This window comes from Tenrec ecaudatus, chromosome 2 (genome assembly GCF_050624435.1).
Source record: "Tenrec ecaudatus isolate mTenEca1 chromosome 2, mTenEca1.hap1, whole genome shotgun sequence".
Taxonomy (NCBI): domain Eukaryota; kingdom Metazoa; phylum Chordata; class Mammalia; order Afrosoricida; family Tenrecidae; genus Tenrec; species Tenrec ecaudatus.
The window spans coordinates 24,457,658-24,529,746 of NC_134531.1; the positions used below are offsets into that span (position 1 = coordinate 24,457,658).

At 37.0% G+C, this 72,089-nt stretch overlaps 2 pseudogenes; both read left to right on the forward strand.

Moving 5' to 3' along the window:
- The first annotated feature begins 12,492 nt into the window (after positions 1–12,492).
- Positions 12,493–12,647, forward strand: LOC142441809 (U1 spliceosomal RNA; annotated as a pseudogene).
- A 15,987-nt stretch (positions 12,648–28,634) lies between these two features.
- LOC142439921 (ribosomal protein S6 kinase delta-1 pseudogene) lies at positions 28,635–33,837 on the forward strand (annotated as a pseudogene).
- The last annotated feature ends 38,252 nt before the right edge of the window (positions 33,838–72,089 follow it).

The following is a 72,089-nucleotide window of genomic DNA, read 5'->3' on the forward strand; positions in this document are numbered from 1 at the left end:
CCACAGGTTAGGTGTCCCACAGATAGTGTAGCTTGCAAATTAAGACAGAGAACAAGCTAAAGCAACCTCACACAAGTAGGATCATCAAAGACCAAGAGACGAAAAAGACGAGGCTCACAGAGCCATTTATCCCTGCATCCTTCTGTTAATCCCACATGTGTTCATTGGTCAGATTGGCACAATAAACGTTAACTATCTCAAATATCCAATGTGATTTTTCTTTTTATTCTCTCTCATGACACCTAGACATCTTGAGCTCTTATTTATTATGTCATGCATACATTAGTGTAAAATTCTGAACTTGTATTACTAGAATACTATTTGTCACATATTAATCTGATATAAACTCTCATAGTGTTTTTGAGTTCTTCCCAAAGAACCATTTTTGAAGGACTTCTTAAGAATCTTATGACAAATTTCATCCCTGCTTCTCCCTATATATTTTTAATCTACATTCTTATTTCTTTGGCCAAGTGAAATTCTATTGGTATATTAAATATATTTTTGTTTTGTTTTCATTTCATTGTTTCAACTCTGTCTCTGTATACCATTGGAATATATTATGAGGGCAGAAAACAAAGTTAATCTTTTTCCCTTTTTTTTTTTTGGCTATTTGTGTGGGTTTTTTTCTGCACCATTTCCAAAAAGTGTGTGTGTGTGTGTGTGTGTGTGTGTGTGTGTGTATTTGATATATATATTTGGAAATAAGTGGTGCTCAAAATTTTAAAGAAAATAATAAATCTTAAGATATAATCATGCTAGATCTGGTTCCCAAGTATTCAGCATCTTCCCTATGGATTTCTCTGTGTTTAAAAATTCACATTTATAAATAAATGTACACCAAACAGATATAAATGCATTAATTCATGAAATAGAGGCAATGGCTTACGTACATATATTCATATGGCAATACGCTGAATTAGTGAATGGAATTTAGACCTCTGCTCATGCCCTCCCACAATGCAAGGATACTTTGTTCTAACAACCTGGCATTCTGTGGTTCTCACCCTCCCTGCACAATCACTGAAGACAACCTGGGTGCATAAACCAATGTGGTGAAGACAGCAGATAGTGCCTGACTGTCAAAGATATAGTCTGGGGTCTTGATGGCTTGAAATTACACAAGAGGCTATCTAACAGAGGAGCAGCAACCCACAAGGAAGAAGCACACCAGCCTGTGTGATCATGAGGCATTGACGGGATCAAGTAACAGACTTCAGAGGACCCCAAACAAACAAACAAAAAACATATTGTTAGGAATGAGGTGGGTCAGAGGAGAGACTCCAAACCTATCTGTAGACAATGGAACATTCCCTCACAGAAGGGTCCCAAGGAAGGGATGAGTCAATCAGGGTGCAGTAAAGCACCAATGAAACACACGCTATTCCTCTGGTTCCTCGAGGCTTCCTCAGCCCTAACTATAACCCTAGTCCTGCCTTTTACTGCAAGTATGTGCACAGGTACAGCTAAGAGATAGGAGCTCACAACACATGGAATACAGGAACCGCAATGGGGGTAGAAATACCAGGAGGGTAGGCGGGAGGTAGGGAACAGAGGGAAGGAAGATGGAACTGATTGCAATGACTGACACATAACCACACACCCCCACCAGGGGAAAGGAAAGCATACATCATGGGAGAAGGGAGACAGTAGTCTGGTGTAAGAAAATAACAATAATAATAATAATATAATGTAATATAATGATAACTCATATAATTATATTACATAATTTATCGTTTGTCAAGGCATCACGAGGGTTCGGGGAGAGGGAGGGAAAAAAGGGGAGCTGATACTAAGGGCTCAATAGAAAGTAAATGTTCATCATTTCCATTGTACAAATCTTTCAACACCATGGTTAAATTTTCCCCTAGCTATTATTTTCATGCTATTTTTAAATGGAGATTTTTACCATTTACTCTTTATAATTTTATATTTATTTTAGTGTATCATAAATCTATTTTTCCAATTACATTATAATCTATACAGTAAATAAACCACACAAAAAAGAAAATATGTTTTAAGAAAATAGTGATTGCAACATATGTACAAATATGATTGATAAAATTGATGTATAGATTGTTATAAGAGGTATAACTGTCTCTAATAAAATGAAGGGTGTATACAGTGAGAAAGAATAGAATAGCTAATTAGTCCACATAGCAGTACAGAAGGCTCAGTCCAATTCACTTTCGTGGAACAGTTAATATGCTGGGAGTCCTTCAACTCACAAGTAGGCTGCTGGGTCCAAGGTCAAGGAAGCAGATAGCAGAGTCCTCCCTTGGGCAAGGCAGGCAAAGTCTGTTTAAAGGCAGCAAACAGCAGGGTGGGTCAGCCACCATCAGTACCTCAGGAGCTCAGTGAACAGGCTCCGATGGGATATTGAACTCAAGTAATGCAAGGAGATAGGATCGACCAACCTCAAGCTCAAGCAATGTGTGCACCAGCAAGTTGGTGAATCAGGTCCCGAAGAAGCCTCAAGCTCCAGTGACAGGGACAGGACCCACAGGTGACCAGGACCACAGGTGGTATAGCATACAAGTTGAGGCAGAGAACTAGCTAAAGCAGCAGCATGCTGGTCTGATCCCCTGAGAGCAAGAGAGACAGGATTGGGCCTTGAAGAACCATTTATCTCTGTCCTAAAATCAAACTGCGACCTGATTAATCCCACATGTTCTGAGAGGCTAAGTTGGCCCAATAAACCTCATAGCATCCCACCTTTGTGAAGGCTGTGCTACCTCTGAAGGATCTTGGAGAGAATTGTTTCTTGCTTTTTCAGTTTCCAGCGTGTCTAGGCATGTCTATGGATTATTGACTATGTATTTCAGACAGATGCTTACTTGTATTTTATTGACTGTGCAAAAGTACTTGATTGTGTGGATCATAACAAACCAGGCAGTCCTTCAATGAGAACAAAAGTGTTCCTGAAATGCAAGGAAGGTAGAGAGAATACTGTCTCTGGCCAAGAACATCATGCTTGGTTAAAACGATGGACAGCAAAAGAGTGGGAGCCGCTCAGCGGGATGAAGTGACACACTGGCAGCAATGGACTGCAACATAAGAGCAGTTATGAGGATGGCAAAGGACTAGATGATGTTTCGTTCTGATGCACACAGTGTCACTATAACATGTCACTGACCAGATGGCACCCAACAGAAACAGCAAAAATGCATCCAACAATATCTCTATGCATCCCTCTTTATTAGAGCTGAATACATAACTGCTTATTGTTGACATAAGTATGTACATTAATATTTAATTTATTTTTAAAAGATGTCAATAGATAGCAGAAAGTTAAATATGGGTATTTCCACTTTATTGAGTAATCTTAACGATTATTACAAATGATTAGTTGTAATACTCATATAAAATAATGTTAAACTAAATTTTACCTGTGGCTTCTCCAAACCCTTTAATATATGTTTTCCTGAAGTTCACCTGGCTGCTATATGTCAGCCATGAGATTGATACTCCCTTGGGAGGATGATTCTAGAGGTCCTCCTGACTCTTAATATAAGAATCTGAAATCACTTAACCATTTGGATACACAATCAATAAGACTCATTTTTAGGATCTTGAGAACTAGTCTTTTGAGTCTTATGAACTTGTCTTATGAACTAGTCTTATGACTTATGAATCCTATTCCTGGAAGTTAGAGCTAAGAGCATATTTAAAATATGTTACCCAATCTGTATACCATGAGAACCTCACATTGCTCTATTTCACTTATTTGTATCAATCATTCTAGTAATTGATAAAACAGTGTTTGCAAATACAACCTTTTTATATACCAATATGCAGGTTAGTTAAGTACTAATAGTACAATGAATTATATCCAATGGAAAGATAGATTAAAACCTATTCTAATGTGATTGTTAGATACCTTCAAATTGATGTTTCTCATCTGAACCTATGTCCAACAAAGCCAAACACTGCCAGGTCCTGTACCATTCTCACAATTGCTGCCATGGTTGAGCTCATTACTGCAGCCTCCATGTCAGGTCATCTTGAAGGTCATCCTCTTTTGCATTAGCCTGTGACATTATCAAGGACGATGCCTTTCTCCATGGACTAGTCACTCTGACAACTCTTTCAAATTTTTGAAGCAGTGTCTTACTGTCCTCCCATGTAGGGAGCAGTCTTGAACGTCTAAGACTGATTTGTTCCTTCTTATGGGATGTTGTGGTATATTCCTTATTCTTCACCAATACAATGATTTCAAGGCATCCATTCATTTGTCTTCCTCCTTCATTGTCCCACTTTTGCATGCATATGAAGTGATTGAAAATACCATGGCTAGGGTCACGTGCAGCTTAACCTTCATTGTGAATTTTATTTTCTTAACACTTCAAAGATATCTTTTAAAGCAGATTTCCCAATCCAATAGCCTTTTTATTTTTGCAAATGTTTCCATGGGCATTGATTGTAGACACAAGTAAAATGAAATCTATGATAATTGCAATATTCTCTAGTAGCATTTTTAATAGGAATAGATTTCCCATAGAACATAGGAAACCTTATATGTAAAACAAGAAACTTAAAGTATTCCTTCTTTGTCATATCCAGCAAAATTGCAGAGCTCCAATAACTACTAGAGAAAAAAAAAGATTTAATGATAGCTTCAATGCTAGCTTACCAGCGAAGAGCTCATCATTTACAAAGAGGACATTTAGTGCAGTGTATGCTGTTAGTCAAAATTAGATAGTGTATATTGATTTTTAAAGTAGGTTTTGGCAATTTTTACAGAGACTGCCTAGATTTTATAACATTTTGAGATAATATCAGTATCAATAATCATGGAAATATCTAAAAGAGGCTTTTATTATTAGTTTTAGTAATAATGCCACTCAGTAATTTCACAAAATGAAAATGATATCTCTCCATCATACTTTCAACATATTCTTCTTGAACTTTCCTGCCAAGAACCATTGCTACAGCAATGCATCTTAAACATGGCCTTATCTCCCTACTGAATTCCCTTGATGGCTGCAAGCCATGCCTTTAGAGATAAGGTAGCATGCAATCTTTAAATACAAAACAAAATAATTTGTACAACATTTCTTGATGGCTTTGAACTACTGAATTGCATGATATGTAAACTATATGACAATAAAACTGTTAAACACTAAAATAGAAATAAATTAAAATAATAGTTATTTTTAAATGAATAAGCTTATGAAAAATATATAAAATCCGCTTTGAGTACCCTTTTGATTTGAATATTTTAATTTTAGCCCCTTGCTGGCTAAAGATACCCTCTTTCAGGTTCTTTATTTATTTAACTATAAAATACGAATCTCGAGGGGATGAAACTCCTCATTTGCTTTGTCATCAGTCTTCCATCCCCGATGCGCCCTGCATCATATCTGCCCTATCCTAATCTAGCCATCTATAGCATAGTAGCATCAGCCTTCGGTGTCCACTGTTAAGTAGACTAGGTGATCTCTTGTTTAGACCTATTGCATATAGGTCTACAAAGTACTGCTTGAAAGTACTTTTCTCTTAAGGGGATCCTTTTTATCCTTCAGTGTTTTACTTAAAAGCCATCATTCCAAGAAAGACATTAAAGGTACCTAATCTTAGTGGTTCATGTAAGGTTTCTCGGGTGAGAAATACCCCGGTCCTTGGCTTCACATGAGAAAGAATTCACGCCAAAGCATAGTGTGTGATCCAGGTGGGTTTTTAATGAAGGATAGAAGCTGTTTCAGGCACGACAGTACACTGAACACAGGCACTCTCGTGGCACTGCACGCCCACATGTGGTGACTGTGGCAAGAGAGAGAGAGAGAGAGAGCCTGAGACCTGGTTGCACAGGACCATAGCTGGCCAAGTGGAGCCACAGAGGCGCAGCTTGGAAAGAGGGCTGGTGAGCTCTTGATTCTGGCATTTTAACCCCCTCGTTCCCCTCCCCCTCCCCAGGGAATGCTTGATCTAAGGTACTGGTTGACCCCATTGGCTGAATTAAGCCTACCTGGCCTAGATTGGGGCCCACCCAGGTGTACTGGCTTACTGGATCAAGGGCCTCAATTTTCACATGCCCTCTAGCCTTTATCAGCTTCCAGCTTCCTGTAAGGGGGAGGGAGCCCTTGGCATGTAGAGAGACAAACCTGGCTTTTGCCTCTAGGTACCTAACATGTCCCCACTGAAGAAGTATGGACCAAAATCTTTGGGGTACTGGGCAACGACATCTCTAGTTACTTCCTGCTGGCAAAGGGGACATGAAGTGGGGCTTTGGGTCAATACCCTTCCTACTCTGTTGGAAGGGGCTGCCCACTCAGATCACTCAATAAGTGAAGCTGGTGTGATCCAGGAGCTGGTGATCCTGGGGTTGGCACACTTGGCTCAGAGACATTGGTTACCTAAGGACTTCTGGAAGAAACAGAACAGGTGAACAGCTTAGGTGAGACCGGGGTAAGGCTGTGAGATTGCAGTTTACTTTACACACAGGAATGGTTTAAAAGCATTTACTGGCTTAAAGGCTGTGCTTGATATGAAGTCGAGTTTTCTGTGGAACACTTACCTGTCCTGGGGTGGCGGTGAAACACCCTCTCACAGTTATGAGGGGTGCATGTCTGTGTACTCTGCTTCTGAGGGGTCTGGGTGCAACAGCTTCCATGGTTTCACCTATGAATGGTGCCCAGGGGCCAGGGAAGAGGCTAAGGACAGGGTATAATGGGGACAGATCCTTCACTAACCATCTAGAAAACGAAACAGAGAAATCAGGCGAGCTCAATGCTTCAAAGTCATTGACTAGTTTCAGTGCGCACCTCTAGGGTCCCGTCAAACTGGGGTCTAGAGCAGGTGGCCCTGCCCAAGGGAGGGGTCTGGGACCCTAGCCTTTGCTGGCAAACTGGACCCCGATTATTTTCTAGATAGCAAATCAAGGGTCGACGAAGGGAACTACTCACACAAGTAATTCACTGGACCTCCAAAGGCGAGGCCACTGCTTGGAGGGGACTTCTAGCAGCTTTCAAAGGCAACCACTGGCATGAGCCGTCTTCCATTCCTGTGAAGGGGAGGAGATAGCTGTCAACTGGCTCAGGGAACATTGTAGGGAACTTGGGATCCTTGGCTGGACACACACGGTCAGAGTGGAGCTGTACCAGGCACGTGCTGAAGGCAGTCTTGCTGAAAGGCCTTTGGAGATGAAAGTGAGCAGTTACTTGGGCTTGGCTTCCAAATGCCTTTGGCCGAGGCTTTGGCAAAAGAAAGCCAGCCATTTGAAAAAACAAGCCCCAACTAGCACACTGGCAGAACGCTAGAGCAACTTGCTGTAAACCCAGGAGAAAACAAAGAAAGGGAGGGGCTAGCCCCAGGGCAGGATGGCCAGCCAACTAAATACTGCCGTTCCATGTGCTGGAGGGCTGGACCCCATCTTGGCAGGATCATGTGCTCATTTTCCCCACCGCCATCTTTAAGAGGAGTGGAGAGCCTCATGGCCAGGAGAATGGCAGCCGCTGCATGTGGTCTAGTCAACCGGTGGGGGGGACAAGCCACTGAAACCAGAGTCCTGCAGAGACCAACAGGGTGTATGCGTGCCTGCTGCCCTGCATGCAAAACAGACCACTGAAAACCACAACGCTTTGAGATTGAAATTCCCCAAACCTGCAGACAGCAGTGTTTCCATCCAATCCCAGGAATCCAGTCTAGGAAGTGCATGCAAGCTCCTGGAAACAGACAGACAGACCTACAGCCCTGTATACAAAGAGAGAGCACACACAGAAAGACACAGGGTGTGGAGCTCCTGAATTACATTATGCCTGCTCCCATAGGCTGTCCCGGAAACTTCTGTAGCATGGAAAAGTCCAGACTGGTGTCTTTTCCACAAGTCCAGCTGAGCCACTGTTTCCTCAGCCTTGTATATGCGAGTAACATGGAACCAGAATGTTAGGTTCCTCGGGTGAAAAAATACCTCGGTCCTTGGCTTCACACAGAAATAATTCATGCCGAAGCCTAGTTTGTGATCCCAGTGGGTTTTTATAAAAGAGAGACGCAGCTTCAGGTGTTACAGTACACTGAACACAGGCACCTGCATGGCACTCCACGCCCACATGTGGTGACTGCAGCCAGAGAGAGAGGGAGAACAAGAGAGAGAGACTGAGGCCCAACTGAGTGGGATCACAGGCTGGCCATGTGGTACCACTGAGGAGCAGCTGGGAAAGAGGGCTGTGTGCTCCCAATTCTGCCTTATTAGGGGCCCCCAGCTGGGAGGCGTGACCTAAGGTACTGGTTGACCTCATTGGTGAATTAAGCCCACCTGGCCTAGACTGGGGCCCACCCAAGTGTACTGGCTTCCTGACTCAAGGGTCTGATTTGCACATGCCCTCTAGCCTTAATTGGCTTTCAGCTTCCTGTAATGGCTGGGGGGGCAGGGGAGCAGAGAGGCCTTGGCATGTAGAGGGACAACACCTGGTTGCTGCCTTGAGCTACCTAACCATTCCCTATGCTGTATCAGGCACTTTGACATTAATTATTTTCATCAGCATAGTCTATTTCCATAATTGTTTGTGCTATGTGTAACTATCATATACTGTGCTTTTATATTTATGAATAGAGAGAGATAATTATAAACCTAACCTGTTGCCACTGAGTCAATTCTGAGTAGCGGTGGTGCATGTCCTGCAGAGTAAACCAGCCTCATGAATGCTCCTGGCTCTAATTTTTATGAAAGTGGTCAAGTCTCCCAGGGCTTACTACTCTGGAGTCAATGTATGGGTTGGTACTGCCAACCTTTTGGTTAGCCGCTGATCATAAGACCTTGTACCTCTAGACACCTAAAGAGATGACTATTGAAATATTACCTTCATGATGACTCAGGTGATATCTATCTGTCTACTATCAAGGTGTATATGTAAAAAGAATTTTTCTAATTGCTTTATCATCTATTTTGGGATTCATTCAAATATTCAGTTTTCATAGTTATTTATCAGTGGTAAATAGATTGTTAATTTTTTTCAGTAGCTTTTTAGGGATCTAATTCAAACTATTTCCAATATATGACATTTTACATTTATTTATGTCTTAGGTACTGTTAAAAATAAGCATTTCTGAAGACAAAGTTACTAGCAAATTGTTATTCTAAAACAAACATCTATATGCAGAAATTCTCTCTGAAGGAATGTAAATATTCAAGAATATTTCATTGGTTCTACCAGTTCCTTGTGCCTATTACTCGTTACTCCCCTTCTTGTTTACTTGCAATTCCTGGAATAAAAAATTGTCTCTTCTATTGTTTGCTCAAATTCTCTTTGTTTACAATGATGTCAGTCATCATTTTTGTCCACAGATTATTTATTCTTTTCCTTTGGGTCTAGGAACTTTCTTCGATATTTTTTCATTTCAAAATTTAGAGTTGCTACATCTCAGAACTACATTCTGCTTTTTCTTTTAGTTTTCATCTCAGTTGGCAAATCTATCATTGAATTATGAAAAAATAAAAACACAAAACAAAACATTTTCCTGCCCGGACTTATGTTCAATCAAGTTCTCCTAGTTTCACTTTTAAAAAAGGTATCTATTTTCTTTATTCCATTTCTAGTTTTCAAATTCATGTTGTACTGTAACACAAAAGGTTAAGTAAAAAACTATACAAGAGCCCCTCTTGACTGATATAGGCCTCCTAATATATACCTCATATAAGTTACATTTTGCACATTTACCACAACAATGTATCAGTGTCACTAGTGGAATGAAATCCCTTAGGACCAGCAATTCCTTTCAAGGTAGACTCCAAGTTCTTATAGTTGACAAATGAAGACTCATAGACAAGTTTGTTTTGTTTTATTTTTTTTAACTCTTTTTACTTCCTCATTTCATTTTCTAACTTCCACTCTCTTGAAACTACTCTGTTAAAATTCTCTCTGTCAGCTATCTTCATGCCTTTTCCTCAGCCTGGGAACTCTTTGCCTGCCCTCTTTCTTTTATTAACTTTCTTAATTTCTGACATTTCAAGAAATATGTACTGAAAGCCTCATTTAGCACTCTCTCCTGGTCGGTGGTTCTTCATACATTCTAATAGCACCTTGATACTATACATTATATTATTATGTGTGGATATATTAGTTCTACATGAATTGCACTGCAATCCCACATTTATCATTCTGCAATTGCATGGCCAGGGGCTAGATAACTCTCGGGGCCTTGATTACCTCCTCTGAGATATGAGGATGAGAACTGTACCTAAATTAAAGGACTATTATAAAGACATAATAAATCACGAGGGAACACAGAAAACACCAAGTAAATGCTGCATGCTGAGTAGTCTGTGATGATTGTTTATGAAATAATATCTGTCTCTCTGTCTCTAGCTAGATTATCAACTCCTTGAAGGCAGAGTTTACACCTTATTTATTTTTGTCTCCACCACCTAGAAAAATGTCAGACAAATAATTGTATTCAATTGTGATATTACTCATGTATAAAAATAAGCAAATTATTTCGAACCATGTAAAATCATCTGCTGCTATGGGAAATTATTTCAAATATATATATACCTTTTAGTTTTTTAATACCTATAAAATCAATCCGTATGTGTTAGTCTGGATTGGCTGGAGAAACAAATCCAGAGGCACTAATATGTGTATGAGAGAACTTTATATAAAAAATAATTGTATATTAAGAAAACAGCCCAGCCCAATCTAGATCAAGTCCATAAGTCTGATATTAGCACATATGTCCAACACCAGTTAATACATTCCTCTTCAGACCCAGGCAACACATGCAATGATGCTGAATGCAGTAAGATCGAAGGCTGGTGGGTGGAAAGTCTTATGGATTCAGTGGTGGTGCAAGCAACTCCAAGGCATTGGCTGCCATCAGTGTGACTCCATGTGGCTTGTCAACAGGAAGGGGAAGTAGAGAGAGAGTGGGTCCAGCCTCCAGGGAGGAAGAAAATGTTCCCAGAATCCTCATGAGAATCCCATGCCCACAAAGAGTGATCAATCAGGATGTGACCTGATTGACAACCTAGACTCTGCTCCTTCAGTCTTTTACCAAGTTGGCATAAAATTGTGTAACTACTGCACCATATATGTTAAGTAAAAATCACTGGCTAATAGCAGAGAGTAAAGGCCAGAAATGAAGATACATTTACAGCAGCTTAGGCAGTGATGCTGGCTTGTTTCTATTCTCCACCAGCTCTAGTCATCTTCCTGCTTTGTGAGCACCATGATGCAAAGGAAATATACTTTAACTCTTTGAAAAGCTTAGGATAGTGCTGACGTGAAGATGAGAAGGAGTACTGAACACTAACAGATCACATGACACTGGCTAGTTACTCATGAAAATCAAGGATTTCCTCTTTGTCTATGATTTTGCTAAGATCGTAAAGTGAACAAGAAGGTCCCGCTATTGAACAAATTAGCTAATATAGAATACATTTTTAAAATCATGTGTAAAATATTCTTTTATTGTTAATAATGTTGCAATTACATAGGATTTTAAATTAACATTATGAGTATTTTCATGAATAAGGGAACTGGCAGTAACAGAAAAAAATAAAGAAGGGAAAAGGTGTAACCATGAAATAATATAATTTTATTAATTTTAAGTCATCAAAACAAAATGGCTATATAATGGAGATTAGTATGGGCTCATTATTAAGCTTCTTTAAGAAGCCTTTTATCAGAAATATTCATTACAGCTGATACCTAAAAACCTAATGTTGTCAAATGTAAATTGGAACTAATTCACATTTGTTTTATAATGCTATTAAACTCTATATTGGAGGTAAATATTTACTGAGTCACTGAAAGCTTATTTTGGTTTGTCAACTGACATCCCTCATCATACTATCAGTAATTTTAAAATTCATGCCATGCCCAAAGTATTCCACTTTATTCCAAATATTCCAAATATTGTAATCCCAAAATATTCCAATTTAGGAATATTTTATATTATATATTGCATTGCTTAAGTTTCCTGCACAATATCTCTTTAAAGTGTTGAAAAGCAGGGGTGTTACTTTGAGAACTAAGATGCAACTTACCCAAGCCATGGTATTTTAAATCACTCCATATGCATGTGAAAGTTGGACAATGAATAAAAAAATACTGAAAATATTTGATTTATTTGAACTATGGTGCTGGTGAAGGATATTAAAAGTACCATGACTTACAAAAATAATAAATAAATCTATCTTGGAAGAACATCCAGAATGTTCCTTAGACACAAGGATAACCAAAGTTTTTCTCATATTTGTTGAATAAGTTATCAAGAGACCAATCCTTGGAGAAGGACATCATGCTTGCTACAGTGGAGGGGCACCAAAAAGAGGAAGGCTTTTTACAAGAAGAATTGATACCATGACTGCAATAATGAGCTCAACATAGGAACAAATATGAGGATGACCCAGGACCTGCCTGAATTTAGTTCTCTGTACATAGGGCTTCTGGATGTTGGGATCATTTAATAGACTCTAATAACAACTTGTTGTAAAGCATCAAGTAAATTGACAGTATAGTGAAGCTGAATACATCCTTATTATTAAAGTCTTTCAAAGTTTCATTTCAATGAAATAAATCAAATGGTTTTCCCAGGGCGAGGCTTATCCATTGCACTCCAGATGTGCTGACCCCTGCGATTTACCCAAATGTGGGAAATTCGACTGCATAATGTGTGGTAGTGGGGGACTGCATTAGCGTGCTCCTCTGTAAAATAAAAAGAAGAAAGAAATCAAATGGGTTCAAAATTAATGGGTTCAAATTAATTTTAATTAATTAATTTTAGTCATATGTTCTGTTTACTAATCCTAAATTGATTGATCACCACTAGTCTGTCAATTTGTCATTCTCTGGTAGTTACAATAATGTTGTCAATTTGAGACTTAAGAGTGAAGGGGTGGGGTTTAGCCTGTCCATCAGGTCGCAGCTTGATGACCTCATTTGGAGAGCCACAGAGATAAATAGCTCACTGGAGGCAGGACACACACTCACTCCCTCTGAAACATTAATGATAGAGCTACATTGATGCAGCCAGAGCTCTGGAATGAGAAGGAGCCTCATGGAGATCCCGGACAGCGCTGAGATGTTTACACAGCCACCAAATCCACAAGACTTTCTACCCACTGCCCTATGATCTTCCTGCATCTGACATCATTACATGTGTTTCATGAGTCTGAAGAGGAATTTATAGATTGGTATCAGAAATATAGGCTAATATCAGACTTAAGGAATTGATCTGGACTGGGCTGGGCTGTTTTCTTAATATACAATTACTCTTTTATATAAAGCTCTTCTACACATATGAGTCTCCCTGGATTTGTTTATCTAGTTTACCCAAACTAACATATTATGGTACCTTGGGAGTTTGGCACTAGAGAAACAAATCATAAAGATGGAATGTGGATGTTTGTTTGACCTCTGACTCATGGTAGTCTGTTTCTTTGGCAAGCCAGATGTTAGATAAGGCCATGTAGTTTATTGGGTTGTTTTCTGGAAAGAACATGGGAAGTTAAAGTTTTGATTATTTTGTTTGTTTGTTGTCTTTGGCTATTCCTGTTTGAAATGATGAAAATGAATGTGATTTATGTATATTTTGATCTCTGGGTTAGAAGTTGACCCTTGAGTTTTTCAGAAACCATGCTGCTTATGGAAAATAGCTGACAGAAGGCCGAAATGGCCAACAGAAAGGCTGGTTCTGGCTTGATGCAGTCAAAGGCCTACCACCATATTTTGTATCAATAGAATAGTTCATATAAGGCTTAAGATAAATTAGATAAGAATTGAACTTTACTGTTTTAAGAATTGACATTAGTATCTGATTCAACTTTGTCTTACTGTTTTCTTCTGTTTATTGTTATTGATATAATACTTGATAGAAATGATTATTGGGAAGTATGAAAATAAGATCTTGTAAGCCTACTTGTCTTCAGCCATTAATATGGGACCATTAAATGGGTCACGGCACATATGCATAGTAGCTCTGAAAAGACCAGCCCTTACCAGTGATTTGGAGTACTCAGGACATTGCTGCTGACAGATTGAAGCAAAAGGTATTCTTTGGCTTTTTAATCTCTAACTAGTGGTTTTTGTCAGAAGCTGAAAAAAATCTGGAACCCTGAAGAAACTGTCCATTCTAGGACTGGACTATTAAAGGGACCCTGCGGGCAGACTGAAATGCTTACTAGGTGACCACCTGGATCCACTTGTTGAGTGGAAGTGGGAGAAGTGCAGCAATAAAGAGATGGGTTGAGTATGGGCAATGGCACCCATGGACATGGTTCACAGTGACTAGGGGAGAAAATGAGAGTAGGTTGACTTATCTGAATTCACGACTTAGCCCAAGGAGCCTAGAGTTGTTAAGAATTTGTGATGTGGCCCATGGTCGCAAGGCAGTCAATGGGCACCCTGGTGAGGCAGCCCAAATTGAGTTGGCCAGAAACTGATCAGATGAAGAGAAGCTCTCTGAAGTGTGAACTGCTGCATACTGCTGCAGACTTTATGCATGGCCTGTCCTGATTTTACTTTGCTTATGAATGTGGACTTCATAAGGTTCCAAATGGAATAAAGATTCTTCACATCAGAGAACATGATTTATCTCCTCATAACATTGGATTGATGTAAGTGAGCAGTATAGAAATTGGATACCCTATATTGGGAGCATAAATGCATGAAGTGGTTGGCTTACAAACTTTCATAGGTGGGGGAATATATTCATACAATTATAGAATTAAGGTGTAGGTGTTACTTAACTGCAATGATTAGGCATACGATACTTTTGTACACTTATAGAATGCTATGTTTAAATGAGGGTGGCACATATTGAATTGTATGCATTTTAAATTTGTCCCATTGCGTACAGAGATTTTATAATTGTTTGCTTGAAAATTATGTATGGCTAAAGAGTTGTGTGAAAGTGTCAAATTGACAAGGGGTGGTCCATGGCAGTTACATAATCTGAAGTCAACCTGAGACTTAAGGGTGAAGGGGTGGATCTGTCAATAAGGTCGGATCTTCACGACCTCATTTTGAGGTGGTAAGGAGATAATAAGCTTGCTGGAGGCAGGGCACATGCTCACTTCCTGCAAGACATTACTGACGATGAGCCTAATCGAGTTATCCTGATGCAGTCAGAGCTCTGGACCTGGAGAACCACGTAGAGGCCCCTGTCAATTCTGAGATGCTTACACCACCAATGGATCCACAAGACTTTTCACCCACTGACCTATGATCTTCCTGTGTTTGGCATCATTGCATGTGTTTTGTGAGTCTGAAAAGGAATTTATAGGTTGGTGTCAGACATATGGGTTAATATCAGATGTATGCACTTGATCTGGACTGGGCTGGAATATTTTCTTAATATGCAATTATTTGTTTATATAAAGTTCTGTCTTGTATACATATAAATCTCCCCAGTTTTGATGATCTATTCGTACTAGACTAACACATGTTCTTTGGTGACATGTGTGTTGCTGTTATACTGGAAGCAATTTCCCTTGTATTTCAAATGCCAGCAGGATCACATAGAGTGCATATTTTTCAGAGGAGTTTCCAGACTGATAAGGAAGAAGGAAGAGGATGGATATCCATTTTATAAGAATTTGCCACAGAAAACCTTATGGACAGAATTGAAACATTGTCAGATATGGAAAACTTGTTGAAAATAAATAGAATCTTTACAGAGATAGTGTGATGTGATGAGTCCCTCAGATGAGAAGACACTCAAAATATGACTGAGAGAAGCTGTGTTCTCAGAGCGGAGTTGGCAATAATGAAGTGCATGGAGTAAGCCTGTGGAAGAAAAGGCTTTGGGACCTTCATTTGGGAATGGGACATGATCCCCAAATAAGAAGAAACAGCTGTAAACATAAAATAATGAACAGATTTGGATGGGTACGACATATGAATCTAGGAAAATAGGAAGTTTGAAAACATGAAATATGATATGTAAAATTTTCTAAGGCTTTCTGAGCTGAAATGGATTGATATTGACCAATTAGAGAACCATATGTTTTACTATGCCTGGCATGAAATAATCAAGAGAAATGTTTCATTCATTGTAAAAAAAGAACATTTCAAGATCTATCTTGAAGCACAATGCTGTCTGTGATAAGATTATGTATATAGCATTCAATCAAATCAAGTCAATTCAACAATAATTCAAATTATGAACCAATGACCAAAGCTATAGTGATAAAAAATTGAAGAACACTATCAATGTTTTCAATTGTAAATTGATCAAACCTGCGATCAAGATGCCTTGATAATTTATTAGCTATTGGAATGCAAAAGTTGGAATCAAAGAGGGAAGAAGAGTAGTCAGAAAAGATGGCCTTGGTAAGAGAGACAGAAACACAGATTTCATAATGGAACTTTGCTAAAATAATGGCTTCTTCATCACAAATACTTTTTTTTCAACAATAAAAAAGGTGACTATACACATGGACTTATTCAGATGGAATACACAGAAATCACATAGACCACATCTTTGGGAAGAGATCATGGAGAAGTTCACTATTAGCAGCTAAAACCAGGCCAGGGGCATGCTGTAAAACAGACCAGCAATTGCTCATATGTTCAGGTTGAAACTGAAGAAAATCAAAACAAGTCTAAGAGAGTAAAAAAGATTGGCATTTAGTCTACCATACTTAAATTTCTATAACAGATAAGAACCGATTTTATGCACTCAACACTAAGAGCAGAAGACTCAACGACCCATGGCATGACAACAATAACATTATTAATGAGGCAAGATAAAAGTTTTATAAAAGAAGAGAAAAAAGGAAAAGATCCAAGTGGATGTCAAATGCAATTTATTAAATTGTCTTAATTGTAGAGAAGGTAAGGCACAAGGAAGAATAATGAAGTTCAAGAATTGAAAAGAAAATTTCAATGAATTTTTCAAACAAAAGACAAAGGGAAATATTAAAATGCAATATGCAAAGACTGAGTTAGCAAATCAAAAAGGAAGAACACACTCAACAAAATAATAAATGATGCAGAAAGCATAAGAAAAAAATGGGAAGGATCCAAGGAATCCCTCTACCAAAAAGTGCTAGTTGTCCATCAACCATTGCAAGAGGGACAATATGAGTAATGAGCAGGAGTTCTACAGGAAGTTCAAGCTACACTGCAAGCATTAGCCTGAAACAAGGCCAAACAAGTTGTTGGAATTCCCAATGAAGGAGCACTGGAAGCACCCACTTGTTGATGCCAGGGAATTTGGAAGGCAGCTACTTGGCCAGCAGACTGGAAGCGATCTACATTTGCACCCATTCCAAGACAAAATCCTTGAAAACTTCTATCATTTTTTATGATGATGTACCAATTCCAAAAAAAGGTAGCCCAACAGGGTGATTAAGTTATATGAAAATATTATTAAAATCACATGCAAAAAATTTTTGATGAATGACTGCAGCAGTATATTTACAGGTGGTGGCAAGTGGTTCAGGCTAAATTCCTAAGTGGATTTGGAACAAGTGATGTCATTGTTGATGTGAGATGGATTTGGGCTGAATGCAGAGCATACCGGAAGTTTGTTACTTGTGTTTTACTGACTATGCTAGGGCATTAGATTGTGTAGACCCTAGCAAACTATGGGTAGCCTTGATAAAAATGGGAATACTAGTATACTACATTATGTTCTTGCAAAACTTGTACATGGTTCAAGAGGCAGTAGTGCAAACAGAAAAATCCATAACACATCATTTAAAATATATAACTAACACACATGTGTATCAGGTTTTGTGGAGCGTTTCCTCTCTCCATACTTATTCAATCTGTATGCTCAGCAAATAATAAGAGAAGCTGGATTATATGAAGAGAGAATGCAACAATGGGATTGGAAGACTTATTAACCCCTAGAAATATGCATATGAATAAGCTTATTTGCTGCAAATGAGGAAGACTTTGTAGAACTGGCTGATGAACATCAACGATTGCAACCGTCAGTATGGAGTATAACTCAGTGTAAAGAAAACAAAAATTCTCACAACTGGATGGACCAGTAAGTATTGTCTGGTATTCTCTGTTTCCAGCCAAGAAGATTCATCTGGTATCATCAATAATATCCCTTGTTTCATATCCTCTTCTAGGTTGGGCCTGAACTTCTAGCAGCTACCTGCCAATGTACTGTTGCAACAGACGATCTTCAGTAAAATTTTACTTTCATGAAATATTAATGACTTTGTCCTATAATTTAAGTATTTTTTGTTGGACCACCTTTCTCTGGAATTGGTACATCATGATTAATATAAAAAAAGATTGAAGTTGTTAAGGGTTTTGTCTTGTTTAGATGAAGAAATCAAGAGATTTGTGCTCATAGATGCAGCAAGCAAAAGACCAGAGAACACACTGAATTATGTAAACCTGCTACACAAGGTCTCTTTCAATGTTGAAAAGCAAGGATCTTTCCTTGAGGATTCTTATATACCTGATCCAAACCATGCTATTTTCAATAGCATAATATACGTGTGAAAGTTGGACAATGAAAACGAAGACCAAAGAAGGACTACTGCATTAGAATTACGGTGCTGGTGAAAAATATTGAAAACACCCAGCATTGTCAAAAGAGCAAACACGTCCATCTTGGAAGCAATATAGTTTATTAAAGCAACTAAAATAATAACAATAAATTGACTGGTTGTTTGGTTTAAGTAGGCTTTCATATAGAGATATTGTAGAATAGAATGATGTGTCCTGATGGCATCTAAACTCCTCTATAGATCAGAAATAAAATCCCCATTATCATCATAAGCAAATTCATGACCAATTATATTGAAGCTTAGTTTATATATGCCTCCAGCCTATAGCCATTCTAGTTATTCTGCAATCAACTGTCTCTATCACATCACTCTCTGTATTCCATAATTCATTGCAAATGCCACACAGAACTCACAACCCCTCATGATTTTGGCAATTACTTAATGTTAACCTGGCAGTAATATATTGGATTTGTCAGTGTTCAATGTATCAAACCCATTCTTGAGGTGTTCTCTGAATTCAGTATATATATATATTACTTTCTTGTATTTATTTAATGTTTTTTTAACCTTCATAATGAATTTGCCTACAAACAGTTGATGGTCTGTTTGTCAAATTGCACCTGGATTATTATGACTGAATGATATTGAGCTTTTATATTATCTCTATCCAAAGATATGGTCAATGATAATTATATATGCTCATTTTCAAACACTTTATCTGAGTTTTTCACTACAATTCCCAACACCAGCCCTCAAGATACATATTTGTTCCCAATCATTTAAAAAAAATTTTTTTTGTTCCCAATCATTTTATTGGCATATATTTTACATATCAAATAATCCAGCAGTTCAATCGTTCAATCATATCAAGGGACACTGTACAGTCACCACCATATCAATCTTTGAGTATACCCCAACCCCCATGGTTCAATCACCTTTAAAATGAGTTGTGCAATCACAATCAGTTCTAGGGCTCCCTCCCCTCTACTGCCTTCATAATTTACTCCCCAAATCCTCTTTCACTCCCTATCATACCACCCTCCACCCCTGAATTCCCTACAACCCCTTGTATCAATTATTCTCATTATGTATCCACTCCTATGCTTCACAGCTGGGGAACCCATCAGAAAACAATAAAAAACATAATTGCATTAAGGTGGTATGGCTAAAATCATGATAGTATAAAGAAAAAAATACAAATAATTTGTAAGAAGAAAAAGACCCCCATCAACATTCAAAAAGCCAGGAAGAAATTTCTGTCTTGGACAAGTAAGAGATACGTGGTCCAGAACAAATTCAGGTCATGTCTATAAGGGGATCAACTTCCCAAATCTCTAGTTTAATCCAGCATCCTCAAGAACAGAGTGGTCTCTGCCTGGTAGTAAGGCTCTTCAAGACTCTTGCCCTTAACTAGAATGAATCTGCCAGTGGCTCAGTCCGATGATATGAAGAAGGGTTTGAGCTACCAGTGGCCTCCATAGCCTTCTACATATTAGATGTTCATGACTTTAGTTCTGATACTTTTCCCTTCACCATATTATAATTTTGTAATTATCAAATTTGGATCACACAGCCTGGTGTAATTCCTCCATGTGGTCTTAGTTGACTCCTTTCTTAGATGGCTGCTTATTTGAATACAAGCCTACTGTCCCTAACGTTTTCAGTGGCTAATCCCTCAAAAGTGGGCAGTATAGTTCTTCTTTTTTGTCTGTTCTTATTCGGGATGCTCCTGTGAAGCTTGCTCACCATTGTTGACCCTGCTGGCATTTGGAATACTGGTGTCATAGCTTTTGGTATCATAGCAACCACCACAGTGCAAAAGAAATGGGTTATTGATTGGAAAGCTTATTATAAAGATAAAGGAGTGACTGATCAAAATTAATGGGACATAGGACATAGCAAACCCATGTAAGATCAGTCATACTGTAATGATTTGTACATAACCGTTACCCACCTGCTGAATTTAATCCCTTGCACAAATGTTAACGTGTCCTGGCCATCCACTTGGCTAATTGTATTTACTCAAACCCACTAGGTGCTCCATTGAAAAAAAAATGAGGCTGTATGCTTCTGTAAATATCTACAACCTTGGAAGCCATTTGCAATGGTTCTCTTCTGTCCAATAGGATTGGTACACTTGAAATCAACTCAACAGCAGTGAGTTTGGTTCAGTTTTTGCCCTACCACTCAAAATGAGAGACTGAACCATCCAAATGTGTAAAATTGTTATGTGCCTATTTTATTTCTGTACACCTTCACCATCCCAAGGAAGGAAAATGCGGTACTCTGGACATGTGAGCCTCCTTTGGAGAGAACGTTTATTTCTGATACCCAATAGGAGAATCTAAATGGCTCTATTCAGGAAACAGAACAGTACATAGAATTGGATTTTCTGACACAAAAAACACTAAATATCTGATGACAATAAGGGCCTAAATAATGTACATTATTGATACTGAAGGCATCTAACAAATGGTAGATATAATTTTAGGGGAAAATATTGAATTTAATATTTTTGAAGGAAGGAGAGCCCATGACATCTTGAAATAAGTATTGTAAAGTTTTATGAATATTTATCATGAAGGTAAGATATAAAGCAACAAAGAAGATGTTTATCCTAAAGATTAGGTTCATCGCACACTGTGGTAATCAGATCATTTGTGCCAAGTGGACATTTCTGACTGGGGGTGGCATCAGACTTGATCAGACAGGTCACAGTCGATGATGCTTCATGGTGGATGTGGCCTTCTCATAAGGAGGCCCCGAGAAAGGAGAAAGGCCCCCTTTCTAACCCTCCCCCCCTCACTCTCCTGCTTATTAGCCACCCGGAGAGTTTCCAGAGTCCAGCCATGTTTTCACCAATGTCACTCTGCACCCAATGACTGGTGACCTTCCTGAATTCTGTATCATTGCATGAGGTTGTGTGAGTCTGAAGGGGGCTTATGAACTAGTATTGGACTTATGAACTGGAGTTGGACTAGACAGGGATTTTGTACATGTATATGTATGTATGTATATATATGTATATATATAATATTAGTTCTTGATGTAAAGTCCTTTTTAAACACATATGACTGTCACTGAATTTGTTCTTCTAGCAAACCTAGCCGAGTACAAATACAGATTAGTTGTATAGTAGGTGAGTGACTTTTAATTATTGTTTATGATTTGTGTTCTGGTATTGGGAAGTCAGTTAGTTGGACATACAACTATACCTACTTTATGCAGAAGTGAGTTCTTTGAGGATCGAGCAGGTGTAAAATCTTAACTATATGCATTTATTCAGTATGATACATTAAGTCATTTAGTAATATTTTATTTTAGAATCACATATTTCTTTATTTGTTTAAATTTTGTGGGTGACATTATGTATGTGTGATGTGAAGAGTGGGTGTGCATATTTCTATTATGGAAGTAGGAGCATTACTGAAAATAATCAAAGTGGAATCTGTGCACTCTAAAATGCATTTCAGAGTCAAATCTGTTTCCATTAACGATCTTAAGATATGCAGAGTGTTGAAGAGCATTATACTTTATTCAAGAATATTTAGACAAATTGCAATCCTGTTTCCTTTCACGCTTTCACAAATAGAAGTCTTAATTGTTAAGTACACTTATTTCTTTTGATTATTCTAAATCCCCTTAGCAAATTGCATGTCATTTAACAGGTTCATTTTTCTTGCTTTTAGAAATACTGAACAATTTTATTGTCCCTGTGGAATTATAAAATGTATTTCATGATCATTTTAAATAAACATTTTTGCTCCTTCAATTTATCTGTAGTTTAATTTTGCTCAAGCTTTTATCAATTTAATATTTTTTGTCAGATCAGTCAGACAGAAAAATTAGATTGTATAAATAGACAAACATAAACATGTTTTTTTTACATCTTTGTGGGTGTGTTCATATCTATACTCCATCATTCCCCGAGATACTTACACCCATAAAGACCAATATATTTGGCTCTGCATGGATGTTAACAAAGGACAGTCTAATTGTATATGATCTGACAACCAAACTTGTGAATGTTACCGACCAGGACCAAACAAATAAAAAAACTTTGAAGACATGATCAAATGAAAGGTTTTGAGATAAGGAAATTTCCTGGGATAGGTTCAGTTGTACCCCATGTAAGCAGTCCATGTAAGTATATTTCCAAGGTTCAGTGAGGGTCCAGTCTGAGAAGAATGCCATCACATCACGGGAAAGTGGCCCACTGGCCAAAAGAGTGTACAGAATTTTAAAACTGCAAGTCCTCGTAGTCTCTCCAGGGAGCTCTGGAAGCCCTAAAGCCCTGCAAATCCACGTTAGACGTCTATACTCCAATACTTTAAAATAACCCATTTTTGTTTTAGAAACCATTAAGAGGTGGTGCTTTGTAACAGCAAGCAAGCACTAATGATATATGGATCTTTACTATCGCTAAAAAGTGCAGTCGTGATGAATGAAGAGCTCTTTGCATGCAGTTCATTTTTGTAGTTTAATATTGCTCTAGCCCTGTCGTGATAGCATGTTGCTCTCAAGAAACTTGATGCTAATATTTTTGTCTTGTGTTTCAAATAATGTTTCTGTTTTTTGATCTTTTACCTGGGGAATGGAGAATGAGATAAAGATTTTTTGCTGTTGTTTTCTTTCTGTAGGATTTACAGTCTCATCATTTCCTAAATTGATGTGTGTTCAATTTCTAATTATGCAAGAGAAATATATAGGTTTGTCTATATGATGGTAAGTTTGTCTAGTATAGTAATTATTAAATATTTGTTTTGCTCTAGTAATGTTTTTATTCTCAATTTTACCTCCAAATATTCCTCCAGAATCTTTAAATTTTTATCTCATTTTCAATTTTCTGGTTTATATAAAACTAATTTTAATGGCCTTAAAAATTTAAACTTTTTATTTAGTTTTAATTTACTCATTCTTGTGAAACATGTAATATTTAATTCATTATCATCAAGAATTTTGTTCATTTCTATGCTTAGGGTTTTATTATCTGTGTCTGGGTGTGTGCACTTTAAACAAAATAATTCGTTCCTGCTTGTAGTTTCTTAAAATTATTTAATTTAGCTTACAATATTTTGACTTATATTTTCCATTTTATTCTAACTTTAATTTTCCATATAGTGAATTTTATTTTCCTTTTTCAAAGTCATTACTTTAAAAAATGTATTCAGATCAATTTTAGCGTTACAGGTAAATTGTGCAAAAATAGAGTTTCAGTATAGCGACCGCCCACTCTCTGTACATTATTTCTAATACAATCTTGCATTCCTATGGCACTGTTCTTTACATTAATAGATCAATATTGATACATAATCATTGACTGAAGTCCAGATTTTGCATTAAATTTCACATTTTGTATCGTATAGTCCTATAGATGTTGGCATGTATTTGTTGTTGTATGTTCACAATTATTACACCTAAAAGACTAGTTTATGCCTTAAAAATGCCTGGTGCTTCATCTATTCCTTTCTCCCCACGTCCCAGACACCCTTATAACCACTGATATTTATGTCGTCTCTGTTTTGTTACCGTGTCCACAATGCTATGCAATTGAAATCATAGTGTAAGTAACTCTTTCACAGGACAAGAGTCATTTAGATTTCCGGGTTTTTTCCTTGTAATTTGATAGTTGATTTATTGTCGAATAAAATTCCAATGTATCAATGTACCAAGATATTTTAGTTTTTTGTTTGTTTTTGATCATGTGCCTATAAAAGGACATATTGGCTGTTTTCACAACTGGTAATTATTCATAATGCTGCTAAAATATCCCCGGGCATATTTTATATGGACATTTCTTATTTTAATAAATAACTAAGAGAGACAATGTAGGATCAACTGTAAACCTATGTTTAGTTTGCAAGAAAGTGCCAGAATGCTTTCCAAAGTGTAAATTCTAATTATCCAGGAACAAGAGTTTCTATCACTGCATAATCTTGTCAAAATTAGATTTTTCCAATGTTCTTTTATTTAAGCCATTCAAATGGGTGTTTAAAGGTATATTTTTTGTTCTAATTTTCAATTATTTAATGACCTGATGTTGAATATCTTTCCATGTTCTTATATTTCACCTCTATATTTTTGGGCTGGATTTTCTGTTCACATATTTTGCTTATTTTATCATTGTATTATTTTCATATTTTTAAGATTTTATATATATATCCTAGATTAAAGTCTTATCTTAGGGTAGCACCAATGCTTAAGCATTCAACTGTTACCCCCTAAAATTTGTATTTAAAACCACCAAGAAATGCTAAGAAAGACAGTTCTGGCTAACTGCTGCTGACAGGTAAAAATAGCTTTAAATGAGTCCTAGTTTGCATACATGGGTCATCATGAATTAGAATTAGCTAGATCCTTATTTAAAAAAACAAATAACAAATAAAAACAGGTACAAATCCTATATCAGACAGGTAATTTTCATATATCTTCTTTCTAGTCTAGAATGGAATTCACCTTTTGTTCTCTTAGTAATGCAGAAGAAAATATTTTGTTGTTGCTATTTGAATTTAAATAGAATACACTTTATTATTCTTTTCCTTTTATGGATCCTGCTTTTGGTGCTGTCCTAAAAAAATACAATGCCCAACCCAAGGTTATCTTGATTTTCTCTTATACTGTCTTCAAGTTTTGTGTTTCAACATTAGCTTTCTGTTCAATTTGGAGTCAATTTTAATGAAAGATAGGTCTGTATCTAGATTCATTCTGTTTGCACGTAGATATTCAGTTTTTAAAGAGTCTTGGTTGTATAGTGGGATAAATAGCAACTAACAGTAAAAATCTTCATATTGAATCCATTGACTGCTATGTTGGAGGAATCTGAGACTACTACTTCTGTAAATATTTACACCTTCAGCAATTCCCTAGGGTACTACTCTGCCCTAATAGATTCACTACAAGTGACAATTGACTCCATGCCAAGAGTAGGATTCAGTTTCTATACACCATTTGTTGTAAAACAAATCCCCTCTTCTTCTGAGATTGCCTTTGCTCTTTTGTCAAAGTCGCTTTGTATGCATATATTTCTGAAATTTCTTGCATTGATTATGCAAATGCATTTCACTCTCTGGATCATAACCAATTATGGAAGACATAGTTATGTCATGCTTCCTGAAATGCTTCATGGTGCTCATTCCTATGTACATATCTATGTACATAGAACCGTACATAGATCAAGAGACAGCCATTTGAACAGAACAAGGAATTTATTATAATTTAATCTATATAATCAACCTGAATTGACGAAGAGCAATGGGTTGTCTGTCTCACTGTGAGTTCTGGCCTCTTTTTGTCTAATCATATTGATCTTCTCACCTTCTCCCCCTACAGATGTAGCCAGTTTGACCTCTGTGCATGCCATCTGGAGAGGAACATACAGTTGATACTTATGTTACTGGAAAAGGTATTGGTGATTAAAAAGTCATTGGTCTTATAACATTCTATCATGCAATCAACAGTTTCTATTTTTCCTATTTCTTTCTGTTTTCCTAGAACAATTTCAGTGGCACTTCATCCACATAGCTCTACAATTAAAGTTAATATTACCAAAATAATCTTTATTACAATCAACCTTAGCATATTTTCTTCTTCCTTGTGCTCCTTGTTATTTGAGTACATAAGAAAATATAGTGAAGAAAGCAGATGATGTCTGGAAATCAATGGAGTCTTAAATATTTGAACAGTGGAGTCTTAAATATTTGAATTCAAGCAAGCAACTGTTTATGTGAGGCATCAGCTAATCCACATCGATGAAGCACACCAGACTTTGTGATCCATAGATGATGATAACAAAACCTAAATATGATTAAGGGAAAGTATCAGACCTTAAAATGTGAACATCCAGTTTGTAGAAGGCTGTGGAGGGCTGTGGAAGAACATAATCCCTCTTCAGATTCTCTGGTAGTCAGATTAACCCTCTGGCAGATCTCCTCTGGTCACAGGCAAGAAATATGAACAGCTTTCCTATTAAACAGAGATTATTGTAAACTTGATGATGGTGGATTGAGCCATGGTATAATATGCTACTTGGTCAGTTGACCTCCCTGTGGACCAATAAACTCAAATATTTCTCACTTGTTCCACAACAGAAATTTATTTCTGGTTTTCAAAATACTGATGGTGGTCTTTTCCTTCTTGTTTTTAATTTTGATCTTTATCTTATTATTATTTTCTTCTTTCTGTTTCATTTTGCTTATTAATACTTTGCTTAATATTCCTAATTTAAGAAACACAGGAGGGTCAGATGCATACAGACCATGTGGGGTGGAGAAGGTGAGGGACAATGGAGACCAAACAATGAATGTGCTAGAGGGGAGAGAGCACTCAAACTGATAGTGATGATGCAGATACAGTTGTCTTAAAAAGTGATATAACTCTGAAAGCTTATGCTATGTGAGTATAATATCAAGAAAACAACTTAAAACATGAAAGCCAGGAAGGAAAGAAAGAGAAAAAGAGAGAAAGAAAGAAACCAAACTTGGCCTTACGTTACCATGGGTGAAGGAAGAATTCTTTCTTAGGGGGCATTGAGTTTATGCTAACAGTGGTGGAAAAGCAGGGAAAATGATATAAATGATGGTTGTACAACATGAAAAGTAATCAAAAGCAGTGAATGATACATGTAGAAGTTATTAAATTTGGGAATGTTTTTTTGTGTGTGTGTGTGTTTTGCCACAATTAAAAAAAAACTAGTGATCTCTTCATGAAGACAAGTATTGAGCAGGGCCCTTTTATAAAAACTAACTGTTCCTGGATTTTGGCTATAATTATGTGGGACACCAGAATCCATTTGCTTCTCCGTGGGTTATGAAAGATTATAGCTTATTTTGGTGGTCATATTTTGACAAAAAAACAAAAGAAAGCAAACAAAAAGGAAAAATATTGTCATGCACCCCCCCTGGAGTATTAGGCAATTGCATTGAAAACACCAATAATTTATCCAATTGCACAGAATTTAAGGTAAACAGAGTTTATGCAAGTGTAATCTAACTTTGATTTGTAATCCATGAGTAACTGCTTTGTACAAATTGATTTCTTAACTGCTTGATCTCTGTTTCCTTTGAGCATGGAGGTTGGTGCTAGGGGGAAATTCCCTGTACCCATTCTTACAAGATCGAATTCTTGCCTAGAAGATTAGTATCTGTGATATTAATGCAATGGGAGCATTGAAGTACTAAATATGTGGCTGTTCTGGCTCCCCTATCATTGGAGACCCACTACGCCAGGGGTTCCACCCACAGTCCAATGACCAACTTTCTGCAGTCTTAGAGTAACCATGCTTTACTTCCTCTCCCATCAGGGTATCTCAATACTAAATCCAATGGGATTTGTAGTTTTGAGGGAGGGACTTGTTTGTTCATCCCGCGTCCAGGTCTAGTCCTTCTGGTGTAGCCCCTAAGGAAAGCCATGGTCTCTATAAGGCCACCATCTGAGGTCATTATAGTGCTTAGTCCATGGTGTGGCTCACTGAGCAGTGAGTAGAAATCCATCAAAATGTCTAGCCCCAAACATAGACTGGGCTTTTACTTTGCTTAGGTTACCTATAATTCCTTATAGATATGAGGCTGCCCCTCTCTCTTTACCTACCATTTCCATCAACAGAAATATCAGTGTTTCTGTGCAATATAAATGCTCCCTTCCCCCAGACTAAGCTTGATTCTCCAGTAAGGTCCTCCTCTCATTGCTGTGAGGGGCCTGTTGATTTGTCACAGTCTTGCCTCCGTGTCGTACAGCAACACGTAATGATTTGTCTTTCATCCCTTCTGGAAGGAGTGACCCCAGTCAATGTGAGATCTTGTCAAGAGTGACTTGGTCAATCATTACTTAACATTCTTTGACATTTTCGAATGCTCAGTTTATTCTCTTCAAACACATCAAACAATCTAACAATTCTAAAATTCACTCAAGTTATTAACTACGGGAGTAACACACAATTAATTCAACATCATATTCCTGTTAAGCATTGCCTTTATCAGTGTACTCACCCCGTGTAGAGTTGGAGAGAGCAGGAATTCACGTCTCCTTGGTTCCTAGCTCTCTGAAATTCCAGGCCCTCTACCTGGGTTTCTATAGGCAGTGTAGCTGGCCATTTGAAGTTAGCCAGAGTCTTATTGGGGTTCCCCAGACTCTCAGGGAAGGGCTCTAGTCTACTTGTTTACTTCATTGTGGTGATTCAGCATTTTTGTTGGCCTCTGTGAGGCTTTCATTTTCTGTCAAAATGGTCTCCTGTGTTCATCATTCTTTGTCTTGCAAGGTAGTTCTACATCTTGCAAGACAGTTCCACATCTTGCAAGGTAATCTTATGTTGCCCTTGTCAGGTCTTCCTGTCTGTAGGTGTTTCTTATGACGTGCACATAAGGTGGGCAATGTGTTTTGCTTTCCAGTTTGTGTGTTTCCCTCATTATACTGGGTAGTTTACGTATGCCCTGAAATAAACCCCTTAAGTTTGTTCCACTTCTCTCATTGATTTTGATAGCTGTGGGGTTTACAGTTAGGTCTTTAATGCATCTTGACTTCATTTTTGTTTGCATGGGGAGAGATATGGGTCTTGTTTTATTCTTCTGATCATGGAAATCCAGTTTACCCAACACCATTTATTGAACAGACTCTTTTTATCCCATTAGATATGTCTAGGTCCTTTGCCAAATATCAATTGCCTTTAGGTTGATACATTTATATATTAGTCAGGGTTGACTAGAGAAATACATTCACAGACACTCATATGTGTATAAGACAGAGCTTTACATAAAAGAGCAATTGCATTTTGAGAAAACATCCCAGACCAGTCCAGATCAAATCCTTAAGTCAGCTATTAGCCCATATGTCCAAAACCAGTCTGTAATTCCTCTTCAGACTCATGCAACACATGCAATGACACTGTGAGAGTTCAGATTTATTGTGCCATCCTGGCCAATAAACACATGTAGGATTAATTGAAGGGCAGAGAAATAAATGGCTCAGTGAGCCTCGCCTTTCTTGTTCTCTGCTCTCTTGTTCTCTGATGGTGTGCAGTTGCCTTAGCTGGTTCTTTACCTCAGCTAGCAAGGCTTACGTCCTGCAAGACATCCTTGAGGAGAAGCCACATGGACCTAACCTGTTGCAGCCCTGGGTGCTGGAGAAGCTAAATGGAGACCCCTGCCAGTGCTGAGATGTGTATATGCTCACTGATTTGGCTTTCCTCCTGCATTCAGCTTCATTGCATGTGTTTCATAAGTTTGAGGAAGACTTTGTAGATCGGTGTCAGACATATGGGCTAATGTCGGACTTATGGGCTTGGACAGCACTAGGTTGGGATGCTTTCTTCATGCATAATTACCTTTTATATAAAACTCTCTGTTATATACATATGAGTTTCTGTGGATTTGTTTCTCTAGTCTATCCAGACTAACACAGACACCAAGGTCAGCAAGATCACAGGCCAGTGGGTGGTGGTTGAAGCATCTCAGCGATGGCTTGGGTCTCCACCAGGTTCCTCCAACTCCCAAACCCTGGCTTCCATCAGCACAGCTCCATGTGCCTTGTCAACAGGAATTTGTCCCAGGGAGAAGAAGCAGCAGAGAGTATGTGTGTCCTGCCTCCAGTGAGCTGTATATCTCCTTAGTGCCTCCAAATGAAGTCATCAAACTGTGACCTGATTGACAGGCTACAGTCCACCCCTTCACAAGATGACACCAGATTATGTAACTACCACAAATAACCTTTGTCAACTTGAAACTTTTAAGCACCTCTTTAGCCATACACAAATTTTAGCAAAACAATAATAGAATCATATCTGTCCCTTAAAGGATTAAATTAGAAAACATACAATTCAGAAATGTGTCACCTTCATTTAAACATATTATATAAGTGAACAAAACAAAAAATTCTATACTTATGTGAACACCTACACCATAATTCTATGAACATATTCCCCACCCATGAAAGTTTGTAAGCCAGCCACTTCATGCTTTTATCCCCCCATTTTGGGTATGCAATTTCTATACTGCCCACTTAACATCAACAGAGTGCTCTGAGGAGACAATACTAATCTTTTTTGTGAAGAATTTTCATTCCAGTTGAAAACTTGTGAGTCTACATCCATAAGCAAAGTCAAATCAGGAGTAATATACAGGAATTTGATTTATTTGTAGATGTTAATTTTGTATCCTTCTACCTTGCAAAATACCTTGATTATTTCCAGTAGACTTTTTGTGGTGACTTGTGGTTTTTCTACATATAAGATTATAACATCTGCAAATAGCAAGAATTTCACCTCTTTTTGCTGTTTTGTATTCCCTTGATTTCTTTTTGTTGTCTGGTGACTTTAGGTAGGATTTCCAGCATGATGCTGAATAAGAGTAATCATGGGGGGTATCTTTGTCAGATCTTTGTTTTCAGTGGAAATGTTTCTAGCCTTTTCCCTTTGAGTGTGATGTTAGCTGTTGGATTATTATAGATGGCTTTCATTATGTTTAAGAATTTCCCTTCTATTCCTATTTTCTAAGTGGTTTGATTTAAAAGTGGTTGTATTTATCGAGATGTTTATGAGGTTTTTATTCTTTGTCATTACATTAATTGTTTTTTCAAATATTGAATCATCTCTGCATCCCTGGAATGAATCCCACTTGGAATATAGAATTTTGTTGTTGTTGTTCATTTGTTTTGTGTTTTTGATATGATGTTGTATTCTATTGGCCAGAATTTTGTTGAGAATTTAAGCATCTAAGTTCATGAGGGTCTATAATTTTCTAGTGTTTAAGGGGTTATTATCTAGCTTTAAGGGGTTTTACTTGATTTGGGAATCAGTGTTATGCTGGCTTTTAGAATGAACTTAGGAATTTGCTTTCTTTTTCTATGTTCTAGAACACTCTGTGTAGTATTGGTGTCAGATTTTCTTTGAATACTTTGCATAAATTCCCTGTGAAACCATCTGGCCCTGGGCTTTCCTTGGTCGGTATTTTCCTAACAACCTGTTCAATTTCATTTTTTGTTACAGGTCTCTTGAATTTTTCAATATCTGTCTACATTAATTTGAATGGGTGATGTAACTTCAAGTATCTGTCCACGTCTTCTAGATCATCGAATTTGTTCAAAGACTGTTATTCATAGTAGTATACTATTGCTCTTTTTTATTTCATTTGGGTCTTTCATAATGTCACCCTTTCTGTGTCTTAGTCTTGATAGTTACATCTTTTCTTTTGTTTCCTTTGTTAAATTCACCAGTGGTCTCTTTTATTAATCCTCTCAAAAAAACAACTTCTTGTCATGTTGATTTTTGCCATTCACCCCACCCCCTTTGATCTTTATAGTTTCTCTCCTTCTTCCACTGGAGGGTGTCTATTGTCCATTTTCCAGTACTTGAAGGGGGTGTTTTAGGGTGTTGACTTTGGTGTTCTCCTCTTTTTACACGTATGTGTTGGTTGCAATAAATTGGCTTTTGATTGCTGCTCTTGTTAGGTTCCAAAGATTTTGATATGTTGTGGTATTGTGCTCATCTGTCTAAAGGGAAGTTTTTGTTTCTTCCTTTATTTGCTTTATTACTCAGTCATTTTTTGAGTATTGTCTTGTCCAGTCCTCATGTGTTTGTCTTTATGTATCTATTTGTTTTATTATTGATGTCTAATTTCATAGCTTTCTGGTTTGAAAAGATAGGTTAAAGAATCTCAATTTTTCTTATTTTGATGTGACATACTTTGTGGCCTAGTAGGTGCTCTGTTCTTAAAAATGTTCCTTGAATTTTCTAGAATAACATATACTAGGTTTTTTTGTTCAATGGAGTGTTCTATGTCTATGAGGTCGATTTTGTTGATTGTGTTGGTGAGTTTTTTGATGTCTTTATTGAGTTCTTCTTGATGTTATATATTTCCTTGATAGTGGCATATTGAAGGCCCTGTTGCTATTGGCAAGGTGTCTATATCCCTTTTCTATTCTGTGAGAATTTGATTGATGTATTCTAAAAGTCTTTCATTGGGTGCATATGTGTTTATTATAGTTAAGTATTCTTGGGCTATTTTCCCTGATCATTATGTAGTGTGCATTCTTATCTCATTACATTGTTTGCATTGAAGTCTATTTTCTCAGAGATTGATATTGCTATTCCTGATTTCTTTTTGTTGATGTTTGCTTGATATGCATTTGTACATCCCCTGATTTTTATTTTGTTCATATCTGTGTTTCTGAGGTGTGTTTCTTGTAGGCAGCATCATGATGGATTTTGCTTTTTTATCCAGTCTATTCTCTCTCTCTTTGTGGGTGAATTTAGCCTATTAAAATGAAGCAGGATTATTGATATACATATATAAATACATATTCATATTTATATGCTACTGCCATTTTCCTTTATATTTGTGCATGGTTGTGAATATGTGTGTGTTTAGTTTCTTTGTTATTCCTAACTTAAAATAGTCCTATTGAATTCTTTAGGATAGACAGTAAGAACAGCACTAATGAACTTCTGGGATTTGAGTTTGGAGAAAAATTATATAGCCTAAAATCACAACCTTTGAACCCACTCTTTCAGAGGGAGACATCATTTCCACTGGCTTTAATGCTGGTGAGAACATTAAAGGAAAGTGAAAATCTCAGGATATCATCAGCCAGGGTGCACATAACACAGTCCCAATTATTTATTTTAAAGCACTGCTTTTTCTTGATGTCAGTGTTACTGCTGAAGGAAGGCGTGATCTTCTTGTTAATTTTCCAGGTTAACTAGAGCCAACAAAGGAAGCTGCAGCAGTGAGACTTACACGGGCTAACCTCGGCATTCTGCAGAGTAATCTGTAAGAAGCCCAAAGAAAAGCCCAAAGAGGCACTAATCTTCCTAATCCATTTTCAGGTAATCATTAATATAATAATTAAATACAAACACATGCCCTTTAAAACCATAAGTATTGTTGTTTGCAGAAAGAGCTAATGATTTGACTAAACAGGAGCCAACTTCTTTATTCCAGAGAGACTCTGAGATCAAGGGAGAGAATAGGTTAGCACTAGAAGGAGTCTAGGAAATACCCCAGATTTTTGAGGAACTGATAAAAATTTGCTCTGAATACCAGGCTTGACATCCCAGAGGACAGCATGAAAAGATGGGTGACTGAAATGGTGATCCCTTGATGCTTTTCAGAGAGAGAATTCTGTGCCCCAATTTGAACCCAACACCTGTTGAGTGATAGAGGACCCATTCAGCTAACATATTTTAACACGAGAAGCAAGGTCAAGGACTCCTGTGACAGTGATGCTAGAGAGAATGTTCTGTGTCCCAAAGGTTGGAGCAATCACAGGAGAAACTGAAGCCTGCAATTTATGGACTTTGGGCGCAATCCTCTTTGAACTTTGCACTGGCATGATTCTGGCTGTGTCACCCAACAGGAGTAAGTACTGATGCTACTGAAACTCTGCCAGACTGTGTCTCAGAACATGCTCGCTCACTCATTCACAGCTGCTGAGATTCCATGCAGCATCTTGGTGCTAGGGTGACTGATGAAGACAGCAAATCCCATCCAATATTTAATTCCAGTGGATTAGGCAGAGCTGATGAGATAAATGTAATGCAGGATTGCTTGCACATCTTTTGTTACTGGCATCTGCAGCACAGAAGCACTTCTGTTTCACAGTCATTTATAGCACACCAAGTTATTTTAAATAAAGACAGCTAAGGAAATGGGAAAATAAAGGGGTTAAAGGGCACAGTCCATTCACACATGCAGTCTGGAAAAGATAGTGGCTGATTTATAAGAGCAAGGGACTGTGACACACACTTTTTTAGCCGAGGTGTGGTCTTTATTTATGCTGCGCTTAGTGCTTCAGATGAATTATAAACCTGAGGAAAAAATGCCCTTCACACTGTTCTTAGTGCCCAATTAAGTGCTACTTGAAAGAAGCACCTTTACATGGCAGCTGCTAACCAAGATTGATTTCGATGAGCAAATTAATATTTTCTGTATAATATACTAAAAGTAATTTTACATAATGCCATTTGTGGAACTTAAGAAGCAATAATAAAGAATGTGAACATACCTGGGAAGAAACTTGTTCCACAATGCTATACAATAAATACATCTTGAATGTGGCCTTAGATTGTTTCATATTTTCAGAATTTCCAATGAGAAAACACTCTCCACCCTGTCACTTTTGCACTTTGTCGATACTACTTATTTAGAGAAGGCATTCATATAGACAGTGACTTTATATCTGTCTTCAATTTCATTTTCCATCTTTCTATTTTTCCATCCTTGCTTATTTACTCAGAGTCTTCTCCCCACATAGACATATGCAGAGGTAAAAAGGGAAAGGATCATTTATTCCCTCAAATGATATCAATAAGAAGTAAGAAACAATGAGACGAAATAAACAGGTTAAAAAAAGATTAACTCTATCCTAGCTTATCTTCTGACAATATTGTTACACTATCTTCTGTTATTTGTAAGGTTTCAATGTTTAATCCTTCAGAACTGAACCGACTACTTCACATTTCCATTCTGTACTTAATCTGGAAACTCTGCAGAAATATGATCATGAGGTGGCGCTACTAGCTTTTTAAATACCCATGTTATATCTTCCAGCCTTACAGTAGCATGCAAGTCATTAGAGTAAGATGAATTGATAGATGTATTTATCTGCTTAATATTTTAGCCTGCTCAAATTTCAGAATTATCTATTATTTTAAATATTAATTTCACATAAAAGATATTAAGAATAATAAATTATATAAAATATAAGGAAAGAAGCAGAACACTGATAGAGTTTGTGCCAGAAGATGAGCCTTTCAGGTCAGCAGGCACTCAAAATATGACTGTAGAAGGACTGAGTTCTCAAAGTAGACTTGATCATAATGCTGTGGATGCGATAAAGCCTTCTAGATTATTTGATGGGGAGGCATGACTCAAAATGAAAAGACAGAGCTTAAACATCAGTTAATAATCAGAAACTAGAGGGTACAAGGTCTGAAGCTAGAAAATTAGACGTTTAAAGTTATCAAATGGAGTTCATAATAAAGACAAATCTCAACTTTGTTGTTGTTGTTAGGTGTTGCTGAGCCTGCTCAACCTCATAGAGTCCCTACAGGCGATAGACTGATAAACCTCCCAGTCTGTGCTGTCCTCACAGTTACTCTTATGTGTGAGTCCATTGTTGCAGCCACAGTGTCAATCCATTTTGTTGAAGATCTTGTTTTTTGCCGTCCTTCTTAATTCACAAAAATGAATTGATACTGGCCACTTTGTATCAGAAAGTCACGTGTATGCTATGCGTGGATTAACACAGTCATGAGGAATAGTAATGCATGCACTGTCAAAAAGGATATTTCAAGAGATATCTTGAAGAACAATGTTTTCTGTGATGTGATAATATTTATTTATATTCAAGGAAATGCAATCAATATGTGTATAAGTCTGGGTATTTTAGAGAACCAAGTCCACAGAAACGCATGTATGAGAAAGTTTTATATAAGTAAATCCACATCAAGAAAACACCCGAAACCAGTGTTGGCCAAGCCCACACATCCAACATAAACCTATTAAACCATATGTCCAACACCAATCCACAAAGACCTCCTCCATCTCACAAAACACACACTATGATGCCGACTGCAAGAGGAAAACTGAATCAGTGAATGTATAATCATCTCAGCGCTGGCAGGGGTCTCCACACAGCTGATCTAGCAACCAAGGCTGCATCAGGGTAGGTCGATATGACTTCTCCTTGGGGATGCCTTGCAGGAAGTCAGCCTTACCAGCTGAAGCAGGGAACTGCCAAGGCAGCTGCCCCCTGGTGCGACTATCACAAAGCAAGAGACCTGAGAACTCAAAACATGAGGCTCACGGAGCCATTTATCCTTCTTCCCTCCAATTAACCCCACATGTGTTTATCGGCCAGGTTGGCACAATAAACTAATACCTCAATATGACTCTCATTCAAATTTAGGCACAAACCACCATTGCTACCAATGAAGAAGCTGAATAATTCTACAAAAGCCTTTACTCTGAAATTGATCAAATATTCAATCAAACTGCCTGGATAATTATTGACAATTAGGAAGCAAAAGTTGTAAGCAAAGAGAAAGTAAGTGTAGTTGGAAAATATGGTCTGGGTGATAGAAACAAAGCTGGAGATATCATGAAAATTTTTTTCAAGATCATTGACTTCTTCATTACAAATGCATTTTTTTCAACAACACAAAAGGTGACTATACACTTGGAATTCTCCAAATGTAATGCACAGAAATCTAATGGACTACATATGAGGAAAGAGATGATGGAGAGGCTAAGGGTTTCTGGGGGCTGACGGTGGAGCAGACTGTCAACTGGTAATTTGAAAGATCAGGTTGAAGCTGAAGAAAAATTTAAATATTTAAAAGAGCTAAAATGGCCTCAGTTTGAGAACATTTCAAGGAGAAAGTTGATAGATAAAATACGAATGGCAGAAGACCAAATGAATGCAAAAGTTCATTAAAAAGGTAAGAAAGTAAGAAAAGACTAATGTGGTTGTCAGAAGAAACAGAAACTTGCTATAATCATTGAGTAGCTAAAACAAAGAGTAAAAATGATAGGGTCAAATAATGAAATAGAAAAAATATATAGGGTAGCTCAAGAAGACAAAGTAAATTAACAAAATATACAACACATAGAGTTAGAAAACTAAAAGGAATGGCATCAGAATAGCTTAAACTATAAGAATTAAAGAAAAATGTAAAGCTTTCAGTTGCAATATTGAGTCTATGGGCAAAATACTTGTCAGTGCAGAAAACAATAAGATGGAAAGAATATAGAGAATCACTCAACCAAAATGAACTGTTTGATATCCAACCATTTAGTAAATAACATATATCCAATGCTACTGAAGAAGTTCTAGTTGCACTGAAAACATCTAAATTAAAACTAACTAAAACATCTAGCTAAAACCAAGACTCATATTTCCTTGAGGACTAAAAAATGCCTGACCTACTACATCATGGTATTTTCAATATCTTCGATATATATAAGAAAGTTGGACATTGATTAAGGAAGACATTGATTACTGAAGAATGGATGCATTTGGATTTTGGTGCTGTAGGAAAACACTGAAAGTACCATGCATGGCCAAAACAGCAAACCAATCTTTCTGGGATCGAGAGCCAGAATACTTAGAGGCAAGGATGGTGAGACTTCAACTTACATATTTTGGACATGTTGTCAGGAGAGACCAGTCTGTCTCTGGAGAAGGACATCATGCTTGGTAATGTAGTAGGAGAGCAAAAAAAAATTTTTTTAATGGGAAGCTATTCGACAAGATGGATTGACTTAGTGGCTGCATCTACAGACTGAAATATAAGAACAATGGTAATCATGGCACCAAGCAAGACAATATACTTTTCCGTCCATAGGGTTACTTAGATTTGGAACCGACATGAAATACCTAATGACAACAAGATATGTAAATGCTATCATAACCTCATACTTAATTTGTAGAAATTTTAATCATTTTTGCCATATAAATTATTTTCTGTTATTTAAATTCTTAAAAAATTGCTTACCAGGATTTATATTCTACATGAAGTTTGAGAGATTTTTCATTATTTAGATAACATTTTGTAAAAAATGAGCAACAGAAAAATACCTACAGAATAATATACCATGTTTTGTGTATCACCAAGAAATAATTGAAATGCTAATTTCATTTTTAAATACAAAATGTCTTAAGATATAAGTGTCATGGCAGTTGAAATCAGTTTAATATGAGTATTGTTTGAAAATATCTTCAGCATGGTAATGTTGAACATCAAACATAGAAGAAAACATTCATGCTTACATATACATTGTGATAATATTCGTGTCAACTTGGCTGGACCAGGATTCTTAGTGGTTTAGTATTACAGCTTAGTAAAACCCCATGATGTTAACTAGTAAACGCTATCAAACCCAATGGAATGTGTTATGAGCAGCCAATATTTATTTTGGGGGACAATTTTTTAGAATCATTTTATTGGGAACTCTTACAGATATTATTATAATCCACACATCGATTGTATCAAACACATGTGTACATATGTTACATCATCATTATCAAAACATTTTCTTTCTACTTGGGCCCTCAGTATCAAGTCTTCTTTTTTTCCCCTCCCTCCCCCCTCACCCACCCTTGTGACCCCTTGATAAATTATTAATTATTATTTTAATATCTAGCGCTGTCTGCTATCTCCCTTCACGCTCGTTTCAGTTATTGATCTGCCTTGATGTGTGTGTATGGACTGGGGGTGGGTGGGGTTATATGTTGAACATTGCTATTAGTTCCCCCTTTCTCCCTGTTATTCTCCCACCTTCCCCCAACCCTCATGGTATTGCTACTCCCATTGTTGCTCCTGAGGGTGTTATCTGTCCTGGATTCCATTCCATGTGTTGAGAGCTCTTATCTATGCCAGTGTACATACACGCTCCTGTCAGGCTGGATTTGTAAGCTGAACTGGGGTTGTGATAGTGGTGGGAAGGAAGCATTGAAGAACTACAGGAACATTGTGTGTTTTGTTGGCGCTATACTGAATCTTGGTTGGCTCATCCCTTTCTTCTGTGAGGGGATGTCCAATTGTCCACAGATGGGCTTTGAATCTCTATTCTGACCCTCCTCATTCACATCAAAATAACTGTTTGTTTGGAGTGTTCTGATGCCTGATACTTGATCCATCAACACCTTGTGATGACTCAGGTTGGTGTGTTTCTTCCATGTGGGCTTTGTTGCTTCCTTGCTATATGGCTTCTTGTTTAACTTCAAGCCTTTAAGATCCCAGATGTTATATCTTGCAATAGCTGGGCACCACCAGCTTTCATCACCACATTAGCTTATGCACCCATTTTATCTTAAGCTATCATGTCAGAAAAGTAAACATCATATAATGCAGGTGAGGTCCAATGTCCCTCTGCTACCTTGATACTTAGCCTATATATATATATGAACCTAGAACTATAGCACTATATTACATATTAATATATTTACAAATATACATGCCTATATTTATACCTCTATAAATATCTTTTTCATCCTAGTTCTTTCCTCTATTTCTTTTTAATTTCATCCTGTCCTACTATCATGTTTGACCTTTATTTAACTCTGTACTTCCTCTTGACTACATTGCACTTAATCAAATGTCACCAGGTATTCTACACCAACCTTGCCAATTATTTTAGATCTCTCATTACTCCCTTGTCCCTGAGTTGTTGGCCTCCCCCTCCTCTTCCCCTCTATTCCCCTGGAATGGTCAATACCATTGCTTTCACCTTGGGATTGTATAGCTTGTCTATCATATATATAAAGACAAGAACAAAAGAAGAAAAAATGGGGGGACAGGGCTATAAACAGTTCCAGGTATGTCTGACCCCTGTGAATGTTTTCCAATTGAGTCTGATGAGGTGCCAAGCCTGACCTAACCAATCTGAAGTCTCATTTTGGAATTCCTCAGGGATTTCTTTGCTTTGCTCCCTTTGATGCTCTGTGGCATTCCCTTCATGTTTCAACCCAGTGGGTGGCAGGGGGAGGGGAGGTGTTTGTCAGACCAGGCACAACTCTCACACTGTGTTTCTGGTGCTGTCCTCTGCAGCACTGTGGGTCAATGAGGGAATGTGCCTCACGGTGGGGTCAGACCTATGGTCCTCTCTGTGCTTTGGCTGCTCCAAACTGAAGTGTTGTCCTTGGGATTTGGTGGGCCAGGATGCAGTTCACTCTCTCTCTCTCTCTCCCTCGCTTTCCCTCTGAGTTTGCTCCCTGCACACCCCAGGCTGTATCTTTGGTGCTGTCCTCTGTAGTGCAATCATCTGGGGAGGGGTTGATACCGCTGGGATTGGGGATGGCCCCATAGACGTCTGTTTGTTTGGGAGCAGTCAAGAATTCATATGAAGAACAGGATGGTAAACAGTCCCCTTACTCAGGTGATAGCCATGATTATCGAAAGGAATTTTATTTGAATGTGTGATCTGACTTTTATATATGAGGTCTCAAAATAAAACATTACAAGCTCAATCCCATCAAGTGGATGCCAATTCATAGAGACCATATAGAACAGGGTAGAACTGCCCCTGTGGCTTTCCAAAATTTTAACTGTTTATGGTATTAGAAGGTCCTGTCTTTCCTGGCAATGCTATGCAAGCATTTGGAAAATATTGAACAATGTCAATAATATCACATATAAATAATATTGTGTTGAAAATAATTTATTTTTGAATGTCTGCTGGATCATATTTCTTTGAAACAGGAAGGGACATGACCTTTTCTTGTCATTTAGTAAAGTATTTGTCTTCAAAATTTCTTAGTGTAGCTGAGTTAGCACTTCAATCCTTGTATCCAGTTTTGAAACATCTGGATTGATATTCCATCATGTCCTTGAGATTATATTCTCCAATTTCATAAAGGTAAGTTACATTTCTCTCAGTACCATTGGTTCAGGGTCAGATAATGCATCTTGAAATATGTTGAATCTTGATCAACTATTTTTTATACAGTAAATGTGCCTCCTTTCCATCTTCCTTTGATGTTTCTATCATAGTTCAATATCCTGTTCACAAAAAACCTTCACTAGAGCAATCTATTCTCAACGCAGCATCCACATTTATATTTCTAAAATTCCTGTCTTGTTCAAATGCATTAATGACATATTACTACTCTGTAATGCATTCCATGATTTTCATCAAAACCTGCAATGTCCTTTAGGGTATGACTTCTATCTTCTCCTTCATCACCTTTGAATGGTATGGCTTCCATCTTCTTTTATATCACCTTCTAATACTCTCAAACTTGCTTACTATTTTACATCATGCAGAAGTTTCTCTATTTCTCCAAACTTATGGCAAAAGCACCTTTGGGGAATTTTCGCTATTTATTTCCCTGTGGAGGCTAATTTCATTAGTGCTTTGGCAGTATGTATGCCTGGCAAGATTGTAATCATATCCTTTCTCCTACTTGTAGATCCAGTAATATCCCACTGGGCTAAGGGAGTCTAAAGTGAGGAAAATCATGTAATAGAATCATTTTTTAAAATCAAGCTTATGCTAACATTTTTGGTTTTATTTTGTCAATATCAGTGCATAAGGGCAAATATAAATGTTGCAGTCTTTGAAAACTTGTCCATTACTCATTTCAACTACCCATTAATTGATACCAATATAATATGAATATATTATGTACAATTTATATAATCATAACTCTATCTATAACACATTGTTATGAATTGAAGCAAATCTACATGCTTCCTATTTTAATAGTCTTTTATAGGAAAGAATTCAGCTTTGTAACACCGAAAGTCAAAATTATTGATTACTATAAACATATTTTTTATAATATGGATATAACTTCTGACCTGTTTACTGTAGCCACTTGCCTTTATAAAGATAACATCTAGATTACCATTGTCCATTACCTGATATTTTTTTCTAGGTTTATAATTTTTAGGAAGTTGTTTAACCTCTGCCATGTCAACAAAAGTTCTTTCCATCATAACGTTTGTACCATAGACCTACTCTACTTCAAATGAACCTTAACAGAAAAAAAAGTTGGAAAATAAAACCCAGAAGCACTAGAGCTGTATTGCTGGTCATGAGTTTTCTATCGGTGATTAGAGCTAACTTATTTTTATTGGCCTATCTATGAAAAAAAGATAAAATAATTTTTAATCCTCAACTGTGGCAGTGTCAGCAGAGTAGGTGAAGTAACTGGAATTTATGCTGTATCAAAATGATCTATAGCTAAATTAATAATAGATTTACTCTAATGTAACATATATGGGGATCTATTGATGCATAGAAAGTAAACTTAGAAATCCATCTCTGTAATATATGTTTGAGATGCATGTTTATCCTAGATTCTCAACCACTGACTATTGACTAAATAGAACTTATTTCAAGGAAATAGGTACCTGAATAAGATTATGTATAATATTGAAAAAAATCCTATGTTTTTAGAATATAAATTGTATCATTAGCATATAAATAGTTTTCCTTTATAATATTAAAATGTAATAAACTTCTATTAAGAAAAAGTTATAAATAGCAGTACAGGAGAGTAAGTAGAACATGTTCTACTAGGTCCCAGTTCATACATGCACAGGCTTATTTCAAACAAAAGGGGTTTAAACGTGTTTGGGAAGTTTGTGGGTGACTGCACGTAAGTCTCTCTGTAAGCTTTCTCTGTAATTTAGCTGACCGAGCCTCATGGGGTGCCTTGATTGAAAATACATATGCCACCAGAAGAGTGGCTTTCAAGGCATTCTGCTAGGCCAGCGAAGCTGAAGCAAATATGGCAGCTCCAGAGGTAATGACCAAACTATTGAATAGTACAATGTCTGGATTATGTCCTAATAAAATCTTTTTGGTGAGAGAAAAGAAAAGTTCTTTTAACCTTTTAGGTTACAGCACTTGTGTGTTGCAACCCAAAGAGATAATATCGGTTAATTTTTTTTTAAGAAAAGAGGACAATTATGAGGGCTTACCAGAGGTTTTCTTTTTGAAAAATGATTACTGGATTGTGAACACAAGATCAAGAATATTGTGCGGAGGGATTGTTTCCCATCAAAACAGTGAATGTCCTTATTCTCCGAGGGTAGCGAGGGTTGCCCTACAAGAATTTGATGGGGAATTCTTATTCCATCCACTCTGCAGGCCTCACCTTACTTTTTACTTCCTTGTGTTCCTTGTAGTCAACGGGCAAGAATAGAGTCCTTTGAGAATTCCCAAACTGTCATTTTGTCAAGGTGCAAATCTAAGAGCACAGAGATGTTTGTGGAATTGCTATTGCCAGGAGCCATTGAATTGGTTCAAACGCAGCGACCCAGTGCACAAGAGAAGAAACCACCGCATGGTCTTAGGCCTTCCTTGAAATTGTTCTTATGCCTGAGCCCAGTGTTTCAGCCGCTGTGTCAGCCCACCCCATCTTTCCGCTGCCCCTCCATTTTTCAAGCAAGGCTTCCTTCTCCGGGGTCTGGTCTCTCTTCATACTATGTCCAAAGCATGTGGGCTTGTTAGGGAACTGGATGCATCATCATCAGAAGTATGTAGACAGAGAAACATATTGACATTAGGTTATTAAAGATTTCTATGAGTTTTTAGTAATGCTGTTTTACTTACCCTTGAATGATTTTAATGATTTTTCATTATTCCTATTTTCATAGATTGGACATTTCTAATCCATTCTTAAATTATTACATTAAATTAAATATTACAATCAAGTGAGTTGCATAAATAAGATGTAGATGTCCCAATGATAGCTACCTCTAACTGATAAAAGGTCCTATCATTCTTATGAAGGCTTTGGAAGCCTCAACGCTTTCTGAGAGAAGAGAAGTTTTAACTTTATTTTCAAGGCACAATATGATATTCAATCCTTAAAGTGTATTCATTGACTATTCACTTTTAAAGACACTACTTCTATGACTAATGGTGCTGAAAAAAAGAAGTTCAAGCTGCATTGAATGTATTAGCCAAAATGTAGGCTCAAAGAATTGGCAGAATGCCCATTGAACAGTTTCAGAAAACTGAAGAAGCACTGAAAGCTTATCTATGTCAGGAAATTTGGAAGAATGCTCCCTCGTCAATTGACTGTAATAGACCATATTTGTGTTCATTCCATAGAAAAGTGACCTAACAGAATTCTAAAACTGTAAAATGATATCATTGATATAGCACTCAAGTGAAATTTTGCTTAAGATTATCCAATAACGACTTCAACAGAACATTGATGGGGAACTTCCTGAAGTTCAGACCAGATTCAGAAAAGGACTTGGAATAAGGGATATCATTGCTGACGTCAGATGGATCTTGACTCAAAGCAGAGAATAATAGAAAGATATTTATTTGTGTTCCATAGACTATGCCAAGGCAGTCATTCAACTGTGTGGACCATCATAAACTGTGCATAACTTTAAGAGCATGGGTATAAATACTTTAAAATTTGTGCATGGATCAAGATGTAGTTTTACAATCAGAACAAGGACAGAGTGCATCGTTTAAAATCAGGAGAGGTGTGTCAAGTTTGTATCCTCTCATCACACGTTTTCAATCTATATGCTGGGCAAATCAGCAGAGAAATTATATTACATAAAGAATGTGGTAACAGGCTGGAAGGAAGACTTATTAAGAACCTGCGGTATGCCGATAACACAACCTTCCTTGTGAAAATGAGAAACAATTGAAGCATTTTCATCAAATGATGAAGCTCAAAGTTTGGTTTTATATGGATTGAAACTCAATGTAAGGAAGACCAAAATCCTCACAATGGGACCGATGATAACATCCTGATAAGTGGTGAAAATGTTGAAGTTAAGAAAGCAAATGAGGTGAAGAAAGCTGATGGTGCCCGGCTATCAAAAGAGATAGTGACTGGGTTCTTAAAGGCTTGAAGGTGAACAAGCGGCCATCTAGCTCAGAAGCAATAAAGCCCACATGGAAGAAGCACACCAGCCTGTGTGACCACGAGGTGCCAAATGGACCAGGTATAAGGCATCATGCAATATATATATATATATATATATATATATATATATATATATATATATATATATATATATATACACTATATATATATATATATCATAGTGGATGAAGGGGGAAGTGCAGAGTGGAGACCCAAAGTCCATTTGTTGGCCACTGGAGATCCCCTCACAGAGGGGTTTAGGAGATGAGATGGGTCAGTCAGGGTGTGATGTAGTACCGATGAAGAACACAGTTTTCCCCAGATCCTGGATGCTTCCTCCCCCCAACTACCATGATCTGAATTCTACCTTGCAGGACTGGATAGAGCAGAGGTTGTACACTGGTGCATATGGGAGCTGGAGGCACAGGGAATCCAGGGTGGATGATACCTTCAGGACCAGGTGTTTGAGGGGCGATACTGGGTGAGTAGAGGGTGAGTGGGTTGGAAAAGGGGAACTGATTAAAAAGATCCACATGTGACCTCCTCCCTGGGAGACGGACGGCAGAGAATGTGGCGGGGGGAGACTCCGGATAGGGCAAGATATGACAAAAAAAAAATCTATAAATTATCAAGGGCTCATGAGGGAGGGGGGGGCAGGGAGGGGAGAAAAAAAAGAGGACCTGATGCAAAGGGCTTAAGTGGAGAGCAAATGCTTTGAAAATGATTAGGGCAAAGAATGTACAGATGTGCTTTATACAATTGATGTATGTATATGTATAGATTGTGATAAGAGTTGTATGAGCCCCTAATAAAATGTAAAAAAAAAAAAAAAGAAGAAAGAGAGAGAGAGAGGCAGCATCGCGAAGACTCAGTAGTTAGTGCCAAAACATTTAGGAAAGAGCCTCCTGGTCAAATGCCGGCAAGAGAACCTTATCTGCACCCATTCCTAAGGAAAGCATCTTAGGGAATGTGGAAGTAATCTAACAATATCACTAATATCACTTGCAAATAAATTTTGCTGGAGATATTTTTTAAACCGCTGAAACAGTACAATAGGAAGCACCTGGAAGTGCAAGAGGAACCTAGAGAGGACCTAAAATAAGGGGGATTCTTGCTGACATTAGATCAAGGATAAGTCGAGCCAGTTGCACAGATTATGCAAGTTCCTGATGGAAATCACAAACATATATCCCTTACAATTTTTAATGCTCATCTGCGCAACAGCATGTGCTAAATAGTAATTTTCATTCTGTCTGTAGGTGTAAAAGTATTAGATGAATTATGCTTGTACTGTTACTTTATTAATTTCATAAAGCTCATTCTACTTTGGATGATATGCTACATTTTTATCCCCTTGTATTTGTTACTTCGGCAAACATATATAAAGAGAAAAGTGCCAAATAAAAAAAAGAATATTGTCTCTCTTGGATCCGTAATTAACACTCATGGAGCAGCAGTCAAGAGACCAAAAGACATATTCCAATAAGCAAATCTGCTGCACCAGATCCCTTTGGAGTATTGAAGAACAGGATATTACTTTGAAGACAGGTGCACCTGAGCCAAGCCACAGTATTCTCCATGATAACATATACATGTCAAATTGGACATTGAAAAAAGACCGTTTAAGAATACATGCATTTAATTCTGTTGCTAGAGGAAACTTGAAAGCACCATAGACTGATAAAAGCACAAGTAAATCTGTATTGGAAGAAGTAAGGACAGAGTGCTCCTTAGAGGCAAGAATGGCCAGACTTTGTCTTACATATTTTGGGCATGTTGTCAGATAGCATCAATCTCTGGTGAAGTACTCAGGTTTGGTAAAGTAGAGGGATGGAGAAAAAGAGGAAGACCCTCAAAAAATGGATTGACACAGCGGCTTCATCAATGGACCCCGCCATAGTCGCGATTGGGAGGACGGTTCCAGAAGGATCAGTGTTTCCTTCTGCTGTGCACAGGTCCATTAAGGGCCGGAGATGATTTTACAGCACCAAAAACAACTTCGATGGCACTGGGAAATTATCCCTGGGATTATTTGAAGATTATTAAAATGAAAACATATATAATAAAATATGTCAAAAATTTAATTACATGCTAGTTGGCTTCATGAAAGATACAGGATTTGGATTTAGGAAATTATATCCTCTTCCTTTATTGGCTAGAAGCTGATTGGCAGACTCTTTGTTATGCAAGTGAGCGTCACAACAGATTTCTGTATTTGTCATCAGGTTTGTTATCGGCTGAGATTACAGGTGCCACCCGTGCTCATGCCACACCTGCTCTTCTCAGACTTCTTGTGTGTAGATGAAACGTAAACCTTATTTCATTCACGAGTTCCTAATAATAAATGAGCAACATTCAGTAGATGGTCTCTTACAAGTCTTTGTTGTGTTCTGCTTTCTCATTTTCCTAGTTGGTCTGCAATGTCCAAGCCTTTACATCTCCACGAAAATCTATATTCATATGTGAGATGACAGGGAAGAAAAATGGGTGGCCCACTCCATTCAGTCTTCACTGTCCCATTTATAAATTTTTAAAATAGAGTTAAACATATCAGAAATTAATACTTATGCAATAACACCAAAATTGCATTTATATTAAAATTCATCTATTACATTTGAGAATGCACCTTAAAATTACATAAGCAAATTATACTAAAGGGAAATTGTATCTTAAAAATACTTTCTATAAGTAGTTCAGACTTTTTAATTTCACATAAATGAGAAATCTACATGTGAAATGAAAAAAATAATACTTTGTTCAACATAGAAAATTATATATCTTTGATATATTGCAGCGATAGTTTTATTAAAAAGCATAGGCTGTAATATAATCTTAATACCTGGAAATAATTTTTTCTACATAATATGCACATAACAAAAACCAAACTCACTGCCATCGAGTCAATGCCGACTCATCATAATCCTGTAGGGCAGGGTAGAAATTTCTCTATGACTTTCTGAGGCTGAAAATCTTTTCAGAAGCAGAAAGCCCTGGCTTTCTCCCTCAGAGTCACAGGTGGTTTTGAACTGCAGATATAGCAGCTACAACGTATAAACACTATGCCACCAGAGATCCTCAATATGTGTATTGCTGTAAAGGGGTATTTTATGAGAGAATCTAAAAAGAACTACAAAATACTGGATGAATCTGAGCAGATTAATTTTTATTTGTAATTAGAAGGAAAATTTGGTTTCACACTAAATAGCTCTATAGTATACTAATATTATTAAATTATAGTTTTATCTAAATTAAAGTATTAATATATCCTCAATGATTTATAAATTAATTAATATGGCACATTTCCATATATATCAGTTTAAATGAAAAATTATACAGATACTGATTAACACATAAGCATGACATTTATAAATCATATTGAGTAATTTCTAAAATATACATTTATACTAATGATTTCCAGCAGTAACTGGATAATATTAGTGATAAAATTATAAATGATCCTTAAGCAAATTAAGCCACACTAGCCATGAAATAAAACAACAAAGCATTATCAATTATAATTATTGGGCTTTTCTGGCATACAGTGTAGGTCACATACTTTGACTTAATAATTATCAAACGAAAAAGAAAATGGCCTTGGTGGGAAAGTGTTCAGAACTCACGGACAGAGGTGCAAATGGAGAAACTGAAAGCTCTATTTTGTTTTTGCTTTTTCATTTTTCCTCTGAGTTTTCTTCTTTACTGTTCATTTTAGTTTAAACTACATGTATTAGTGAAGCCTGTTTCCTTCACTCGCTATTATTCATGTAAAATGATAGAACAGAATACAAAACAGTATCAAAATTAGATCACTTATAATATAATGGATTCCTTTCATAATACCATTGAATTGACATTTTAATTTCATTTAAAAAAAATAAAGGGACACTGAGATGTCATTGGATTTTCCTTGTTCTCTTAAAACATAAACCATGGGGTAAAATATTCAGTACAAATTATTCAATACAATCAAACCAGGTCTAATTATGAAACTTTTTAAAAATGAAAAATAGTTAACAAAATAATACTAGTAAAAAAATTGCAGCCTTAAATAAGAATATTATTGGACATTGAATAAGGAAGACCGTAGAAGAATTGATGCATTTCTAATGGTGCCCCGCTATCAAAAGATATAGTGTCTGGGATCTTAAAGACTTGAAGATAAACAAGCGGCCATCTAGTTGAGCAGCATCAAAGCCTGCATGGAAGAAACACACAAGCCTGTCTGATCACGAGGTGTAGAAGGCACCAGTTATCAGACATCAAAGAACTAAAAATCATATCATTGGGTTCCCACTTTCCTGATACGATCAATGAAGACAAATGTGTGCATAAGCAAATGTGGTGAAGAAAGCTGATGGTGCCCGGCTATCAAAAGATATAGCATCTGGGGTCTTGAAGGCTCGAAGATAAACAAGTGGCCATCTAGTTAAGAAGCAACAAAGCCCACATGAAAGAAACACACCACCAGCCTGTGTGACCATGAGCTGTCGCAAGTATCAGGTATCAAGCATCAAGGAACAAAAAATCATATCAATGTAAATGTGGATGAGTGCACAGTGGAGACTCAAAGCCCATCCATAGCCAACCGGACACTCCCTAACCAAAGAGTTGTGGGGAGGAGATGAGCCAGTCAGGGTGCAGGGTAGCAATGAGGAAACATATAACTTTCCTCTAGTTTTTAAATGCTTCTTCCTCCAGGACAGATGACCACTCAGGACCAGTGGTGAGAGTGGCGATGCCTGGAGGGTAGAGATAATGTAGGGTACAAAGGGGGAACTAATTATAGGAATCTACATATAGCCTCCTCCCTGGGGGATGGACAGCAGAGAAGAGGGTGGGGGGACATGTCAGACAGTGTAACATATGACAAAATAATAATTAATGAATTAGGAAGGGTTTATGAGGTCGAGGGGTGTGGGGAGGGAGGGGGAAAATGATCAGCCGATATTAAGGGCTCAAGTAGAAGGCAAATGTTTTGAGAATGATGATGGCAACAAATGTACATATGTACTCGACAAAATGGATGGATGTATGGGTTGTGATAAGAATTGAACAAGCCTCCAATAAAACGATTTTTTAAAATGGATGCATTTGAACTGTGGTGCTGGCAAAGAATTTTGAATGTACCATGGATTGCTAAAAGACCAAACCAATCTGTATGGGAAGAAATCAAGAATGGCAGGACTTTTTCTTACATACTTTGGACATACTGTCAGGAGAGAGCAGTCCCCACCATGTGTGGTAAAGTGGAGGGGTGGTGCAAAAGAAAGAAGGTCCTCAGTGAGATGGATTGGCACATAACTGCATCAGTGGGTTCAGGTAGATGAATAATTGTGAAAATAGCACACAACCAGGCAATGTTATCTCTGGTCTACATAGTGTCACTATGAATCAGGGCCGACTCGATAGTACCTACTAACAACAACAAATGCATGCTTTATGAGATTCCCATTGCTATTTGAGATTTTTGTAAATAGCTTGCTTCAATAAAGTTTTGTTTCTTTCATTATGGCTCCTTGCTATGAGTATATTCTAGTAAACAAGGTAAGAACTGATTTGTGTTTTATAGCGGAAATAACAACAATTAACCACCATCCTCATTTATTGAACAAGTAACCACAATTCCAAGAAGACTTCACTTGTTTATGGGACAATGCCAAGGACACTTTATAAAAGAGGACGTATGGTAGAAAATAATTTGCATCCAATAATAGAAAATATAGTTAATCACCAAATAGTCACAGATTCATTTATGTCTAAGAATTTCATCATAAATTACCTCACAACTTTAACTTTAATCGTGCATAGTGGTCTCATTGAATGGTGACATTGAGTAGGTCCTGCTTATTGCTTTTAGATAGATTTATTGATGCATAATACATATATCATACATTTGAGAGCTCAGTCATGTAAAAGTTGTACAATCTTTACTGCAATCTGTTTTAAAACATTGAGTTCCACTGTCATCCAAAGCCTTCTGAAAACCAAGTGTTCACAATTTAAGTTCTGATACTATTCCCTCCTTCAACTCTGGATTATAATATGTACAATCTTTGGATCACACAGGTAGGCAGGTATACGTCTTCCATGTGGACTTATTTGACACCTAATGTAGATGGCTTCTTGTTTGTAGACAAGACTTTAAGACCCCAGATGGCATTCCTTCTGATAGCTGGGCATCATCTGTAGACACCCTGTCTTCACTGCACTGTTCATGAGGATGAGCATCAAGCAGGGCCATGCCATAAGAATGGATGAAGCTAGATTTAAGTGCAAACCCCAAATCCATTCCTATATATATGGTTTGCAAATGTCTTTTGTTCACCTTAAAGATATTCTGGTTATTTTGTTAGAAACATCAACAATCATCTCCTGGGGCATAACATAATTCTATTGATATTGTCATTAATTTAGTCAATCATACAAAATATTAAACACAATTGAGAAAAGAAAAGCATAAAAGTCCAGGCCAGCTCCAAACCACAGAACATGAATTGATGAATTGTACAGATCAAAATCTCAAGTGACTGTATACTCTTTATGAAATAAGAGGCATTGGTGATAAGGTAAAGTCATTAATAATATTCATTTACATCAGCAGAACCATGCGGACCAAGTGAATACAAGTCATGATGAAGCACTTAGAGCATTAAAATAGCAAGGGTACTATAGTCCCAGTGCACTCTTGACCAGGCACCCTCAGGCGAACTATCAGACCCAAAGGCTTCCGCCATCTGCTTCTTCTCCTCTTAGGGAGGTTCAGTTTTAAGTCCAAGGACGAAAGATGAGTGAAGTAAACACCTCAAGTCGCTTCCACATCAAGTCAATCTGGAGTGCCCTATGAAGTATTTTGTGAAATTCTAAAAAGGAGAGTAAGTTCTATTGGTTCATATTTTAAGATTTTTTTAACACTGAGCTGTAACACATACCCGGGGGCTGTTATTTTTCAACTTCATCAGCAAGTACTTCAAATCATCCACTTCACTTTCAGCAAGCAAGCTGTGTCATCTTCACTCCAGAAATGAATAAGCCTTGCTCCAATCCCAATACTGCCTTCTTTATAATGTAACCCAACTTCTCTGATGATTTGCTCCGCATAAATATTGAAGAAGTATGATGAGCGAATATAATCCTGACACATCTTTCTGATTTTAAACTCTATCTTGATCTATTTATAAGTAACAATTGAGGAAAATTAAGATATATATTCCCATTTTTCCTGTAGTCAGTAAACACAAATAAAAATATTTCTGGTATTAATCACTATAGCAGAGATGATATTGGAGGAAGAAGCCTGAAATCCACTGAATGCATTAATAAAAAAAACACTCCAGGAATTTATGGAATACCAATTGAAATTTTTCACCAAGCTGATGCGGCACTGGAAGTACTTACTCATCTATACCAGGAATCTTGGAAGACTGCTAGTTGGCCGAAAAACTGAAAGTGATCCATATTTGTATACATTCCAAAGAAAGGTGACTCAACTGAATGCTAAAGCTATACAACAATATCACTGATACCATCGGCCAGTAAAGTGTTGTTCAAGATCATCCAGCAATAATTGCAGCAGTACATTGACTGGGGGTTGCCACAGGTTTGCCTAAGATGCAGAAGAGGGTATGGATAAAAGGATATCATTGCTGATGTCAGATGGATCTTTTCTCAGAGCAGAGAATCCTAGGAAGATAATTTCAAGTGTTTTATTGATTATGCCAAGTCATTTAGCTGTGTGAACCATAACAAACTGTGGATACCCTTGAAAAAAATGGGAGTTCCAGAAAAAGTCATTGTGCTCATATAGAACATGTACATGGATCAAGAGGAAGTTGTGGGAAGAGAAAAAGGAACAATTGTGCACTTGGGAAAAAAGGTGTGTTACAGGATTGTATCCTCTCACCATATTTATTCAATCTGTATGCTGAGCAAATAATCCTAGAATTTGACTTATATGTCACGGAATTTCAGGAAATAATTTTTTGTGTGTTATAAAGCAATGCATTTAATAATATTTGCCTGATGATTATCGCTTACTATGCCTTTTTAAAAATCATTTTATTGGGGGCTCATACAACTCATCACAATCCATACATACATCCACTGTGTCAAGCACAATTGCACATTTGTTGTCATCATCATTCTCAAAAAGTTTTTCTGCTTGAGGTCTTGGTATCAACACCTCATTTTTCCTACTCTCTCCTCCACCCTCCCTCCCTCACAAACCCTTGATGATTTATAAATTATTATTATTTTTTCATGTCTTTCACTGTCCAATGTTTCCCTTCACCCACTTTTCTGTTATCTGTCCCCCATGGAGGGTGTTGCATGTAGATCATTGTGATCAGTTCCCCTTTTCTCCCCCATCCTCCTGGTATCTCTATTCTCATTGTTGGTCCTGAGGGGTTTATCTCTCCTGGATTCCCTGTGTTTTCAGATCTGATCTATACCAATGTACATCCTCTGGTCTAGACGGATTTGTAAGGTAGAATTGGGATCATGACAGTGGGAGGGAGGAAGCATTAAAGAACTAGAGGAAAGTTGTATGTTTCATTGGTGCTATACTGCACCCTGATTGGCTCACCTTCTCCCCACAACACTTCCATAAGAGGATGTCTAGTTGCCTACGAATGAGCTTTGGGTCTCCACTTCACACTCCTCCACCATTCTCAATGATATGATTTTTTGTTCTTTGATGCCAAATACCTGATCCTATTGAAACCTCATGATCACACAGGTTCAAAGGTTAGTGTACTTCTTCCATGTGGGCTTTGTTGATTTTCACTGGGGACTTCGTTGCTCTGTTCCCCTTGCTGTTCTGTTGCACGCCCTTAGTGTTTCACTTCAGTGTGGTGGGGTCTGATTGGGTGCAATTCCTTCACTGTGTCTCCAATATTGTCCCCCATAGAGCTATGAGTCAGTGAGGGATGTCGTGTCTCTGGTCCTCTCTGTGCTTTGGTTGCTCTGAGAAAGAATATTATTCTCAGGTCTTGGTAGGCCATGATGTGTTCCACTCTCACTTCCTCCCCCTTCATTTGCTCTTGTGTGCTCTGATCAGACATGTTCCCTTCCCTGAGCTGTAGCTTCAGTGCTGTCCTCTGAAGTGAATTCTTCTGTGGGGAGGGGTGGCTATCCTTGTATTTGGGAAGAGGGCCGGCCCCTCAGACCTTTCTACTGGTTCCCTGCTTCTTGCTGGCATGTTGCATTCACATCTTGGAGCACCGGGTTGAAGTCTGGTCCCTCTTTCCCTGTGGAGATATAAACAATACCCTCCCCTTGGGTGGATTAGTGCTCTGTTCCCCCACTACCCATGTCTTCTTTTCTTTCTTGTTTTTTACCCTCTCCTTTTCAATTGGCTACTATATATATCCCTGGGTTTGATCAGGCCCCTGCCATCCTACCTGGACCTCACCCCAGGAATGTTTGTATACAGTAGCTTTCACCGTATGCCTCTTTTGAATTTTTACTTCAGTAGACTCATGTTGTGTTTGTCCTTTTGTGCTTCACTTACTTTGTTTAGCATAATTTCCCCCAGTTCTTCCCATGTGGAAATGTGCTTCATGCATTCATCAGTTTCTACTATTGGTTATTGTTATCTCATCCCTAAGGCTTTGTATTTCCTTTTGGTGTATGCTCTTTATCTCTTCTATCATTTCATCCTTTTCTGCAATGTTTCCCTCATATCCTGTATGACTGCAAGCAGAATTCTGAGAATTTTTTCTGTGGCAGATCAATATTTGCTTCGTCTATGCACATCACTAGTTTAGGAAATTTTCTGATATTTCCTTTTGTTTCTCCTGATTTTTCTTTGAGGTCGTTGGAGCTGATTGCTGTTTGTGTTGCATTGTTTTATAGGAGCCAGGTGCCACTTTGCAGAGAGTTGCAGAGCACTGTGATCTCTCTGGGCGACTCATAGGCATGCTGATTCGAACTGCCTGCAGCTAATTGCACTTGGTATTGGCATACTGTTTCATCCTCCTGTTGCTTCGCTCTGCAACTACTTTTAGATTATCCTTAGCCAAATTACACTTATATATGGTATCAATAATATTATTCTGTGATTTCCATATTCTGTTGGGCAATCTTCTTTGTAATGGGTGCAAATATGCATCTCTTCCTGTAGTTAGGCGGGTAGTTGTCTTCCAAATTTCCTGGCATAGATGAATAAGTGTGATTAGCATTTCTGCCCTAATTGAAACATTTCAATTGATATTCAATCTATTTGTAGGACCTATAATTTTTTTTTTTTTTGGTAATGTCTTCTGACCCTCTTGAGCATCTTCCTTCCATATCATTGGTTCTTGCTCATGTATTACCTCTTGAAATGTTCGAATGTGGACTAGGTCTTTTTGATACATTGATTCTGTGTATTCATTTTATCTCCTTTTGATGTTCCATGCATACTTCAATATTTTACCCAAAGAATGTTCTAACACTGCAACTTAAGCCCTATTTATTTATTTATTTTTCTCTATGTGAAACTTTCTGAGTGTGATCTTACTTTTTGTTTTTCTAAATCAAGGTTCATGAAAATTTACTACGATTTCATTTGTTTTCATGAAGTGCTCTTTGAAATTTTCTGTTAAACCATTTGACATCATTCTTTCTTCCATTTGATCTTCATCTGCAAGTTCTTGATGTTCTCCCAATTTATATCCAGCAAAGTTCTGTCATCTACATACAACAGGTTTGAAATACCAGTCATATAGCTCCCAGCAGCACAATAACAAGCAAGCTAAGCAGTCTGGCAAATTGACAGTTAAGTGGTGGCTTGGTTTTGTTAGGTGCTATTAAGTTAGTTGGTTATCACTCACAGCAACCTATGTTCAACAGAAGAAAGAGAACACAATCCCACACCATCCTCACAATAAGATACCACCTCACACTAAAATTGCCTTTCAAGTATAAACATAAACAAGAAAATAGCCAATGTCAGAGACGCTGAAGAAAATTTGGAACTCTCATACACTACTAGTGGGATTGTAAATATGAACAACTACTATGGAATGTGAGAAGGTATAACCTCATACAACTTGGTATAGAAATGGCATACTACACAACAATACCCCTACTGGCTTTATATCCTCGGGAAGGATCATAAAACAGATAGGTATATGTACACCATGTTCATTGCAGCATTGTTAGCAATAGTAGGACGATAGAAACAAACTCAATGTCCATCAGGAGAAGAATGGATAAAGAAACTCCAATATATATTATTAATTACTAACAAACAATGACAAAACAAGAAGCATCTTATGGAATAGATAGATGGGATAGATGGAACTGCCAAACATTATGCTGTGCGAACTTAGCCAATCAAAAACAAAAACAAATCCCAAATATTATATGAACCACTAAAACAGGAAATAACAAGTCAAAGACTTTCCCAAAAAGTTTTTTAAATGCCAAAGACTTTATAAATGGAACAGACTTTGAAGTTTTCCGAGGACAAGGGAGGTATGATGTAGCAATGGGACAGGCTGATGCTGAGTGCCAACTTGAGTGAAATGGAAGATATTAGTGCAAAGAGAGAGAAGAAACCGCAGGGATTTGATGAAGGATAAACTATTGGGGAGTGATTTACACTGTTGAATACCTAGTTGATTTTCTGAAATTTAAACCTCTACATAATTTGCAATGTCAAAAACAGAAGGGAAAACAAAGTTCCTCTGTGGTAATGTAGCAATTCTATACCTCAGTTGTTGTAGTGATGATACAAATCTATAAGAGGATGAATGAGATAAACAATAAAGAAAGGCATGCAAAACATTATGATGCATACACATCTTGGTAGAAGCCAAGTAAAGTTATAATCTAATTAATACTATTTGTGTCAATGATAAATTCCGGTCTTGATAATACACAATAACTATGTAAGATATGGTATTGAGATAAACTGAGTGATAGCTACAAAAGGACGCTATGCACTATTTTTGAAACTCATCGAATCAATCAATAATCATTTCTTCTTTTATTAATATATGTAATGCCATTCCATATATTAATCACAATAATCATTTCAAAATGATACACTTAATATAAAGTTTATACATTTTAATATATAATTTGGTGGATCCTGTATAATAAATTGCATCTTTCTGAACTTTACTATTAATTTCTGAAGTTCTCCTGAGTTAATGTGAATATAGCTAAGTACACATAAAAAGCTCATGTTCATGACTCCTTGAAACTATCCCTCATTAAATTCCTTATTTTTTAAATGTTGGACTGAAGTCTGGATATTTTTTAACATTGGACAAAAACCCTGAATCTACCTTTTTCTTAAATAACATATTTACACACATAATAAAGGATATTGCCCATGAATGTGATACTTCAGCAAAAACAAACAAAAAACATTTATATGAGAATAAAAAGTCAACTCTTACTCAAAAGCAGAGATTAAAATATAAGAGTATAAAGGAATCAAAGCACTATACAGGGAACACCAGAGTGCAATTAAAGAGAATATCGACACATTGTAAGAAAGACAACAAACAGTATGGTCACTAAAATTTTTATAGAAACTGAATTGAGGACCTAATTTTCTGCATAAAATTTAGTCAAAAACAAAATGAAATACTTTTTGAATCATGAAAGGACTACACAGAGAAATTTATCTGTACAAAAAAGAGTCATCGTGGTGGTCCAGGCATTTAAGAGGGAGGCTATGATCAAGAACCAGTGTTATTTAAGGAAGAAGTCCAAGATGCACTGGAGCCACTGTTGAAAAACAAGATTCCAGGAATGGATGGAATAGTAATTGCAATGTTTCTACAAATGTATGCAAAGTTGGAAGTGATAACTATTCTGTTTTAACAAATATGAAAGATTTCAAATGGCAGGCAAATGATTAAAAGTGTGTTAATTGTGCTTATGAAAAAACTGTTCACTGACCAAGAGCCCAATCATATTTATTCATTTTATACTGAGCACAGGAACCCAGAAACGGGAGTATGTATATAAAGTCGAATGTAGTAAAAGGATTGGGGAGAGACATTATCAACCTGAGAGATGCAGATGATATGACTCTGTTTGCTAAAAGCAGAGAGGAAACAAAACACATCCTGTTTACAACAAACAGAGAAGAATGACGTTGTCAGGAAGTTCCTTTGACTTGGATCTATGGTGAATGCCCGTGGTTATAGAGTTATGAAATCAAATGTCATAGTGCATGGGGTAAATCTGCTGGAAAGTGCATATTGAACGTGTTAAAATGCCAAGTCATTAGTTTGCTTACTGACATGCATGGGATCCAATCCGTGTAATTATAAATCTCTGTGTATGTGTAGGAAGCATTGTGAGCATGCCACAAGCCTGCACAGTAGTTTTTTTTCTGCTGTAGGTGGGATTGCTGTTATGGGTTAGAACGGATGTGATAGCAACTAATAGGAAAACCAAAGACAGTTCGAGGCATATGAAGTATACTGTTGGTGACCAACATTGAATGCCCCATGGACTTCCAGGTGAATAAAGAGACAAATATTAAGAAAATTGTAAAATGTTAACAACGTCTGCAGGCAGTTGATCTAGCATGTGATGAAATGCATTGATATTTATGAGTGATTAGAACTCAAAACTTGGAAACAATGGCTCAGTAGTTGGAAAATGTAGTGTAATCAAAGTATAAAATTAGGACTCACTAAAATTGAGTCAATGGTGATGCATGGTCCCTCTGGTGGGGTTCTGAGACTCTAACTGCTTACAGGAATGGAAAGCGAAGTCTTCCTCCCACGAAGCTGCTGTTGGTTTCCAATGGCTGACTCTGCGGATTACAGGCTAACTGGTAACCAGTACACCACCAGGTTCCTTCATGATCCCATGAACAGGGAGTAATTGAAATGATCACCTAACTTATGTATCAATAGTGTAGTTCACATAATGAAGATGGCCCTTCCTAAGTACAAAAATATGAAAATATAGACAGTTTATTCATAAAATTACTTATTCATGCATTTTGATGACATTTTTACTAATTAATGAAGTTATCTAGTCTCCAGTGTATCAGAGATGCAAAGAAATCTTTGCTGAAGATGTGAGTCAAGTTAGCAAGACTATTTTTAAATCTTTAAAACAAAATATCAGTTCATAATTTTCAACTATCAGATTATTTTCAATTTATTGTATGTATCTCTATGTCTCTGTTGTGTGTGTGTGTGTGCTCTAAAGCAAAGCATTGCTGTCTCTGTCCTTTAGCTTATAATATTATTTCTTTATTTGATAAAAGGATTTAAACATTTTCTTGTTCCGGTCGCATATTTACGCAGGTTCTTTAGATGATTGTTCTTTCTCTTCTATCACCTTGCTTTTGGGCTGACTTCCACATGACAGCCCTTCTGAGATATGAACTGTTGTTAGTTGTTAAGTGTCACTGAATGGGCCTGATTGATAGCAACACTTTAAAATAAAATGATCCTATGCATTGCTTACAATTGTTTCTATTGCTAATATAATAGGCCCTTTGATTTTTTGAGTGCTATTTCCATGACCATTTATTGCGGACATAAGGGAGATTAAACTCAGCTATTTAAAAGTTTGCTCCGCCTTTCATGATGCTATCTATTGGTTGAGTTGTGCTGATTTTGGTTTTCTTTACGTTGAATTGTACTAACTACTGAAGGCTGAACTCCTCCATCTTCATCTGCAATTTCTTCAAGTCCTCACTTTCACCAAGCAAGATTATGCCATCCGCATATTGAAATTTGATTATAAGGTTTCTTCTAATCTCCTGAGACACTGTTCTTCAAGTTGCATTATTTTTGCTTGCTTAAATCCATTTAAACATTATGTATATTATTTGCTAAACTGTTGTTGTTTTATGCCATCAAGTTGCTTCCAGCCCATAGTAACAGAACAAAACACTGCAAGGTCCTTCGCCACCCTCACAATTGTTCCTATGTTTTATGCCATCAAGTTGCTTCCAGCCCATAGTAACAGAACAAAACACTGCAAGGTCCTTCGCCACCCTCACAATTGTTCCTATGCTTAAGTGCCTTGATGTGGCACTCTGCCGAGCCATCTCATAGAAGGCCTTCTTCTTTTTGCTGCCACTTCACCTTTTCCAATATGAAGACCTTCTCCAGGACTGGGCACTCCTGACAAAATAGCCAAACTATGTAAGGTGGAATCTTGCCATCCTTCCCTCCAAGCAGTATCCCGCCCTTCGTTCTTCCAATACAGATTGGTGTGTCCTTTTATCGGTCTACGGGATTTTCATAATTCTTATCCAGCATAATAATTCAAATGCATTCATTCCTCTACCGTCTTTCTTACTCAATGTCCAACTTTCACGTGCATATGATGCAATTTACTATACCATGGCTTAGGTCAGGTGCACTTTTAGCCTTCAAAGAAATGGTCTTCTTCAGCAGCGTCACCTAATGCTACATATATTTTGATATCTTGAATACTGCTTCCACTGATCTTTTGACTGCTGCTTCCTTATGCATAGCTTTATAATCCTGCACATACTTTGGACATCTTGTCAGGAGAGACCAGTCCCTAAAGGCATCGTGCTTGGCAAGGTAGCAGGCAGTGAAAGACAGAAAGGTTCTCAATTAGATGGAATGACACAGTGGTTGTAACAATATGTTCAAGCATAGGACAAGGGTAAAGATAGCTCAGGACTGCACAGTGCCTAGCTCTGCTGTGCATAGGGTCACTCTGAGTCAGAGCCAACTTGACGACACCTAAGAACAACAACATCAATAACAACAACAACATATGTTTCCAGAAGAAAAAAACACATCAGTCTTGGGAGAAGTACAGCCAGGATGCTCCTGAATTGGGAGGGTAGGGAAATGTCTTATTATATACTGCAATAAATAGTGTGGAAGCAGTATCTTATCATCCTGTATTCCCTGTTGCCAAGAGGCAGGTGTCAGATATGCCACTGTCCTTCATTGCTCTTTAATAATTCTGACAACGAAAATTCCTCCCACCACATTCTACTTATTTTCTGGGTATAACAATTCCATGTAATGGCTACACAGAACTCATAGACAATATTTATTATTATGAGAGTTTATTAGGGAAGTTAATAGGATACCACAAGACAGAATCAATAAAAGGTAAGAAGACAAGGAGCATCCTTGTCTGGTCCCTTTTTTTCAGTGGGATTGTGTTAGTCTTTTCTCCATTGACTACGACTTTGGCTGTTGGTTTTTCATATATAGCTTGTATTGTCTTGAGGAACTTTCCTTCCATTCCTATCAAAAAAAAAAAGGTAAGAAGACAATTGGTCCACAGGGACCTCTCTTCTCCACCAAGGGCCAAGTTTCATTCTGGTTCTCGGACTCTGCTACGTGGTCTCCTTGGCCTTTTCTCTGTGGACCAGGAAGCAATTCCACAGACCCTTTTGTCTCCCAGTCTCACAATATAAGGTCAGATATCTCTCAGTGATGGTACTGCTCCTTGGAGTCTTTGTGCCATCATTTCTGTTTCGCCTGGTCCATCCAAACTCTGCCATTTTAGACAGATCTTGGATGTGATCTGCCATTGATCCTGAGGTGTCTCGTTATGTTCCAGATGGCTAATCTTCACTGAGGAAAGGCTCTAATGGAGGTGGGTATCTTTCACACTACCATACTCCCAAGGATCCCTGATTGCATGATGGCTACGTGTTGGGCTGAAATCTGCAAAGTCCTTAGTTCAAAACCACCTGCAGTTCCTCAGGGTAAGCACAAAGCTTTCTTGTTCAGCAAATCAGTCTTGGGAACTCACAAGGGAGTTCTACCCTGTGCTATCAGGTCTTTATGAGTTGACATCCACTTGATGGCAGTGAGAGAGAGAGAGAGACAGAGACAGAGACAGGTAGAGAGAGGTACTTTTCAGGAAGGCAAAAGAAGGTGTCTTAAGCCACACCCTCTAGTAGTAGTCATAAAGATTCCCCCAAGAAACAAAGGGTGTAAGTTGGTTCATAATCTCTTTTAAGGTCAGGACTTTAACCCTTCCTTAGTCCTGTAACAGAGAACTCTCACCAAAATGGAATCACAGCCATAGGCATAGAGCATAGAAATAAAATACAATACATAACAAAGTATGCCTAAAAGGGTGTTATTGACTTGCTACATTTCACAAAATGATTAAAAAACAAAACAACAGCAACAACAAAAAACATTAGGAACTTTTAGGATCCCTGTAAGGCAGGATAGAACTGTGTCTGTATGCTTCAAAGACTGAAACTCTTTATGGGAGTAGAAAGTCTCATCTTTATTCCATTAAACGGCTGGTGATTTTGAACTGCTGTACTTGCGGTGAGCAGCACAATGCATAACCCACTATATTTCACATAATTTGGAAATATTATCAGGATGTATTGGTGCCTTTAAAACAGTGGTTCTCAACCTTCCTAGTGCTGCAACCCTTTAATACAGTTCCTCATGTTGTGGTGACCCCCAACCATAAAATGATTTTCATTGCTACTTCATAACTGTAATTTTGCTACTGTTATGAATCAAGTGACCCCTATGAAAGGGTCATTTGACCTCCAAAGGGATAACGACCCACAAGTGGAGAATGCTGATTTAGACATCACTCTAGGTTTAGTATAAAGTATGAGAAAGGAACTAAGATACTCAATGTCATATCCACAGTGAGCTCAACCACAGCAATGATGTGAGCATGATGCAGGATCAGGCACTATTTTATCAAATTGTACATAAGATTTGGAATTGACTTACCTTGCCCTTTAAATAACATCCTGAATTAAAATACTGATAATATCCATCTATCTACAAGGGAAACAAATTAATAAGACTATTGCTTCAATTTAGGCATATAATACTTAAGCCAGAAGTGAAGAAATGGAAGATTTTCACCAAAATCTACAGTTTGAAATGGATCTAACTTTCAAAAAAGATGTTCTGATAATTACTGGTGATTTTAAGGAAAAAGTTGGAAACAAACTAGAAGGATCAATAGTTAGAAAAGATGGCCTTGGTAACAGAAACAGTTTTCCAATAATTGAAATGCCTCCTCACCTTTATATCCAGGTCTATTTCACCTAGAAAAGATGATCATTCCTTGTTATAAAAATATAAGAATATAAAAAACACTTATCCATAAAGTATAACAATCGTTTCACTAATTTATTACATCATCTCATCGACAATGTAGCTGACATTCAAAGTTTGTCCTTGATGAAGATGCAAAACAAGTTAAGGGCCTTATCTTTAAATTTCCACAACAGACTGTGTACAAATACCCAATTCCTCATTCTCAACTATCATTTTATTTTCTTTTTATGGTGTATATATATGCATAAAGTAATCTATTACTGCCTCTGTCCTTGAACTTTAATATTCCTTCTTTATTAAAGACAAGCATTCAAGCTATGTTTTTTTTTTTCGGTCACAGGTGCTCATTGTACTTTAGCTCTCCAGATAATTGTTTCTTTCTCTTTTATCGCCTGGATTTTGGCTGACTTCCACAACATTGTCAGTCTGAGATGATATGAACTACTCCTAAAAAATATCTTCAACACTGAATAGGTAGGGAACATCATAATAAATAAAGGTCCTGTTGAAGTTTTCATGGAATCAGTTAGTTCGGTCATAATTAATGCCCATAATAGTGGCAATTCAGAAATAAACCACTGTGTTTAATTGAGTAAATCTGCTGCAAAGATCTTTTTGTTTTATTTTCTTATAACCTTTACTGGGTTTAAGTGAAAATTTACTTGGCAAATTGTTTTCCATTCAACAAACGATACTCATAGTGTTTCATGACATTGATTTTAGTGTCCACAAAATGACAATTCTATTCTCACTTCCTTCCAATACGTCATCCTTTCTAATTTCTCATCCATTTCTGCCTTCTGAGCTTTTCTCCTGGGCATATGCTGCCCTCATAATCTAACATGGTTAATTATTTAAAGGATTATTCACCTCCTTTTACTACTTATCTGTCTCCTGGCTTGGCTACATTTGGGTTAAATATTGAGCCATAGAAGTTGAACTGATCCAGTTTCAGACCTGGAGAGTGACCAAGGTCAACCATCCCTGGAATTTCACCAGTCTCCATCAGACTGAAGTGTCCACTAATGTTAGCATACACAAGTTATGGTATATACACACAAGGGAACACTAAGCAATGTAAACAAATAAATAAGAATTATTGAAACATCTCATTATATGTTTAAACCAGGGAGATATAATACTGAATTAATAAGTCCATCACAAAAGGACATATATTGTACGATCTGAATATTATAAAAAATCAAGAGGATGCTTACACATATGTTAAATGATGATACTTGCATGGATGGTAAGTGAGGTAAGAAAAAAAATCACTATCCAGACAATAGATGCACTATTTTGGCTGTAATGAAAAGCAACACACAGTATGCGAGTAGTTCCCATAATATCAATAGACAAATATAAAACAAAATAACTGGATTCTTTGACAGGATATTTTAAATTGAAGAAAGAAAACACTGACAAACTTTATAAAGAAAAACAAAGAGAAGATGCAAATATAAAGAATTGGAGATGAAAAGGGTGACATCACATCCAAATAAAATTTAATAGACATATAACAATTGAAGAAACTGATCAGATCACTGAAAAATAATTTAATCATTTCATTGGGGTCTCATACAACTCTCATCGCAATCCATACATCCATCCACTGTGTCAAGTACATCAGTACATTTGTTGCCCTCTTTCATCATTGTCAAAACATTTGCAGTATCACCTCCCTGTATCACCACTCTCGTCACTGGTCCTGAAGGGTACATCTGTCCTCTGGTCCATCCAGATATGTAAGGTAGAATTGGGATCATCATAGTGGGGAAGAGGAAGCATTTAAGAATTTGAGGAAAGGTATATGTTCATCGTTGTTACACTGCAACCTGACTGGCTCATCTCCTCCCTGCAACCCTTCTGTAAGGGGAGTCCAGTTGCCTACAGATGGTACTTGAGTCCCCACTCTACATTCCCCCTCATTCACATGAGTTTTGTTCTTTGATGCCTGATACCTGATCCCTTCGACACTTCGGGATCACACAGTCTGATGTGCTTCTTCCATTTGGACTTTGTTGCTTCTGAGCTAGATGGCCACTTGTTTACCTTCAAGTCTTCATAACCCCAGACACTATATCTTTTGATAGCCAGGCATCATCAGCTTTCTTCACCACACTTGCTTTTGCACCCATTTTGTCTTCAGTGATCTTGTCAGGAAGGTGAGCATCATGGAACAGCTCACTGAAAATTTTATGATCAAATATAGTTCATGACTAGGCTATGACTAGTCTATGGTTTAACCTGGGAAGTCTACCAAGTTTCAAGTGCTGCAACCAATTCTACACAGACGATTCCAGGCTGGAAAATAAAAAGTGAAACTCTATATTTTCAGATGATATGATAAGGGCAACCACAATGATTCGACCTAAAAATAAATAAATGTAAATCATCAAAATATTTGGAAAAATGAAATACAATGTTAACAAAAAAGTCAATGCTCCAAACTCACTGCCATCATGTCAGTTCTGACCTTAGTAACCTTGCAGAACAGAGGAAAACTGCTGTGGGTCTCCCAGTTCGACCCTCTTTACAGTAGAGAAAGCCATACTTTGCTGTTAACAGCCCAAACATAGCCACTATGTCACCAGTTGCTTCAAAAATCAATCCTTTCCCTGTGTATTGAAGAAGAGAATTCTGAAAAATAAATCAAGGAAACAATACCATTAACAGTATGCACAGAACCGACGAAATACTTAGGAATAAATCTAACCAGAGAAACAAAAGCCTCTTACAAAGAAAACTACAAAACATACAAGAAACTAAGTTCCTGATGTTTCAGATGCTGGCAAATCATTTTGACTCATAGCAACTCATGTACAACAGAAGAAAACATATCTCTCTCCTGTGATATCCACATAATTGTTCTTATATTCCAGTTCGTTGCTGCAACCACTGTCAATCTATTTTGTCCTGGGCCTTCCTCTTTATCTGCCACATCTCTACTTTATCAAGCATAATGTTCCTCTCCAGAGATTAACTCCTGATAACATGTCCAAAGTATGTGAGACAAACTCCCAACATCCTTGCCTCCAAGAAGAATTATTGTTGCACCTGTTCTAAGACAGATGTTTTCCTTCTTTTAGCAGTGCAGAGCCCTTTCGATATTCTTTACCAGCACCAGAGACCCAATGCCTTTCTCCTTCTCCAGTCTTCCTAATTCACTGTCTACCTTTCACATGCATATGACACAACTGAAAACACCATGATTTAGATCAGGAACACATTAATTCTCCAAGTTGTATCCTTGCTCCCTAATACTCTTTAAAGAGGTCTTTGCTTAAATTCTTGACCTTTGCTTCCAATAATATTGGTCATGAATCCAAGCCAGACAAAAACCTTTACATATTCAATCTGTTCTCCATTTAGCATGATATTACCTATTAGCACCATTGTAAGGTCTTTATATTGAAATCTAACCCATACTGAAGGCTGCAATTGTTGGTTTACATCAGCAAGTGCTTCAAGTTCTTCTAACTTGCAGCTGGTAAAGTTAGATTATGTGCATATCTCAGGCTGTTAATAAGCCTCCCACCAATTCTGATGCATCCTTCTTGATAGAGCCCAGATTATCTCATTTTTGATATCATATAGATCAAATAAGTGTGATGACAAGATACAAACCTGCCACACAATTTTCCTGGTTTTAAATCATGCAGTATAAGCTTGTTTTATTCTCACCATTATTTCTTCATCCATGCATAGCATGATTTAGGTTAGCATGAGCACATTTAGGTTATCTGGAATTCTTATTATTCTCAAAGCTATCCATAATTTGTTATGAACCTCATAGTCAAATGCCTTTTCATAATCAATAAAACACAAGTAAACATCGTTCTAGTAAACTCTACTTTCACCAAGGCCCATCTGACACCTGCAACTTTATTCCTTGTTCAATATCCTCTTCATAATCCTGTCTGAAGCTCTAGAATAATATAGCCTGAGCTTAGTTTTATATCAATAAATAAATGGCAATCCAATTGTCCAAATACCACTTATTTAATATTATTTGGTACAACAAAGAATTGAGATGACATTTTAGATAATAAATTTGCATATGCTATTGAGTCTATTAATGGGATTTCTAGTCTATTTTATTGTCCATAAACTTAGTGATGTTAATTACATTTTTAATGTTGTGAGTCTTTAAAGATATTTTAACATTTAGTCAGGTTAGTAATACCTCACTAGGCTAAAGTATTTTTAAAATATATTTTAGTTATTTTTTTGTCTATGAAATGTAGGATCAGGGTGTCAGGTTTCCTTCAAATTATTTATACCAGTTCATGTTTTATCAAAAATAGTCTTCAAGTTGATTCAGACTCATAGCAATCTTGTAGGACAAAAGCAAAGCTACTCCGTTGGCATTTTGAGATGCAAGTCTTTAGGGAAGTAGACTCCCTCATAGATACCATGGGTTCAAACCACTAACTAACCTTTCAAGTTGTGGCCTGATGCTCAACCCTTTGTGCCATCAGAGCCTCATTATTATAAAGAAAACTAATATATTTATTTTAATTTAAGAAATCCATTAATTAGAATCTTTCATGCAAATGTGGTTGCTAAATAACAAATAATTTGAATCAGGAACTTTAAAAGCATAAGTTCTCCTAGAAAATCTGTAATGATATATCAAAATTGTTATTGTATTTATCAAATTAAAATTTTATTTTTAATATTTAGCTTCCCATGTAAAATCAATAATTCAACATTAAAATAATTATTTTCTTTGTTTCCAGATATTTTATCATCTGCACATAAATTATACATTACAAATATGTATTTAAGATTAAAAACAAGGTCTTTAATAATAAAGCAACAATTAGCAAGCAAAACTTACCTTAGCTGGTATTATCAGAGCTTTACTCACTAGACTAAATTGTGACTAACATTTCTGAGCAAAAAACCTTAAGGACAAAAGAATATCTGTGAATAATGAGAAACAAATCTGCACATATGAGTTATGGTTTAAACCTTGTCATGTTAATAAGAGGTGGCAGGAGCATATTATACTGCTAGATGAAATTTGAGCCTTTATTACATGATTTGATTTCATTGAGATTCATGGAGATAAACTGAAATATTTAGTGACAGTCTATTTTTTTCTAAATATCTTTTCCTCAGAAATAGATCAAAGAATGCAGACATATAGTCTATTATACTTGGCACATTAATAAAAATTCTAAATTTTACAGAATTGAATCACTTTCTCAGGTCCTAACTTTTTATGTATGAAAATGAGCAAATCCTTTCTTTGAACAAATAAAATGTTCAATCAATAAATATTATTTTCTTAGAAATAGTATTAACATGAAAACAGCAAATAAAACCAAAGTATTAATAAACACTGGCTTTGGTACAAATATTCTGTCAATATGTCAATACATTTTACTGTACTCAAAATTTAGTTGTAAAAGTGAATTTAGTCAGAAGCATACCACTGTGGTCATATTATTTAACTATTTTGTATTGCAATATTTTAATATTGTTTTAAACCATTGGTACAGCAAAACAAATCTAATTTTATTAGTTTTTATATATAGGACATCCTTCCCTTCAGTGTCCCTAGAAAATATTATATGGATTCCAACACATGAAACTCAGAGAAATACTTTATTTTCTGTATTAAAAATAATCTTTAAGATCTAGTGTATGGAAACAAGGCAATTTTCCTAAAATGTGTACATTTGTTGACATAGATAAGTTATATAACACCTAATGTAAAAAAATAATTTATCTAGTAATAAATATGGAACATTACTCCATGCTCATACTTACAACTTTCAACATTTTTCTTTATACCTTTCTCCCCTAACATATAGGCATTAAAGACTCAATAATACAATTTTCTCATCTAATTATCCATTATTTCTTCTACATGATTTTACCAATTTCCTTAGAAAACCATTGCATTTACTTCCCTGTGAGCCTGGAAAAAAAATTATATTCAAGTGCCTCAGATGTGCCCAAGCACAAGATCAGAAGGCAATAACACGAAAGTGAAGATTCCCTAAGAATTCACAAAATATATGGTGCTGTATGATGTTAATAAAGTCAATAATTTAGCGTTTTGTTGTGACTTCGTATTGTGTGAACAATTTTGTGACAAAATTAAGGGGTATATGTAGTATCAAAAATGAAACAGATATATACATTCTCAGTGAAGTCAGCAATCTAGTTATGTAGACTAAAATCCAAAGTGATCTTATGCATTCTTAGAGCTTCAAGTGCTACATGTAGGTGTTAGCTTATTGAGTTAGTCTGGGTTCTTTAGAGAAACAAATCCACAGAAACTCAGGTATAAGAGAGAGTTTTATATAAAGGGTAAGTGCACATCAAGAAAACATTCCAACCCAGTGCTGCCCAAGCCCACAAGTCCAACATTAACCCATATGTCCGACACTAAACCACAGTCTTTCTCCATCTCACAAAACAGATGAAATGATGCTGACTGCAGGAGGAAAGCGGAATCAGTGAACAGGTAAGCATCTAGCTCTGGCAGGGGTCTCCACACGACTGCTCCAGCACCCATGGGTACATAGGGGTAGGTCCATGCGGCTTCTCCTTGGGGAGGTCTTGCTTGTAGGAAGTGAGCCTTGCCAGCTGAAGCCAGGAACTGGCTAAGGCAACTGCACCCTGGTCCGATCATCACAAAGCAAGAGACCTGAGAACTAGAAAGGCAAGGCTCACCGAGTCATTTATCTCTCAACCATTCGATTAATCCCACATGTGTTTATCGGCCAGGTGGGCACAATAAACTAACTACCTCACTTATCTAAGCTCTTTACTAAATTCTATTCATAGCAGCATATCAAATAGTCATGCTGAAAATTGTACTCTAAATTTCTTTTATGGAACCACTCTTTTTTATTTATATTTATAGGAATCACTATAAAATCAAATGTTCAATAACAGTAAAAGGAAACTGTACTTCTTCATTATGTCTTATTTTTTCACGTTTTCTTTTTCTTGGATTTTAAATATATTATAGGAAATATGTAAAAATAGATAGTATTAAAGTACTTTATATGTATATATATATACATGACATATACTGCATGTACCATGTGCGTGCATGTACACGTGTTTTAGAAAAGTCGAACCCTAGTAGTCATATGCTTTTATTTGTCCTCATTCACTACCATGCAATCAATTCTAACTCAAAGCGACCCTGAATCTCTAAATTGTCAGGGAGCAAAGTCTCATCTTTCTCTAGTAGTTCGGCTTGGTGGCCTTGTGCTCTGCAGTCCAATGCTTACCCAATGGCATCACCCTAGCTCCTCACTTGTCCTCACACTTACTTTCAACCTTTATGCCATACACCAGGGGTGTGCAATATGTAGACCACGATCTATTAGTCGATCGTGTGGGTAGATCGCACGCCATTAAAAAAAACGATGTAAGCCTATCATCAATCCTATCACTTAACTGATATACAGCACAGCCAATCAGATGCAATCTTAGGTGTCAAATGCATGCAAAAAAGCACTTAGTGCAGCAAAACTGACAAGCTAAGTTATCGCAATTTTTAGACTTTGGTTTTTTTCTCTTCAACATATGAAAGGTTATTAAAATGAGTAGGGGAGCTGGACCAAGTAAGAAAAAAGTCTATCACTTTCATACGGAATGGGAGATTTTGACACAACAAGACAAGCTGAATTCCAGAGCGCATGAACAGTTCCAGAACTTACTCGCAGAGGGAAAATACCCAAACATGAGAAAATGTGCTACCACCTTGACAGCATTATTTGGCATTACTGATTTGTCTGAATCAACCTTTTCCCACATGAAGGTCATAAAGCCCAAGTACCGTACCACCATGACTGATGATCATTTGGCGGGCTCACTCCATTCAGTGGAGGCCATGAGAGTAAACTCAGGTAATGACAAAAATGTACATAGTTAATTGTGTTGTGTTGTGCAATATGGACTCATGTGGTTATGCAAGGTACATAAACACACATTGTACATATAAAGAATTCTCAATGTATTTATGAATAAATGAAATAAGAATAAATATGTTTTGCATTTTTAGATTATTTTGACTTGACAATTTTATAAGTAGCTCGCATGCTGAAAAAGTGTGAGCACCCTCGCCATACACCCAACAGCCTTTATCTTGCCCATTCAGAATTATTTTTATTCCCTAAACTCAAAATAATATTTTAAAGTAACACAATTTGGGTTACTCAAGGATACCAACATGTTGTTTCCATGTGATGTATCAAAATGCATATTTAAGGAGAAAGTAAAAAATTCAAACTACTATGGTTCCAGGTCATATGTGCATGGATTTTATGATAAAATGTGTTTCAGCCTGTTTCTAAAGCTAGTTAGTATCTGAAGTTCTCTCAGTAATATACTATCTTAACCTCTTCAGGGTATCTTTAAAAGTAAAAGTTCCACAAAGCAGAGATAGATGCACATCCACGTTCATTGCAGAACTATTTTGCAATAGCAAGAAGATGGAAACAAACTAAATGCCATGGATAAAAAAAATGTTGTGTATGCACCCAATGAAATAGTATGCATCACCAAAAAAGAATGGTGAAAATATAAAATTCATCATGATTTGGTGAATTTGGAATACCTTATGCTAAATGAAATTAGTAAAAGACAAAAGGACAAATTTTATATGAGACTATGGTTATAAAGAGGGGGGAAAATCAAGATACAGGCTATCTTACCGAAAGAGACAGGCTTTCATGGTTACCAGGGGTTATCAATGGGTAAGGCAGGGAGGAAAAGAAGAGCCATTATGCTTGGGGCAGGTCTTATATTGGTCAATTATGTGAAAGGGAAAATGATATCCTATAAGATGAAGAGAAAAGGGGAGAAGCAAGGCAAGCTATTGTGAGGTCTAATATGTAAGTTACTGAAAACAAAAATGATTATCTGAAATGTGAAACACCACATAATTCACGTTAATAAATATATATGAAACAGAGCCTGGGATTTTGTAAATATAAATCTCATGTTTGCACTTGAAATAAATTCCAATGAGACAAAAACAACTGAAAATATTCTGTAGAGTATTCTCATCACAATAATCGTCAAGGATTAGAATCATACGATATTTGACCTCTTATTGTTGAATTGGTTCAGACTCTTAAGGAACCTATATATAATACAATTAAACACTGCCCATTTTCCTTTCTGGAATTGATTTATAAAACAAAATAAAGAAAATTAAGAAATCCTAAAGTATTTGGAAATTAAATGACTGGCTTTCCAATAACACATGGGTGGAAGAAGATGCCAAAATGAAAATTAGAAAACACAAATGGAAATAAACCCAAAACTCTCAGGATTAG